Below are 71,157 nucleotides of genomic sequence, written 5' to 3' on the forward strand. Positions count from 1 at the left end.
TGCCAAAGCCGGCCCTCGGAGCACCTCACAGACTCCTCGCAGCAGGCCCCGCCCCCGTCCTTGCAGCCCCAGCTTCATATGGAGGGTTGTTCTGCTGTTCGGTTTATTTAGCATATTAGCTCTTTATTATATAGGCTGTGTTTAATTTTGGAACAGGAAGTACATGAAATAATAAAAGGTGTGTAGTGAAAAAATAGTATTTCCAGGTAATTTAATTCAAGTGTTGAACACAACATTTGTTTTAGTAATGCAGTTTATCACAATGTTATTTAAAAGGTTTATATTTAAGCAATGCTATTGTCCTAAATGATCACATGTCTTAGTCACCCAAGTCTCATATCCCAGATCCTGTCGCTATGAAAGGCTCTGGAACTCAGCCATGTTGAGTCCTGGTCTCCCTGAAGATTGAGAAAGGCAGCAGGAAAGGCTGCTGGTGTGAGTATGGAATTGCCTGTCTGCCCAGGGAGAGTTTTATTTCACATTCTAGCTCTTCATCCTCACATGACCATGGCAATGTTTTGTTTAATGAAAGTGCTTACATGAATTCCAATGGCAGTCATGTTCCTGGGTTCAAGCCCCTCCCCACCTCCAGCCCCTCACTGAGATCCCACTTCCTACAGAATTGCTTCAGCCTCACTACCAACATCTGCCTGCATGCCCCGGGTGGAAGGTGGGGGTAGGGGGGTTAGTGGGGGCATATTAGCTCCTGACATAACCCTTTTTTTTAAAAAAAAATATATTTTATTGATTTTTTACAGAGAGGAAGAGAGAGGGATAGAAAGTTAGAAACATCGATTAGAGAGACATCATTGATCAGCTGCCTCCTGCACGCCCCCTACTGGGGATGTGCCTGCAACCCAGGTACATGCCCTTGACCGGAATTGAACCTGGGACCCTTCAGTCCGCAGGCCGACGCTCTATCCACTGAGCCAAACCGGTCAGGGCAACATAACCCTTTTCAACTGATGTTTCCAACACACATGTAAATCTTTCTGAGTGCTTTCATAATATATTTGAAGCTAAATGTGTGGGTCACTGACATCCAAACTTCACCATTGGGAATGGAGAGGAATGTTGATGAGCAGAGGTCACTGCCAGAGGGTGTTTCATTCCATAATCAGTTTTAAGGAGGAAATCCACAGGAATGTCGGAAAGTTGGAGAGCACTTTTACCACATCATTTCTGGAGGTTGCATTTGCCCCTGTGGATTGTATCCTCTGCCACAGAGAAGGCTCCTGTTTGATGCAGGTGAGGCTTCATCAGGGTTTCTGTCAGGGCATTCCCCTCTGTTCCATTGGTGTGTGGATCCGTGTTAATCCAGGATCACACCCACTTGGTTACTCTTGTTTTGTAAAATGTTTTTCAGTGTCAAAAAGTGAATATGCCACTTTCCTATATTTGAAGTATTTTGCCTCACCCGAATCTCTTTTACTTAAATTACAGCCAGAATTCCCTTGGAATTTCCGTAGGTAAACTATTAATTGTGTAGACACTTGGACATATTAGGAATGTCTTTCAGTTTTTTTGTATCTGTTTTCTTTATCATTGTTGTATCATTTTCAGTGTACAAGTCTTTCACCATCTTTGTAGAATGGATTGTCTTTATGTGTTTGTCTGTTTATTATATGTGGTGTGCTATCTGGCTTCGGGTGGCAATACTAAGACGTGATATTTTATTGGCCCAAAGCAATTAAATACTTATATATGTTAAAGATAATCCTCTGGTCTGGCTTACTCTAAATTATAGGTTTCTAAACAGGTCATATCTTTAAAATAAATAAAGATTTATAACTCTGAAATGAATACCTATAGTCATGAAAATACTGGAAAGTAATAAAAATAAAAATGGTGATGGGTCTAAGTAAAATGATAATAGTTATTATTCTTAAAACTGTATTTTAAATATTGTTGATTTTCAATTGGTTTTTTTTCTCAAATATAAGGAAAAGTAACAGGAGATATTCTACATTAATATCAACGTCCCATTAACTAGGCTGTAGGGATTACTAAAGTCAAAATATTCGTTTAAAAATGCATTCCCAGAACACAAAGACTTCAAAGACCACAACTTACAACTAGAAAAACATTTTTTTAAATATATTTTATTGATTTGTTACAGAGAGGAAGGGAGAGGCATAGAGAGTTAGAAACATCAAAGAGAGAGAAACATCGGTCAGCTGCCTCCTGCACACCCGCTACTGGGGATGTGCCTGCAACCAAGGTACATGCCCTTGAATGGAATTGAACCTGGGACCTTTCAATCCGCAGGCCGACGCTCTATCCACTGAGCCAAACCGGTTAGGGTTAGAAAACTTTTATCCCTTGAAAAATCTGTTTCTCACTGTGATGGATGGGACCTTATCTCATCAGGTGCCTAACCCCCATCCATCTGCTTCCCTAACTCAAGCTGCCTGTCTATTCAGATGGGGGGACAGGGAGGGGCTGAGAGAGCAGGCTGCCCTTCCCCTCCCCCCTCCTCACTGAGGGTTTAAGGATCCAGGCAAATCGGAGGCAGAAAGTTTCTGGTTTCAAACCCAATATTCCCGCCTTTTGAATTCTCTGTCACTTCACTGTGAGAATGTGTTGCCGGCCTGTGAAGATCCTGGGAAAGACACCTCCTGGGACATCTGCAGCCGAAGGGCAGGCCAGCCAGTAGCTCTAAGCACAGCCTCTGGGATCTGGAAACTTCTGTGTGAATTCCAGATTCCTCCTCCCCTCTTTATGCTTTGCCACAGCTGCCATTTACTCGCTAGCACCCTAATAAAAGAACAGCCCCTCTACCTGGGGAGCCTTGTGCCATCAAAGGGCACCTGGCCCTTCCCTCCCTTTAAAGAAGTAAAATAAACGCCCTCTCTCAGCTCCTGTCTCTTCTCTCCCTTGTGAATCCTTTCACAGCCGCGTCACCAGCCAAACCCCCAACAATGACGTGGAAACTCCACCAGGAAGGGCTGTCCCTGTGGGAGGAGGTGAGGGAACCAGGGCTGCCCCCTTGCTCCTGCCCCTCCCGCCCTCCCTCCCTCTGTCCCTGCAGCTCGGCCCCGCCCCCATCGCGGAATCACTCAGCTCAGGCTCTGGCCCCGCCCATCCCGCAGGGAGGAGCATGCGCAGTTTTTTGCAGACGGAAGCGGTCCGGGAGAGGAAGATGGCCGTTTTTTCTGAGGAGGCTGTCAGTGCTTTAAAGCAGCTGCTCTCCGTCCTCCTCCCAGCAGGGAAGGCTGAGGGGCGCTGCAGGCGCTGAAGTCCTTGTTGAGGTCCCCGCCCCGGAGCCCCTCACAGCGGTGAGTCCGCGTCCCGGGAGGCTGCGCAGTGGAGGCGCCGCGTTCCTTTGGGAGGAAACTGAGGCCCCGGCCCGCGGTCTGTCCGCCTTTGGCTGTGGGCCACCGCCTGCCGCGCGGTTTTCCTGCTGAAAACCGTTCCCGGGGCCGCCGGTCCTCCCCGCGGGACTGAGAGTCTGGGTCAGTGGGTTCCGCCTTTTTTCCTCCCCCCGCCCGGCGCTTTCCACCCAAAGATCCCGGATGGCTCCCGGCCTGGGGGTCTGCTCCCCGCCTTCCTAGGCCCACCCCATTAATAAGGGGTCTGAATGCCAGGGGAGCACAGTTCCCATGGGGTGGGGCTCAGGGGGAAGAACGCGGTGTCCCCAGAAGAGGTGACCTGCCCGCAGGGAGGGGCTTTGTGGGAGCGGTGACTGCGGGGGGCGGGGAACCGGGCTGGGGGGTCAGGAGAGGGAGTGAGAGAGACAGACACGTGGGAGGGAGAAAGGGCAGTGAGGGGTCCACAGAGAGGGGCCCATAGGGGGTGTGGGAGGGACTGGACGGTGACGGTAGGAGTGAGGGGGGTAACTCGGGAAAGGAGCCTGAGGAGGAAGTAAGTGGGGAAATAGGGAGGATGGGGAGCCCAGAGAGAGGAGGGGGAGCTGAGAGGGAGAGGGTCCTGGTGAGCAGAAGTGGGGGCCACACAGGAGGAGGCAGGTCAGACAGAGACACTGGTTCAGAGGAGAAGAGTTGGGGGAGCGAGTGCAGGGACAGAAAGGGGGGCTCAGGGATGAGGGGGCAGAGGGGGAAGCAGCACGGAGTCAGCCAGCTGTGGGGAGCAGGACAGACTGTAACAGGCAGCAGAGGGGCCGCGGGCGTGGGGAGGGAAAGACGCAGACGTGTGTGGAGATGGGAGCAATCAGAGAGACCAGGAGAAAGAGCACCTGAAGGGAAATGGTTTCAGGAGGTTCATGGTCCAGGTGTAGGGACAGACCGAGAGAAAAGGGGGGAAAGAGCAGGGAGGGGAGAGGGGGACACAGGAAAGGACCGCAGTGGAGAGAAAGGGAACAGGGAGACAGAGACAGATCCACAGACAGAAATACATAGCAGTGGGAGGAGGGGAACCCTGATCTGGGTGAGAGGTGAGCTGATGGGGTGTTTGTGATTAATTTGTGATATATCAGTTTGTGTCACACACAAATAAATATATGTAGATATAAATTTTAAAGTATGTTTTTATTGATTTCAGATTCACAGGGTGAGGAAGAGAGAAATAGAAACATCAATGACGAGAGACAGTCATTGATCAGCTGCTTCCTGCAGGCTCCTCACTGGAGATCAAACTTGTAACCTGACCATATGCCCTGTCTAGGAATGTAACCAAAACATCCTGGTTCATAAGTCCAATGGCAACCAGTGAGCATACCCCCTAAGCATGACTTTATATATTTAATTTAACAGGTGAATTTTTTTTTTTTTTGTTATACAGATTGAATCACACTTATAAATCTCTAGTATATAAGACTTTGGAATCTGTACTAATAAAAGGGTAATATGCTAATTAGAACGGACATCTTCCAGAAGACCATGCGGACGTCATTCCGGATAAAACCACTGTGGCAAGGGCTGAGGCAGAGGCGGTTAGGCGCAACCAGGCTTGCAGGGGAGGGCAGTTAGGGGGATCAGGCTGGCACTTAGGGGTGACCAGGCCAGTAGGGGAGGGCAGTTATGGGTGGACAAGGCTGGAAGGGGAGGGGAATTAGAGGGATCAGGCGGCCGAGAAGGGCAGTTGGGGCGATCAGGCGGACATGGGAAGGCAGTTAGGGGTGACCAGGCTGGCAGGGGAGGGCAGTTAGGGGGATCACGCAGGCAGGCAGAATTGTTAGGGTACGCAGGCAGGTGAGCATTTAGGAGCCAAGGGTCCCGGATTGCAAGACGGATGTCTGATTGCTTGTTTATCTATATTAAGAAAAGGGAAATACGCTAATTAGACTGGACATCTTCCGGATAACCATCCCGATGTCCTTCCGGACAAAGCCATGGTGGCAGGGGCCGAGGTAGAGGTGCTTTGGGGCGAACAGGCTGGCAGGGGAGGGCAGTTAGGGGGATCAGGCAGGTAGGCAGAGTGGTTAGGGCTGACGGGCAGGTGAGCAGTTAGGAGCCAGAGGTCCAGGATTGCAAACGGGGTGTCCGATTGCCAGTTTATACTAATAAAAGTGTAATATGCTAATTAGACTGGACATCTTCCGGACAACCATCCGGACGTCCTTCCGGAAAAAGCCACAGTGGTGGGGGCCGAAGCAGAGGTGTTTAGAGACGACCAGGCCATCAGCGGAGGGCAGTTAGGGGCATCAGGCTGGCCAAGAAGGGCAGTTAGGGGGATCAGGCAGGTAGGAAGAATGGTTAGGGTAAGCAGGCAGGTGAGCACTTAGGAGCCAGTGGTTCCGGATTGTGAGAGGGATGTCCGACTGCCAGTTTATTTATACTAGTAAAAGGGTAATATGCTAATTAGACTGGACATCTTCTGGACAACCATCCGGACGTCCTTCCGGACAAAGTCGCGGTGGCAGGGGCTGAGGCAGAGGCGGTTAGGGGCGATCAGTCCATCAGGGGAGGGCAGTTAGTGGGATCAGGTTGGCAGGGTAGGGCAGTTAGGGGCGACCAGGCCGTCTGGGGAGGGCAGTTAGGGGCGACCAGGCCATCAGGGGAGGGCAGTTAGTGGGATCAGGTTGGCAGGGTAGGGCAGTTAGGGGCGACCAGGCCATCTGGGGAGGGCAGTTAGGGGCAATCAGGCCATCAGGGGAGGGCAGTTAGGAGTGACCAGACAGACAGGAGAGGGCAGTTAGGGGCGACCAAGCCGTCAGGGGAGGGCAGTTAGGGGTGACCATCTTGGCAGGGGAGGGCAGTTAGGAGTGACCAGACAGACAGGAGAGGGCAGTTAGGGGCGACCAAGCCGTCAGGGGAGGGCAGTTAGGGGTGACCATCTTGGCAGGGGAGGGCAGTTAGGGCTGACCAGACCAGCAGAGGAGGGCCTTTAGGGGTGACCAGGTGGGCAGGGGAGGGCAGTTATAGGGGACAAGGCCGGCAGGGGGGGCAGTTAGGGGGATCAGGCTGGAAGGGGAGGTCAGTTAGGGGGAACAGGCTGGCAGGGGAGGGCATTTATGGGGATTAGGCCAGCAAGGGAGGGCAGTTAGGGGGATCAGGATAGCAGGGGAGGACAGTTAGGGGGATCAGGCCAGCAGGGGAGGACAGTTAGGGGGATCAGGCCAGCAGGGGAGGACAGTTAGGGGGATCAGGCCAGCAGGGGAGGACAGTTAGGGGGATCAGGCCAGCAGGGGAGGACAGTTAGGGGGATCAGGCCAGCAGGGGAGCATAGTGAGGATGATCAGTCAGGCAGGTAGAGGGTTAGGGCAGGCAGGCTGGTGAGCAGTTAGGAGCCAGAGGTCTTGGATTGTGAGAGGGATGTCTGACTGCCGGTTTATCTATACTAATAAAAGGGTAATATGCTAATTAGCTGGACATCCTCCGGACAACCATCCGGACGTCCTTCCGGACAAAGCTATGGTGGTGGGGGCCAAGGCAGAGGCGATTAGGGGCGACCAGTCCATCAGGGTAGGGCAGTTAGTAGGATCAGGTCAGTAGTGGAGAGCAGTTATGGGTGACCAGGCCAGCAGAGGAGGGTAGTTAGAGGGATCAGCAGGCAGGTAGAGTGGTTAGAGCAGGCAGGCTGGTGAGTGGTTAGGAGCCAGAGGTCTTGGATTGCAAGAGGGATGTCCCATTGCTGGTTTATCTATACTTTTAATCTATACTAATAAAAGGGTAATATGCTAACTAGACCAGATGTCTTCCAGACAACCATACGGACATCCTTCCAGACAAAGCCATGGTGGTGGGGGCCGAAGCGGAGGTGGTTAGAGGCGACCAGGCGAGCAGTGGAGGGCAGTAAGGGGCTACCAGGCCAGCAGGGAAGGGCAGTTAGGGGGATCAAGCCAGCAGGGGAGGGCAGTTAGTGGGATCAGGCCAGCAGGGGAGGGCAGTAAGGGGCTACCAGGCCAGCAGGGAAGGGCAGTTAGGGGGATCAAGCCAGCAGGGAAGGGCAGTTAGGGGGATCAGGCCAGCAGGGAAGGGCAGTTAGGGGAATCAGGCCAGCAGGGGAGGGCAGTTAGGGGGATCAGGCCAGCAGGGGAGGGCAGTTAGGGGGATCAAGCCAGCAGGGGAGGGCAGTTAGGGGGATCAGGCCAGCAGGGGAGGACAGTTAGGGGGATCAGGCCAGCAGGGGAGGGCAGTTAGGGGGATCAGGCTGGCAGGGGAGGGCAGTTAGGGGGATCAGGCCAGCAGGGGAGGGCAGTTAGGGGGATCAGGCCAGCAGGGGAGTGCAGTTAGGAGGGGGGGGATCAGGCCAGGAGGGGTGGGCAGTTAGTGGGATCAGGCAGGTAGGCAAAGTGGTTAGGGAAGGCAGGCAGGTGTGCTGTTAGTAGCCGGAGGTCTCGGAATGCGAGAGGGATGACTGCCTGTTTAGGCTCGATCCTTGTGGGATATTCCCTGTGGGGTCCCGGATTGGAGAGGGTACAGCTTGGGCTTAAACCCACCCCCGCCCCTGCACAAATTTTATGCACCGGGCCTCTAGTTTTATAATGTTTTGCTTCCAATTGCAAACCTTATTCACTCAGAGGGGAGAGACTTGTCTGTTGTTTATGCGTCCCTTATCATTTCCTGGGATGGCAACAATGAGGTGACCTGTATCTGTCATCACCTGATGCCTTTTCAAGGAATATTAGACGCCTTACCTTTGTTGCTGTGTTTTGTGGGGTGTGTGTGTGTGTGTCTGTGTGTGTGTGTGTGTGTGCTTCCATGGATTTACTTTTTCTATGTCTGACAGGTAATTTATTATTTAAAAACATCCTGAGATAAATCCTCTGGGTCTTCTCAGATCCCCTGAGGAGCTTTAAGCAATGCCCTGAGGGGCACTTTCCCCCATGGAGGTGGACAGCTGCTCTGGGTGGGCCATCATTGGTTACTGAGGGGCTCCGGGTGATGGGAAGGTGAGGACAGGGATTAGCAGGAGGGTTGCCTGATGCCTTTGTGAGAGTGGGAGCAGGGTTTGTTCAGCAGAGGTCAGGGGGGCTCTGTTTGGTTTGGGGGGTCAGGACAGCAGCTCATGTTCTCATTTCTGTAGGAGTTTCTGAAAGTTTTTGGGAGGAGAGACACATGAAGACACACACTCAAAAACTCACAGTGTGGTTTCCATGTAGGAGCTCATTGTTGCTGGCTCTCTGCTGTGACCAAGGATAAGAGGGATGGCCTTTTCCCCATTTCCAGGTCCTTCTGACTGTGAGTGTGAGGGGAGCTGATTGAGACGCTGTGCTGACGTCTTTGAAGGCACATTCTGTGACTCCTCAACATACTGTCACCTGAGAAGACAACCCAGACCCCATCAGGACCAGGACCACATGGCTGCTTCTCAGGTAAAAGATGTGTCCTGGGTCACAGGCTGTGTTTGCTTTTCCTCTAACATCTGGTGATTTATTCCTTTACTTCTGATGTTCATGCCTTTGAGGTTGTTTTTCTTTCCTTTTTTCATTACTTTTTTTCATCATATTCATTGTCAACATGTTCTATATTTCTCTATTGTTTTTCATAATTTTTTCCCCTTTTTTTCTCCCTCTTTTTAAAAATATTTTTTTATTGATTTCACAATGGAAAGGAGAGGGAGACAGAGACAGAAACATCAATCAGGAAAGAGAATCATTGATCAGCTGCTTTCTGCACGCCCCACACTGGGGATCCAGTCTGAAACCTGCACTGTGCCCTGACCAGGAATCCAACCCTGCCCTCCTGGTTCATAGGTCAGCCCTCTACCTCTCAGCCACAGTGGCCGGGGTATAATTCTCTCCTTTGTCCCAGAGCATTCTCTGCATTAATTTCATGCAGACTCCCCAGGTCAGGAAGCTTTCCCACCTTTAATTAGTGACTTTCAACTACACAAAACATCCCTTTTGTTGCCCTGACCGGTTTGGCTCAGTGGATAGAGTGTCGGACTGTGGACTGAAGGGTCCCAGGTTCGATTCCAGTCAAGGGCATGTACCTTAGTTGCGGGCACATACCCAGTAGCGAGTGTGCAGGAGGCAGCTGATCGATGTTTCTTTCTCATCGATGTTTCGAACTCTCTATCCCTCTCCCTTCCTCTCTGTAAAATATCAATAAAATATATTAAAAAGAAATATATATATATATATATATATATATATATATATATATATTTAAAAAAAAACAAAAAGAAAACATCCCTTTTGCGAGAGATCAAACTTGTAGGGCAGCCATTTCTAACATCCCTACTGGGGTGGGTCAGAGGCTCAGGTATCAGTGAAGAACACAAGTGTAGGTGTTAGGTTCAAGTAGGTGCAGCATCAGCTCTAGGTCACGGGTAAAAAGATACATGTGCCCCAGCTGGTTTGGCTCAATGAATAGAGCGTTGTACTGCGGCCTGGAAGGTCCCTTCTTCCATTGTGGTCAAGGGCACATGATAGGGTTGCAGACTCGATCCCCAGTAGGGGGCGTGCAGGAGGCAGCCAATCAATGATCCTCTCATCATTGATGTTTCTATCTGTCCCTCTTCCTTCCTCTTTGAAACCGATAAAAAATACATATATATATAAAGATATGATGCACACCTTACTGCTCAGAATAGCTCAGAAAGTTCTGAAAAGAAGGGTGAATAGAAGAAACTTGCTCACTTGATTAGTACAAAAAACTTGGTTTTGAAATGTACCAGTAGCTTATGGAACATGAGAGGTACACGTGGATTGATGGTTGCACAAATTAATGTTTATTTGTGATCATTTTCACATAATTATTTCTTTATTGATGTATTTTTGCCAGGAACGTCAGCAGTGGTGACATGTCCTTTCCTGTGCCTCCGTCACCTGAGGCCCATTGTTCAGGCCACGTGGTGTTCATGTGGCAGAGGTGCTCCCCTCCCTGTGGCGTTCATCGTCTCCCTTTCTCAGTACGAGCGGTTTAGGAGGGCGTTGTTGAGAGATGTGCAAAGGCCGTCACATGGCACCTGGAAACACCCTGCTTCTTAGTGTCTATTTGCTTTGGAAAATAGACGCCCTACTTTTCTTTCCTACAGATCATTGGCTTTGGACATAGGCCTTTAACCAATCAGGCGGTGTTCCTGTAAATATTCATTATATTCTATACTCATGTCACGGACATACTGTACATGATCACTTTTTGAATATTCTGGAATGTTTACAAGAATCATATGAATATATCTTCAATTCAGTTAAATTTCTATGATTGAAGCTCTCCACTAATATACAGAAATTTTCCAATAAATGAGTGCCTAAGAAACAGTAGGTCTAATTTGTTTTCTATCATTATATGTATTCCTCTCCTTATTGTGTTTGTAATACTCAGTCGTTCACAAATAAATTCATGAAATTTATGGAATCACAAAATAATCTTGATTTCATTGACATGACAATTCTGTTTTCTATCTCTCCTATATTGTACACTAGAGGCCCGATGCACAAAATTCTTGCACCGGGGGTGATGGGGTGGGGGGCGCGGGTTGTTTCTCAGCCTGGCCTGCGCCCTCTCACAGTCCGGGAGCCCCAGGATCAAATCGCCTCAAAGAGGTAGGCCCTGCCCACCCAGCCAGGGCTCCACGATAGCTCTCCCTCCCCACAGAGAGAAGCCCCGCCCACCTGCCATAGCCAGCTGGTCGGTGGCCTGGGCCTTGCGCTTCCGCTTTCGGGGGATCTTGGTACCCCCCAGTTGATCGATGGCCAGTGGCCTGGGCCTCCTGCAGTAGGGCGATCATGGGGCGGTAGCCGCTCACCTGGCACCAGTGTGTGTCAGAGTGTGGTTGTCTGGAGTCCAGATGTTCGTTCTGCTCTTGTTCTTTCGGTCGATTTGCATATTACGCTTTTATTATTATTATTATTATTATTTATTATTTTTTTTTTTAAAGGGTGTGGACAGGCTGGCATCACCATCACCTTTTTTTTTTTTTTTTTATTGATTTTTTACAGAGAGGAAGGGAGAGGGATAGAGAGTCAGAAACATCGATGAGAGAGAGACATCGATCAGCTGCCTCCTGCACACCTCCCACTGGGGATGTGCCCGCAACCAAGGTACATGCCCTTGACCGGAATCGAACCCGGGACCCTTCAGTCCGCAGGCCGACGCTCTATCCACTGAGCCAAACCGGTTTCGGCCACTTTTATTATTGTAGATCTCATAGGTGTGTCTGTCTCTACATACAATATTAACATTATTTGAGGCATTTTTTCTTACTTGCTTAACCTGTCTTTATTCTTTTTCTCAGTTATAGAATCTGCTGTGAATATTCATGAGGTTTCTTTATTTTTTAATTGTAGAGATGACAGAGGAGAGGAAGAAGCAGCACTGAGTCAGCCAGCTGTGGGTAACAGGACAGACTGTAACAGGGACAGCAGAGGGGACACAGAAGTGGGAAGAGAAAGACCCAGGTGTTTAGAGGGGAGCAAACAGAAAGACCAGGGAGAAAGAACAACTGAAGGTGAAATAGGTTTCAGGAATTTCATGGTGCAGGTGTAGGAACAGAAATAGAGAAAAGGGAAAAAGAGCAGGGGAGAGGGAGGCAGAACATAGGAAAAGTCCTGCCAGCGTGGTTTAGGGCAGTGGTTCTGTACCTTCCTAATGCCGTTTCCCTTTAATACAGTTCCTCATGTGGTGACCCCCAACCATAAAATTATTTTCGTTGCTACTTCATAACTGTAATTTTGCTGTTATGAATCGTAATGTAAATATCTGTGTTTTCCGATGGTCTTAGGCGACCCCTGTGAAAGGGTCGTTCAACCCCCAAAGGGGTCGCGACCCACAGGTTGAGAACCGCTGGTTCAGTGGTTGAAGGTGGACCTATGAACCAGGAGGTAACAGTTCGATTCCTGGTCTGGTTTTTTGCTTAGTCCCCACTGGGGGACTTGCAGGAGGCAGTCTCTCGCATCATTGACGTCTCTATCTCTCCCTCTCCCTTCCTCTCTGAAATCAATAAAATATATATTAAAACAAAAACAAAAAATACAGGAAAAGACAACATTGGAGAGAAAAGGAACAGGAAACAAAAACAGATCCATAGACAGAAATACACAGCAGTGGGAGGAGGGGAACCCTGATCTGGGTGAGAGGTGAGCTGATGGGGTGTGGATGGTTAAGTTGTGATATATCAGCTTGTGGCTTTATATGTTGAATTTAACAAGTGACTTGTTTAAACAGATTTGAATAAGAATTACAGATCTCCAATTTATAAAGCTGATGAATATTTTATAATTACTTGATCCATTTGCAACCTTAATCACACAGAGGGAGAGACTGGTATGTCCTAATGGGCCCCTTGTGATTTCCTGGGAATGCAAGAAGGAGGTGACCTGGGACAAGAGATGACTGAGTCTGATGTTTATGAAGCAATATTAGAAGCACTGGATCTTTTTTTCTCTCCCATGGATTTGCATTTTCTACCTCTGATATTTAATTCATGTAAATAGTCCTTAACTTCTGAAATTAGCATTGGTGACATCTTACAAGCACTTCTTACCATTCTTTTGTTAATATAAGGCAGTCTCTCCCTTTTTATTTTTTTTTATTTTTTATTTTTTTTAATATATTTTATTGATATTTTTACAGAGAGGAAGGGAGAGAGATAGAGAGCTAGAAACATTGATGAGAGAGAAACATCGATCAGCTGCCTCCTGCACACCTCCCACTGGGGATGTGCCCGCAACCAAGGTACATGCCCTTGACCGGAATCGAACCCGGGACCCTTCAGTCCGCAGGCTGACGCTCTATCCACTGAGCCAAACCGGTTTCGGCTAGTCTCTCCCTTTTTAAAGCTTTAAACCTAGAAATCATTACATTAAAAGAAACAACCTAGTTGTTTATTTTATTTTATTTTATTTTTTTATTGACTTCAGAGAGGAAGGAAGAGGGAGAGAGAGATAGAAACATCCATGATGAGAGAGGATCATGGATCAGCTGCCTTCTACAAGTCCCCCACTGGGGATCGAGCCGACAACCCAGGCATGTGACCTTAACCGGAATCGAACCTGGGACCTTTCAGTCCGCAGGCCGATGCTCTATCCACTGAGCCGAACCGGCTAGGGCTTGTTTTTGGTTTTAAATATATTGTGTGTAGTTCAGATTCTGAGCCCTGCATCCTTTCTACTGTTTATCATATGTGGAAACTTCCATTGGCACTTAGTAATACGAGGTGATCTCAGCGTGCACTTGGTAAGGATGTCAGTGATCTCAACAGTCGAAAGCTAGTTCTGTGAGTTGGTCTAATGTTCAGCATGTCTTTCCTTCCCTTTATGTGATTTGTTGATTTAGTGTCTTTGAGCCACAAAGGAGTCGTTACCCTAAGTCCCTCTTGTCCATTCTCTGACACTATTGAAGGATGGACTGGATTGAACTGGAAATTGGTTCCCACTTCACCATCTATTCATGGAGAAGTCATTTGATGAGCATATTTCAGTAGCTAACTTTCCCCAACGGCTGTAGCATGAAGGTCTATTCTCTGTAATTCCCTGGAACAAGAGGAAGGAAATCTGCCTAGCAAACTGGCAGGTGCACAAGTTCCTGATTCAACCCCTCCCACTACCCACAGGTCTCAGGTGTGCTGGGTCTGCTGTCTGTGCCCAGCGCTACTGAAAACAGCTCTGGGGGAGCCTCGCAGGCCCCAGGAGGGAACTAGTTAAAGATGCCCTGTCATGGGCCCCAGGGCAGGCTTTTTTCAGGGGAGGTAATGGTGTTATGTTGGATTTGGGGGTTCAGTCAAGCAGCCCATGTTCTCAATGCTGTAGGAGTTTGTGGAAGTCTTTGGAAGGACAGACACCTGAAGACAGAATAAAACCCCTCCCAGTGTGGTCTCCATGTAGGAGCTCATTGTTCCTGACTCTCTCCTGTGACAAAGGACAAGAGGGGGTTTTCTTTTCCTCATTTCCAGGTCCTTCTGACTGTGAGTGTGCGATGAGCTGATTAACAGGCTGTGCTGACACCTTTGAAGGCACATTCTGTGACTCCTCAACATATTGTCACCTGAGAAAAGAACCCAGACCCCATCAGGACCAGGACCAGGAACAAATGGCTGCTTCTCAGGTAAAAGATGTGTCCTGTCTAATAGGCTATATATGCTTTTCCTTGAACATCTGTTGATATATTTCTCTTTCCCTTCCCACGCCCGTGTCCCCTCTGCTGTCCCGGTTACAGAATGTCCTGTTCCCCACAGCTGGCTGACTCAGTGCTGCTTCTCCCTCTGCTCCGTCATCCCTAAGCCCCTTCCTGTCCCTGTGCTCGCTCCCTCAGTTCTCTAAACCAGTGGTGGGCAAACTGGCTCGCGAGCTGCAGTTTGCCGCTCTGTTGACTAATCAGTTTGCCGACCACTGCTCTAAACCAATCTGTTTTAAGTGCCTCCCCCTTCGTTGTCCCTCTTGGGTTCACCTCTTCCTCCCTTCCTCTCAGCTCCCCTTCATCTCTCGGGGGCTCCTTCCTCTCCTCCATATTTCTCTACTTCTGTTGTTCTTGCCTTTCCAGGTTTTTTCGTTTCCTTTTTTCTTATGATTATCAACATCAGCAGTTTCTATATTTCACTCTGGTTTTTTTGTGTGTTTTTTTATTTTTATTTTTTATTAATTTTTTAAAATATATTTTATTGATTTTTTTACAGAGAGAGGAAGGGAGAGGGATAGAGAGTTAGAAACGTCGATGAGAGAGAAACATCCATCAGCTGCCTCCTGCACACCTCCCACTGGAGATGTGCCTGCAACCAAGGTACATGCCCTTGACCGGAATCGAACCTGGGACATTTCAGTCCAAAGGCTGACGCTCTATCCACTGAGCCAAACCGGTCAGGGTTTGTTTTGTTTTTAATTATATTTCTTTATTGACTTCAGAGAGGAAGGGAGAAGGAGAGAGAGATAGAAATATCAATGATGAGAGAGAATCATTGATCAGCTGCCTCCTGCACATCCCCTTCTGGAGATTGAGCCCGCAACCCAGGCATGTGCCCTTGGCCGGAATCGAACCTGGGACCCTTCAGTCCGCAGGCTGACGCTCTATCCACTGAGCCAAGCCGGCTAGGGCCATCACTCTCTGTTTTTTAATATATGTTCTTATTGACTTCAGAATGGAAAGGAGAGGGAGAGAGAGATGTGGAAACATCAATGAGCAGAGAGAATTATTGCTCAGCTGCCTCCTGCACACCCCCCTCTGGGCATGGAGTCTGAAACCTGGAGTGTGCCCTGACCAGGAATGGAAACCTGCCCTCCTGGTTCATAGGTCAATGCTCTACCTCTGAGCCACTCTGGCCGGAATATACTTCTCTCCTTTGTCCCAGAGCCTTCTCTGCCTTCATTTTATGCAGCCTCCCCAAGGTCAGGAAGCATTCCCACCTTTAATTAATGACTTGCAACTACTCAGAACATCCCTTTTGTGACAGATCCACCTGGGAATGCAGCCATGTCTAACATTCCTATTGGGATGGGGTCAGAAGCTCTTGTGTCTTGAAGAAGGGAAATGTAGGTTTTAGGTTCAAGTGGCTGCAGCAGAAGCTCTTAATCAGGGGTAAGAAAATGCACATTTTACAGCTTAGGATGGCTCAGAAAGTTCTGAAAGAAGAGAAAATAATAAACAGAAGAGACTTGCTCACTAGATTAGTACGAATGAGTTGCTAGGTAAATATTCTGTTAGTTTACAGAACATGAGTGGTACATGCGGATTGACAGTTGCAAAAATTAATGTTTATTTGTGATCATTTCTACATAATTCTTTATTGCGGTATTTTGGGCAGTAATGTGACAGCAGTGGTGACCTGACCTTCCGTGTCTCTCAGTCACTTGACGCCCATTGTCTCAGTTGACCTAATATTCCCGTGGTAGAGATGCTCTCCTAACTGCAAAGTTAATAGTCTCTCTTTCTCAGTAACACTGGGGATTGAGCCCACAACCTGGTCGTGTGCCCAGATCGGGAATCGAACTAGTGTCTTCTGGGTGCATGGGTCAGCCCTCAACCACTGAGTGACACCAGCTGTACCAGGCAGAAGAATCTTGTTTTAATATTATTCATAGTAAATTTCTAAGTAGGATTGTACTTCCTATGTGTCCTATTCCATGAGAACTGAATTCCAATAACAAACCTTTGTAGTTCAAAGTTCTGTATAAATGTTTTTGTATTTTTTTCTGTGTATTCAGAAGTAGACACATGATGTGGAAACATTGGCATCACAGGTAAAAAGTGAGCTTGTGATACATGTGAAAACACAGGCCCCATTTGAGAAGTTGGATCAGAATCTGTGTCTTTACAGAAGTTTATTTTGTTGTGGTCTGTTTCACACTTGGGAAGAAGTCCATATACTTCCAAGCCAGCATAACATTTCCAGCTGAAAATACACCACTGACCCTAAACGATGCAAACACAGCACTCAGAAATCCATATGCCTGTGTCCATACCTTTATTTTATTTTTAATTTTTTTTAAAAATATATTTTATTGATTTTTTACAGAGAGGAAGGAAGAGGGATAGAGAGTTAGAAACATCGATGAGAGAGAAACATCGACCAGCTGCCTCTTGCACACCCCCTACTGGGGATGTGCCCGCAACCAAGTTACGTGCCCTTTACCGGAATCGAACCTGGGACCTTTCAGTCCACAGGCTGACGCTCTATCCACTGAGCCAAACCGGTTTTGGCTAAATATATATATATATATATATTTTTTTTAAATATATTTTATTGATATTTTACAGAGAGGAAGGGAGAGGGATAGAGAGCTAGAAACATCGATGAGAGAGAAACATCGATCAGCTGCCTCCTGCACACCTCCCACTGGGGATGTGCCCGCAACCAAGGTACATGCCCTTGACCGGAATCGAACCCGGGACCCTTCAGTCCGCAGGCCGACGCTCTATCCACTGAGCCAAACCGGTTTTGGCATATTTTTATTGATTTTAGAGAATAAGTGAGAGAGAGAAAGATCAATGATGAGAGAGAATCATTTGGCTGCCTCCTGCACACCCCCTACTGGGGATCCAGCCCATAACCCAGGCATGTGCCCTTGAATGGAATTGAACCCGTGACTGAGTGCACAGTCCGACACTCTATCCACTAAACCAAACCAGCTAGGGCTTTGCCTTAATTTTTTTTTTTTTTAAATATATTTTATTGATTTTCTACAGAGAGGAAGGGAGAGGGATAGAAAGTTAGAAACATCGATGAGAGAGAAACATCGATCAGCTGCCTCCTGCACACCTCCCACTGGAGATGTGCCCGCAACCAAGGTACATGCCCTTGACCGGAATCGAACCCGGGACCCTTCAGTCCGCAGGCCGACGCTCTATCCGCTGAGCCAAACCGGTTTCGGCTTTGCCTTAATTTTAAAGTTTATTTTCCTGTAAAGGTAAATCTGTACCTTGGATTTGTGGACATATGTCATCCTCATTTGTCAGTGTTTGAAATCACATCAAGGAAAGTTACTGGGGAAAAGTAATCTTATTGGGTGATTCAGGATACTCCCCTAGGTCCAAACCTCTTCTCCTAACACTGTTTTCATGTTGGGTGACATTATGAACTCCTCTGGTGACCTCTTGGTAAATGTGTCTTTTCTTTCAGGGACCTCTGACCTTCAGGGATGTGGCCGTAGATTTCTCTCAGGAGGAGTGGGAGTGCCTGGACCCAGCTCAGCGGAACTTGTACCTGGATGTGATGGTGGAGAACTGCAGCACCCTGGCCTCCCTGGGTGAGGATGACTTCCTTCCCCAGTTCCTCCTCCACCCACAGGGTTTTGTTTCCTTTATTATTTTAACATCTCCAGGGGCTTCTGCTTTCTATGTTAGATTCTTGTTGTCGAGGAACAGATTGGGCCCTAGCTGGTTTGGCTCAGTGGAGAGAGCACTGGTCTGCAGACTGAAAGGTCCCGGGTTTGATTCTGGTCAAAGGCCAATGCCAGGGTTGCTGGCATGCTCCCTAGTGGGGGGCGTGCAGGAGATATCCTGTCAATGATTCTCATTGATGTTTCTCTTTCTTTCCCTCTCCCTTTCTCTCTGAAACCAATAAAAAATATTTATATATATTTTTAAAAAGGAACAAATTGGAGGTCCTTGGCATATAAAAGAAAGGCTTTATGATGTATGTGAATCAAGAACTCAGTGTTTGCACACATTACATGTTGTCTACACTTATTAAGTTACTATCATAAAATAATATTTTAGAAAATCACTTTCTAGAATATTCTAATATTCTACCATGTCTTCTGGCCAGAGGACAACCTAGATTGGAAATGGGAAAGCCTCTATCAAAATTCTCTCTCCATTTTCTTTTTTAAGATTTTGTTGAATTCAGAGAGGAAGGGAGAGTTCGAGAGAGATAGAAACTTCAGCTGGGCATTAATTGATCCTTTTTAAAAAATATATTTCATTTATTTTTTACAGAGAGGAAGGGAGAGGGATAGAGAGTTAGAAACATTGATGAGAGAGAAACTTCCATCAGCTGCCTCCTGCACACCTCCTACTGGGGATGTGCCAGCAGCCACGGTACATGCCCTTGACGAGGATCGATCCTGGGACCCTTGAGTCTGCAGGCCGACCCTCTATCCACTGAGCCAAACCTGTTAGGGCTGAGTTTTTTTATATGTGCCCTGACTATATGTGTTCTCTCTATAAATTGCCAGGTATGGAGTCACTGGTTTACCTGGTACCTTTTGTAAATATTGGAAAAGCATCGTGTTTTGTTAGTGGCTGCACCAGTGTGTTTATAATCTTGCTGACAGTGCATGAATGTTCTTATTTCTCCACTTCATTGGTAATACTTGTCATTTTTGATTTATGGATGATTGTCATCCTGTTAGGTGTTTGGTGGTATTTTATGGTGGTGTCCATTTACAGTTCTTTGATGATGAATGGTTGAACATCATTTAATATGTCTATTGGGCATCTTTATGTTCTGTTTGGGAAATGTCTATTCAGGTCCTCTGCCCATTTTTCAATCAGATTGTCTTTTTGGTGTTAAGTTGTGTGAGCTCCTTATATATTTTGGATCTTTAGCTTTTGGGGATGTAACATTGCTGGGATTTTGTTGTCGCTGTTACTCGGTTGTTTCTTTGGTATGGCAAATTTATTTTTTGTCGTCTCACTTTTTATTTTTTAGCTTTTTTGTTATGCCTGAAAAGATACATCCAAACAAGTAATTTTCAGAGTGATGGTCAAGTTCATTGACTGTACTTTCTTCCAATGTTTTCATAGCTTCAGGTCTTATATTTTAGTTGTTAATCCATGCTGAGTTCCTTTTGCTTCATGGCTTATGAACGTGATCTAGTTTCATTATTTTTGCATGTATCTGCTTTGTTTTTGTTGGACTACTTGGTGAAGAATCTGTCTTTACCTATTGTGTGCTCTTGCCTTCTATCTTACAGATTAGTTAACCATTTAGCTTTGGACATTTTAAAAGTTGAGTTACTTCTTTTTTCATATTGACTTATAAAAGCTGTGTATATATTGTAATTATTAACTACTTATCTGATAATATGCTTTGGAGACGTTTTTCCCCATTTTACTCATGTATTTTGAACGCACTGACAATTTGCTTTAATGTGAAGTTATTTTTATATGAGGTTTAATACCTTTTGACTATTACGCTTTGTTTACCTTTACTCTTAGTGCTAGAATAAAAAAATCAAATGTCATAAAAACTTTTCTATATGGCCTGGCCGGATGGCCTCAGTGGATAGAGTTTAAACATGTGTATTGAAGGGTCCTGGATTTGATTCTGATGAGGGGCACATGAGCAGGTTGCAGGCTCCATCCCCAGTAGGGGCCATTCAGGAGGCAGCTGATCAATAAATCTCTTAATATTTCTATCTCTCCTTCTCCCTTCCTCTCTGAAAGCAATAAAAATGTACTTAAAGACAAAAACTTTTCCATAACTTGTCATTTAATCAATTGAGTTATTATCAGCTTTACTAGAGACCCGATGCATGAAATTCGTGCATGGGGGTGGGGTCCCTTAGCCCGGCCTGTGCCCTCTCACAGTATGGGACCCCTCGCTCCTTACCGCCTGCCTGCTTGCTGCTCCTTACCGCCTGCCTGCTTGCTGCTCCTTACTGCTCGGCTTGCTGCTCTTTAGCGTTGCTGCGGAGACGGGAGAGGCCCCCACCACTGTGCTGCGCTTGCCAGCTGTGAGCCCAGCATCTGCTTGAACAACGCTCCCCCTGTGTAAGTGCACAGAACCAGGGGGCAGCTCCTGCATTGCGCATCTGCCCCCAGATGGTCAGTGCACACCATAGTGACCGGTCATTCTGGTCGTTCCAGTCACTTAGGCTTTTATATAGATAGGTGTTTCAATCTTTTATCCATTATTTTTTAATATTTGTATTCTAGAAACCCAGTGCATAAAATTCGTGAACAGGGGTGGTCCCTCAGCCCAGTCTGCACCCTCTCCAATCCAGGACCCCTTGGGGATGTCCGACTGCCGGTTGGATTGGGCCTAAACTGGCAGTTTGACATCCCTCTCACAATCCTGGATTGCTGGCTCCTAATCGCTCACCTGCCTGGTTGCCCCTAACTGCCTCCCGCTGCCAGCCAGGTCTCCCCCAACTGCCCCATCCCTGCCAGCCTGGTTGCTCCTGCCTGTCTCCCTCCCCCTGCTGGCCTGGTCACGCCTTACTGCCCCCCCTGCCAGCCTGCTTGCCCCCAACTGCCCCCCTCTGCTGGCCTGGTCACTCCTAAGTACTGCCCTTCCCCCCCGCTGGCCTGGTCGCCTCTTACTGCCTCCCTTGCCAGCCTGGTCACTTCCAACTGCCCCCCTCTGCTGACCTAGTCGCCCCTAACTACGCCCCCGCTGGCCTGGTCTTCCCCAAATGGCCCAACCTGCTGGCCTGGTCGCCCCTCACGGACCCCGTGCCGGCCTGGTCGCCCCACGCAGCCTGCTGTTCAGTTGTTTGCTCATCCCTCACTAACCCCCCTGCTGGCCTGGTCTTAGGCAGCCATCTTGTGAGGGTGTGACGGTCAATTTGCATATTTCCTCTTTATTATATAGGCAGTTACACAGGAGAAATCGAAGTGATAGGTTTTTTTAAATAGAACACCAGGAATTTATTTCTGTATATTTTTCCGCATACAAGACATCTTTATGTGTTCATATGTTAGTGTTCTGCAGAATATTTAAATTACCACCAGAAGTGTATTTCTTTTTTTTTTTAAATAAGTCTTTATTGTTCAGATTATTACAATTGTTCCTCTTTTTCCCCCCCCATAACTCCCCTCCACCCAGTTCCCACCCCACCCTCTGCCCTACGCCTCCCACTGTCCTTATCCATAGGTGTACAATTATTGTCCAGTCTCTTCCCGCACTCCCCACACCTCTATCCCCCCGAGAATTGTCAGTCCACTCCCTTTCTATGCCCCTGATTCTATTATATTCACCAGTTTATTCTGTTCATCAGATTTTTTATTCACTTGATCTTTAGATTCACTTTTGATAGATATGTATTTGTTGTTCACAATATTTATCTTTACCTTTTTCTTCTTCTTCCTCTTCTTAAAGAATACCTTTCAGCATTTCATATAATACTGGTTTGACAGTAATGAACTCCTTTAGCTTTTTCTTATCTGTGAAGCTCTTTATCTGACTTTCCATTCTGAATGATAGCTTTGCTGGGTAGAGTAATCTTGGTTGTAGGTTCTTGCTATTCATCACTTTGAATATTTCTTGCCACTCCTGTCTGGCCTGCATAGTTTCTGTTGAGAAATGAGCTGACAATCGTATGGATGCTCCCTTGTAGGTAACTAACTGTTTTTCTCTTGCTGCTTTTAAGATTCTCTCTTTGGCCCTGACCAGTTTGGCTCAGTGGATAGAGCGTCAGCCTGAGGACTTAAGGGTCCCGGGTTCGATTCCAGTCGAGGGCATGTACCTTGGTTTCGGGCACATCCCCAGTAGGAGGTGTGCAGGAGGCAGCTGATAGATGTTTCTCTCTCATCGATGTTTTTGACTCTCTATCCCTCTCCCTTCCTCTCTGTAATAAATCAATAAAATATATTTAAAAAAAAAAGATTCTCTCTTTGTCTTTTGCTCTTGGCATTTTAATTATGATGTGTCTTGGTGTGGTCCTCTTTGGATTCCTTTTGTTTGGGGTTCTGTGTGCTTCCTGGACTTGTAAGTCTATTTCTTTCACCAGGTGGGGGAAGTTTTCTGTTATTATTTCTTCAAATAGGTTTTCAGTATCTTGCTCTCTCTCTCTTCTTCTGGCACCCCCATAATCCGGATGTTGGTACGCTTAAGTTGTCCCAGAGGCTCCTTACACTATCTTCATATTTTTGGATTCTTTTTTCTTTTTGCTTTTCCGGTTGGATGTTTTTTGCTTCTTTGTATTTCAAATCTTTGACTTGATTCTTGCAATCCTCTAGTCTGCTGTTGGATCTCAGTATATTATTTTTTATTTCAGTCAGTGTATGTTTAATTTCTAGTTGGTCCTTTTTCATATCCTCGAGGGTCGCTAAATTTATCGGCCTATTCTAGAAAATTCTTGAAAAACCTTATAACTGTGGTTTTGAACTCTATATCCAGTCGTTCGCTTTTCTCTATTTCTTTCATTTGTGATCTGTTTCTTTGTCTCCACATTGTGGCTGCTTCCCTAAGTTGATAGAGTGGCTTTGTGTGCTAGGTGTCCTATAGGGCCCAGTGGCTCAGCCTCCCCAGTTACTGAGGTGGACACTCTTGGTGCACCCCTTTGTGGGCTGTGTGCACAGTCTTGTTGTAGTTAAGCCTTAATTGTTGTTGGTATCACTGGGAGGAATTGACCTCCAGGCCAGACAATGGGTGGTTTCCCACAGCTGCCACTACCGGGAGCACAAGCCTTAGCTAGCCTGGATTACCTGAGCCTCAGTTGGCCCTGGGCGGCTGGGGGCCTGAGTGGACTGGGGGACTCTGGAGGCAGGCATGTGGAGCAGCCACGCCTGCCTGCCATATTTGAGTGCGTGGCAGTCAATTACCATATTCCTTCCTTATTGGCTGTGGGTGGCGCCATCTTTGAGGGCAGGGCAGTCAATTAGTATATTCCCTCCTGATTGGCTGTGGGCACTGCTATCTTTGAGGGTGGGCCAGTCAATTAGCATATTCCCTCCTTATTGGCTGTGGGTGCTGCCATCTTTGGGACAGCCTGAGGGTCAATTAGCATATTCCCTCTTTATTACATAGGATATGTTTTTAGATAGTATTCTAGGACCCATGATATTTTCATTGTTTTTATATGTTGTCATGTTTATATTTATTCTACTTAGAATTCAATGAGCTGCTTACATGCGTATGTCTCTTGCTCCAATTATCAGGATCTTAAACGATTAATTTTTTATATAAGCTACCTCCTCCTTTTCACTATTCTGTCTTTATGGGGTTATCTTGGTGGTGTATTTGTTATTGTCTTAGGAGTTCCTTAAATTCTCTTCACATTTTCACATGTTTGTTTGGTTCTCTGGATCAAAATATTAATAAATTAAAATATTAATGATTTACATATGAATTCTTTGGTTATTTAATTACTATTTTTTTAAGATATATTTTATTGATTTTATAGAGAGAGGAAGGGAGAGGGAAAGAGAGAAAGAAACATCAATGATGAGAGAGAATTACCGATCGGCTGCCTCCACACCCCCAGCTGGGAATGGAGCCCGCAACCCGGGTATGTGCCCTGCCCGGGAATTGAACCGTGACCTCCTGGCTCAGAGGTCGATGCTCAACCCCTGAGCCACGCTGTTTGGGCTAATTACTATTTTTTCAAATGTATCTTTATTGACTTCAGAGAGGAAAGAGAGGGAGAGAGAGATAGCAGCAACAGTGAAGAGAGAGAATTATTGATCGACTGCCTTCCTGTATGTTGGGGGATCAAGCCTTCAACCCAGGCCTGTTCTCTTATGTGGAACCAAACCGTGATGTCCTAGTTCATAGATTGAAGCTCTACCACTGAGCCACCACTGGCAGGCAACTTCTTTGATGTTTTGAGTTGATCATGTCTTTCATTCATGATTCCACTCTATTTTTTAAATTGGGTATTATGTATTTCAATTCCCCCTTTTGGTGTGATGTTTGTAAAATACTTTCTCATTGTATTTTTATTTTGATTATATAATATTTTCGTGATATTATGTAGTTTTCTTTTTTTCCTTCTTTACAGCATTAAGGTATTTATTTTCCATTATTTTTGAGATAATTAATATATTTTCATTAATGTAGTGCCAGTTTGAACATATTTATTTTGTTTTCCTGATGGTACACTTTTTCTGTTTTTTTTTTTTTTTTTTTTTTAAGACTTGATATTTTTTGTTCAGATTCTTGAATTGTAAAGTAGCATGCTTTTGAACATGCTTTCTATAGGAAGAAACAAATAATAACCATCTGTGGAACAAATTCTACTTTCGCTCAACACTGTTTTCAGGATCTCTATTTTTGGTTCGGTTGTCTGTTTAATTTCCCTGTTGGAAATGTTCTCTGTTTCCTTCTCAGACACATGGTATCTTTTCAGGCTTCATGTACACTGAGTGGCCAGTTTATTATGATGTCTGAACGCATAATAACCTGGCCACTCAGTGTATATCTTCCTATCTAATAAAGAGGGAATATGCTAATTGGCCATCACTCTGTCACAAAGATGGATGCACCCACAGCTGAGGCCAAGTTCCCTTAAGGAGCCTTAATGAGCAATCAGGGACCTGAGGCTATGCCCTCCCCCACCCCTGTGAGGCTTGACAGGGCACCTCAGGCCACGCCCCCTGCCCTGAAGTCAGGCTGGGAGAACTCAGGCCACACCCTCTGCCCCAGTGCTAGGCCAGGGGACCGTAGGCCATGCTCCCCACCTGGCGGGGCTTGATGGGGGACCTCAGGCCTTGCCCCCCACCCAGCGGGGCTTGACAGGGGATCTCAGGCCGTGTCCCCCCAACTGGCGGGCGGGGCTTGACGGAGGACCTCAAGGCACACCCCCCGCCCCAGTCTGGGCTGGGGACCTCAGGCCATGCCCCCCATCCTGGCCAGGCCAGGGGACCTGAGGCTACACCCCCTGCCCAGCAAGGCTTGACAAGGGTGGGACTGGCCAGGTCCAGATTTAGCCCAATGCGGGCAGAGGGGGCGGACGGGTCTGGGTCTCATGCGATTTTGAGGTGCATGTGGGTGGGCGGGGACTTGACTCTGGGTCCCGTGGTGATCCCAAGACTCTGACAGGAGGAAGGTTTTCATATACATTTTACTAATTTTCTTTCATCTCTGACACTTCTATTATAGAGAAAGGGCAAATAACAATATTAAATTATTTCCTCTAATTAATCCCCTTTCAATGTGCACGAATTTCGTACACCAGGTCACTATTATATAATTAAAGGCTAATATGCAAATTGTCCCCTCGACCAGGAGTTTGACCAGCAGGCAGGCTGCCCAACCGCCCATGTTTCCTCCCCCTGGCCACGCTGGCTGGACCTCACCCATGCACAAATTCATGCACCGGGCCTCTAATACATACACACACACACACACACTGAGTGGCCAGATTATTATGCCTTCAGAGATCATAATCTGGCCACTCAGTGTATATCTTCAGTACCGTAGTATTTGTGGTGCTCGAACAATTACTTATTTGTAGTACCCACTGCTGGGCACTCACTGTGTACTGTCATTCTGTTCACACTCTGTGTCATGCACAACAGACACTTGTTGTTCAAGATGCTTCAAAACAGGGAGATCATGGAACATGCACTTCCCTCATCTATCTCCCTCCCTCCCTCCCTTCTTCCCTCTCTCTCTCTCCACTGAAGAAACTGGGAGGTGGGAGTGTTGGATAATATTGCCATTGTGTGCTAGTGTGTTTGAGCAGATTTCATTGGCAAATGTAAGCAACTCTTTGTCTTTCTTTGATGTGAGTTTTCCTCATTGTACCTATCTTGAGTTTTCCTTGAATCCTTTATTGGGTCTTAGAGTACCTAAAACTGTCATTTGGCCTATAGTTAGTGGTAACTTCAAAGTGTACTCACCTGATTGTCAAAACTGAAAATTTGTTGTCTTTCAGGTATGTCATCTGAAGATGACCAGGCCTTTATTCCAAAGCCCGGAATAAAAGATTTATTCTCTGAAATAATACTGGTAAGATACAAATGTACACTTAGTAAAAGCCTTGTAATTTAAGGAAGAATGTGATGAGAAGTGAGGGAATTAATATAAACAGAACTAAGCTGGAATAGTTATAAAATTGTTGTTACCTATACAGGTCACATGTATTATGCATTTAGGAAACCTTCCATGTTAAAGTCAGTTCCATTGGCAGATCAATGTGTTTCTTCAGATGACAGTCAAAATCAACATTTTACTGCTGTGCATTCTTGGAAAGGAAATCTGGAAAACTAGGAATTAGTCTGTAGTGTAAATAATCCTTTGAATTGTTTAAACTGTAGGGTGGGATTATACTTTCATCCAATCATTTCAAAAAGGTAAGATTTATAATAACCTATAAAATTTAAAGTACTCAATTTGGAAATCATAATACTTTTTAATATATATATTCTATTGATTTTTTTAAAGAGAGGAAGGGAGAGGTATAGAGAATAAGAAACATTGATGAGAGAGAAACGTTGATCAGCTGCCTCCCTCATACTTCCTACAGGGGATGTGCCTGCAACCAAGGTACATGCCCTTGACTGGAATCGAACCTAGGACACCCCAGTTCGCAGGCCGATGCTTTCTCCGCTGAACCAAACCAGCCAGGGCTATTATTACTTTTAAATATATTTTTATTAAATGCAGAGAGATACTGAGAGGGAGAGAAAGAAACATCAATGGTAAGAGAGAATCATTGATCAGCTACTTCCTGCATGCCCCCCATGAGGATTAAACTCACAACCTGGGCATGTGCCCTTTACTGGAATTGAGCCCGGTTCCCTTTAGTCCTCAGGGCAGTGCCCTATCGACTGAGCTGATTAGGCTAGGTATTTTATTATTATTTATTAAAAATACATTGAGCCGAAACCGGTTTGGCTCAGTGGATAGAGCGTCGGCCTGTGGACTGAAGGGTCCCGGGTTCGATTCCGGTCAGGGGCGTGTGCCTTGGTTGCGGGCACATCCCCAGTGGGAGGTGTGCAGGAGGCAGCTGATCGGTGTTTCTCTCTCGTCGATGTTTCTAGCTCTCTGTCCCTCTCCCTTCCTCTCTGTAAAATATCAATAAAATATATTTAAAAAAAAAATACATTGATTTTAGATAGGAAGGTAGAGGAAGAGAGAAAGGCAAACATCAGTGTTGAGAGACAACCATTTCTTGGCTGCCTCCTCCATTCCTCATACTGGGGACCGATTCCAAACCCAGAATTTGTGCCCTGACCCGGAATGGAACCATGACCATCTTGCTCATACATCAAAGGTCAACCAATGAGCCATGCTTGCTGGGCAATTTGGCAATCTTTTAAACAGGGATTCATTCTTCTTCCTCTGACAATTAATGTTTTATATTTATTTTCTGTCTATAATTTTAATAAATTTGGATATCTTTTTCTATACAACCCTCTTGGTTTAATGAGTATCACAAAATGGTTCTTATGGAACAAGTGTACATGTTTAATGAAATTATAACTGTCACTAAAGGCCTTTCTATTTCCCATTATCACCAGAGTACGTATAATGGAGAGAGCAGTTATCAATGGATTGAACATTGGAAAAACTTTAAGCAAGAGTCATTTCTTAATCATCAGTGGAGAAGGGAGCTTTCAGAGGACCATTATAAAAGTGGAGAAGTCATTGACCAAATAGTCAATCACAATACACGTCAGGTTATTCTTATTGTGGAGAAGACACACAAAGGAAGTAAATGTGTCCAGTCTTTTCAGCAGTCTTCAAATTACATAAAACAAGAGAATATTCATTCTGAGGAGGAAGCTGACAAATGGATTCCTTGTGGTAGACACTATAGTCAAATATTCAATCTAAATAAAATGAAAAAAATCCATAATGGAGAAAATCGTTATCAGTGTAAAGATTCTGGTAAAACATCTAATTGGCCTTCTGGTTGTACTCTAAATCAGAAAATTCATACTGGAGAGAAGCCTTACAAATGTAAAGCATGTGGCAAAACCTTTAAATGTCATTCATCTCTTATTGTACATGAGGGAACAATTCATACTATTGCAAACTTTTACAAACTTGGAGTAAATGAAACAGGCTTTAGTCAGTCCTCAAGACATACTCAACATCATAGAAATCATATGGGAGAAAAGTCTTACAAATGTTCAGAATGTGACAAAGCCTTTAGCCGGTGCTCAACCCTTAGTATTCATCTGAGAATTCACACTGGAGAAAAACCTTATGACTGTAGAGATTGTGGCAAATCCTATGGCAGCTCCTCAGACCTTACTAAGCATCAGAGAGTTCATACTGGAGAGAAGCCTTTCAAGTGTAGAGAATGTGGCAAAGCCTTTAGATGGTCCTCACACCTTAATACGCATCAGAGAATTCATACTGGAGAGAAGCCTTTTAAATGTAGAGAATGTAGCAAAGCCTTTAGATGGTCCTCACACCTTACAAGGCATCAGAGAGTTCATACTGGAGAGAAGCCTTATAAATGTAGAGAATGTGGCAAAGAGTTTAGATGGTCCTCAGAACTTACCCCACATAAAAGAGTTCATACTGGAGAGAAGCCTTATAAATGTAGAGAATGTGGCAAAGCCTTTACAAGGTCCTCACACCTTACTACACATCAGAGAGTTCATACTGGAGAGAAGCCTTATAAATGTGGAGAATGTGGCAAAGCCTATAGATGGTACTCACACCTTACTACACATCAGAGAGTTCATACTGGAGAGAAACCTCATAAATGTAGAGAATGTGGAAAAGCCTTTATATGGTCCTCAGAACTTACTCTGCATAAGAGAGTTCATACTGGAGAGAAGCCTTATAAATGTAGAGTATGTGGCAAAGCCTTTAGAAGATCCTCAGAACTTACTAAGCATCAGAGAGTTCATACTGGAGAGAAGCCTTATAAATGTGGAGAATGTGGCAAAGCTTATAGATGGTCCTCACACCTTTCTACGCATCAGAGAGTTCATACTGGAGAGAAGCCTTATAAATGTGGAGAATATGGCAAAGTCTAGATGGTCCTCAGTACTTACTCCACATAAGAGTTCATACTGGAGAGAAGCCTTGTAAATGTAGAGTATGTTGCAAAGCCTTTAGAAGGTTCTCAGCACTTACTGCACATCAGAGTTCACATATGTAAAGAATGTGGCAAAATCTTCAGTGTAGAATCATTCCTAAATTATCATCAGAGAGTTCACACTGGAGAGAAGCCTTATACATGTAGAGAATGTGGCAAAGCCTTTACACATTTCTCACACTTATCAGAATGTTCACACCGGTGATAAGCCTAATAAATGTCGAGAATGTGGCAAATCCATTGGCGAGTGTTCAAAATTTACTGCACAGCAGAGAGATACTGGAGAGAAGCCTTTTAGATGTAGAAAGTGTGACAAAGCTTTTATTTACTGTTTTTGCCGTAATAGCATGGATTTCATAGTTGAGAGAAGTCTTAGAGATGTGTCGAGTTTCATAAGTTCTTGACCAGCAGTGAGAATTTACTGAACATCACAGAATTCTCTCTGGAAAAAAGCCTAATGAATGTGAAAAATGTAAAAAAAAGCATGGAAAAGTCATTCAGGTATTATTGTACTTGAGAGACTTCCTAACAGAGAGAGACCTTACAAATGTAGAGAATAGGCTGGAGCCTTTACCCGCAGCTCAAAATTTACTGAACATCAGAGATTTTATACTGGAGGAAACCTCACACTGTAGAAAATGTGAGAAAGCACTGGCTGGCATGTCTTGGTGGTTTACCTTTGACCACCACAACTTCAGGGTGCAATTCCTGGTCAGGGCACAGGCCCTGGTTGCGGACTCAATCTCCAGTGTGGGACAGGCAGGAGCTAAGTGATCCATGATTCCCTCTTATCATTGATCTTTATATCACACACTCTCCTTTCCTGTCTGACATCAATAAAAACAATTTGAAAGAAGAAAAAATAGTGAGGAAACCTTTCGTCAGTGTGTTTTCCTTCCTGTACATCAGAGAGTTTAAACTGGAGAGAAACCTTGCAAATGTAACAAGTGAGGTTAATCCTTTTCTTGTCAATGGAGTCTTATTTAACACCAGAAAATTCATTGTGAAGGAAAGCCTTACAAATGTGAAGAATGAGGCACAACTTTTAATTACCCTTGTTGTCTTGCTCAACACATGATAACTCGTACTGGAGGGAACACCTATAAATGCACTGTGTGTGACTTTGATAAGCAGTGGGGTTGCCTGCACTGTGAAGCTTCGTGGTAGAGCGTCAACCCATGAAGTGGGAAGTCAGCGTTCATTTCCCGATCAAGGCTCATGCCTTGTTTGTGGGCTAGATATCCAGTAGTGTTCAGTCAAGAGGCAGCTGATCGATGATTCTCTGTTATCATTGCTGTTTCTCTCCCACTCGCTTCTCTCTTAAATCCTATACCAGTGATGTTGTAGTACAACATAGATGTTTCAAACCCAGGATACAGAATTGCCATGCACTCTGCATTGGAGAGAGGACACCTCTCCTAGCTGAACTCAGAAAATTAAGTTTATTTCTTTTACTTCCTATTTCATATCCTCTGTGTTATGTTTTTTTTCCTCTCATTTTTCTACTCAGCTGATACTCTTTTTTGCAGCGCTTTAACAATGGCATCTAAACCTCTTCCTCTCCCACATGAGCCCTCTGGCCCTTGTAGCTTCTGTTCCGCAATTTAGAATTTACTAATGCAATAACTGACTTCAGAATTGGGCAATATCTTGCTTTATATTCATGAAGTAGGTAGATGACCATTCATGTTTTCATGCTAGATTGTAGATTTTGAATATGAATGTTAATTTTTGGATTATAATAAATTGGCTTCTGTGTGCTTTATAACTAGAATGATTTTCCTTGTCCTAATTTTCATTGTTTTCCATAAGAATTTCTCAGTGTTACCTCATTACCTTCTTTCTTGGGATGGACTCAGTCCCTGTTAAATAGATTTTATTGTCAATTACTTAAATGTCGCTGGATATTGGTCATTCTTCCAAGGGGAATCCCAGAGACCATGGCAGATTTGTGGTTGAAAAATTTTATTTTTCATCAAAAGTTATTTTGTGTATTGACAGCATGACCACAGTTATGTTCATAGATATTACTTGTCCCCGCAGTGTTTTCCAAGCCATCAGTGTAAGTTCCAGGGACAGCAGGTAAGCAGGGATTGAAATGAAAGCCCCACATTCATTCCTTCTCCAGTGTACGGTTGTTAATTTGTACAAGCTGGTAAATACCAGTTACTGGGCATGGGCCAACCCAAAGGATCACACAAATATTTAAGAAAATTGGATACCCTTCTACTCTACTTCCTGACATTCCCATGGAGCATTCATACGTGTAAGAATCTCCTGATATTTTGTGACTAGGTCTCCATCTGGACCAGGGGCTCTATGGTTTTGTTCTGTTTGGGATTAACTATTGGATCCGGATCATTCATAAGAATTTGATATCACCTAGACCAGTGGTTGGCAAACTGCGGCTCGCGAGCCGCGGTGTGCCACTCTGTTGACTAATGAGTTTGCCGACCACTGGGATAGGGGCTTAATCACAAGGAACAACAACAGCCTGTAATTATTGGAATCGAGAGTCTAAGTCAGTGGTCAGCAAACTCATTAGTCAACAGAGCAGCAAACCGCGGCTCACGAGCCGCAGTTTGCTGACGACTGACATAGACAATAGTTTCATTTTCTGGTCCTGTAGTGAGGAATATTGAGGAGGTGTATTGATGGTTAAAGATTCAAAAGATCTGTTTTTCACATGGTCATTAGGAAAATAGATGAAGCAGACATTGTTTCTAGGTTTAGAGAGCCTTCTGTCTTCATTTTGTACAGAATGTGTTTTCTGCTTTGGGGTAAAAAGCTTTAAGTCAGAGATTTTAACATTTTTTATCTCATAGCATAAATGGGGTAATTATTGAAATTCAGAGGTCCACCAAAGTATGTATTTTGTCAATCTGCCAAAAAAAATGTCTGACTTTGACTCATGCACACCACACAGCTATTACTGTGCTGGCCTTTGACACATTTTATTCGACAATCTACGGGTAATGTAGTCTGTGCTATTGTCTAAATAGCCAGGTGTTGCTTGTTCAAAAAAATGTTGCAGCACACCAGTTTCCCTGGGTGACACTCCGAATGATAATCTCTGCTGTAAACTTATCCAATCCATCTTGTCTAATGAGTAATTTAAGACCAATTTTCCCGTATTGACTTTTTTTACCCATTGAAGTCAATGGGAAGCTAAAGTTCCCTACTAAGACTGTATTAATTTAGAAATGCCAATAACTACATACCTATCAATAATCACAATATAAATGGGTTAACTGCTTCAACCAGAAAACACAGGGTAGCTGAATGGATATGAGAATGATACCCATACTTATGCTGTCTACATGAGACCCATTTCAGATAAAAGACACCACATGAAAAAAAGTAATTTCATGTCTACCTTTAGGCCCCAAAGAATCTACTCTGCAGAGAATTTTGCTCTAGTGAAAGCTCTCATCCTGGACAGTGTGCATATAATAGGCATGAGGATAACCGTGCTCAGAGTTAGCTGACCCCTGTGGAGCGCCGCCTTTTAGTGAAGTCAGCACATAAACAGTTTTTTATTCCCCAGAAATTTGTTTTGGAAGGATGTATTTATCCATTGAAAAATACATAAAATTTCTTTCCCACAGTGTTGGAAGGTACCTTATGTTATCAGGTGCCTAACATGAACAGACATCTGTCTCTGACACTTAAATAGAAATCAGACTTTTCAAAAATAAATAGCCACCTGAAGACACAGGTGCAGCCTGTCAAATGAATGTTACTGCTAATATTAGTAGTAATAATAATAGGCTTCTGTCAAGCCTACATATATGTATCACAGCTATTAATATTACTGATGGTGTATTATATGCCCTTGAACTATAAGAAAATATAATACTAAACACAATATATAATTAGTAAAACAAAACCTGAATCATAATATAAATTTAATCTATTGTGCCTTACCAGTGTAGCTCAGTTATTGAGCATAGAACTAGGAACTGGAAGGTCAGGGTTCCACATTCCACATGGGTGCACATGCCAGGGTTGCAGGCTCCATCCCCAGGGAGGGGCATGCAGGAGACAGCTGACCCAGGATTCTCAGTCATCATTCATGTTGCTCGCTCTCCCTCCTCTTTCCTATCTGAAATAAATAAAAATCTATTATTTTAAAAAATTGCTTGGTATACTTAATAGAGGCCCATAAGACTTGACTGCCTTCCATTTACATTATTTTCACCTTGGAAAAAAAAACTGGCCTTGACTGCCATCCAAGGTTACAGTCTTTCTCCAACCCCAATGGTCCATTATTTATGAAGAAAAAGACTAATTCTGAGACTTCCTAGAAATGAGTTTTCCCCAGTACCAGGGCACCTCATTATCCTACAAAAAGTTGGCTCCTCAATACTTCCTTTGGATTGATTTATGTCCCGAAGGGAATGTGTGCATGAAAGGGGGATACATACTAACTTAACAAGCTCACTGAAGGCCTGCATGTCAGCCTTTCAAAGTCAGAGACCTAAAGTAACCAGAAAGGGTGGTCTGAAATGAAAATATTTTTAAAAGTATGCCGAAACCGGTTTGGCTCACTGGATAGAGCGTCGGCCTGCGGACTGAAAGGTCCCGGGTTCGATTCCGGTCAAGGGCATGTACCTTGGTTGCGGGCACATCCTCAGTGGGAGGTGTGCAGGAGGCAGCTGATCGATGTTTCTCTCTCATCGATGTTTCTAACTCTCTATCCCTCTCCTTTCCTCTCTGTGAAATATCAATAAAATATATTAAAAAAAAAAAAATAAAAGTAGTTGTAGCAGGTAGGTCCTAGGCAAGAATCTTCCCTAACAAGTGGGAATCCTTACCTAAGCCTGTTTATTGTCCTTTGCATCTAGGATAACATTCCTTTGGAATATCAGGGTAACTCCCCCTTTTCCAGAGCCCTCAGGACACAACCAGCACACCAGGGGGAAACCATAAACCCTCTCATGGTTATAATGCTAATTGTTCACAGTTAAGTAAGGTGTGTACACTTATATAAAAGACATGTATCTATCACCAATGGATTTCATATAATCCCCTTGCATCTTCTCTTTAATTATAATAATAAAAGCATAAAATGCAAGTCGACTGAATGACCGAACAGCAGAATGAACGCCTGGACAACCTTCTGGATGACCATGGTATGACACCAACTGGCGCCAGGCCATCCAAGCGGATGCGATGAGATTCATCGGGGGTCGGGCATCGCTCCATAATCGCCCTGCAGATGGAGGCCCAGACCACCAGCCGGACACGAGATCAATCAATTGGCGAGTTCCACCATCACCACAAAGAGGGAGGGCCAGGGCACCAAAGGGGGCGAGGGGGACAATCCATCACAGATTTCCAGTTGGGTGGGCAGGGCCTACCTTTTGGGGTCATTAATGGTGGAGCCCTGTGATAGCCCCAAAGAGGGAGGACCAGGCTACCGGGCAGCACCACTGTGGTGGGTGGGCGGGGCTTACCTCTTTGGGGCCATTGATCACGGGACTCCCGGACTGTGATAGGGCACAGGGGTAACTGAGGGGGACCCCCCTCTACCTGAGTGCACGATTTTCACGTACTGGGCCTCTAGTAATGTATAAAATAAAATGCACAACTGCTGTTCTCTCGACCATTATCTCAATTTGTTGAAATTTTGCTTCCTGGCACTTCTGGATAGTTTGGCTCAAATAAACCGCCAAAAATTCTTTATAGCTTGAATGTTTCTTATGTTGACAGGAAGATGTTAAGATATAAGGAACTGAGCAATGTACTTAACTGAGAGTTAAAAGTGACTGAACAGCAGTCAAGATACATCTAAGAGAAACCTTAAAATTATAATGTGTGTGGGAAAAATCTTTTCCAAAATTGCGTCCTTGAAGGGTTCCTATATGATTTTGGAAAGCAATGTTACAAATGACATTAGTGATGATTGCGAGGAGGAAAATGGAAGTCCTTTTTGTAAGGTTCGAGGCACAGGAAACAGGAGTCGGAGACCAAGGCACATTAAAGAGGAAGTTTATGCCGCACTAAAGAGCGAGATAGAAAAACCAGGATTGGAGGAGAAGGACCCGCCTGGCTGTCTCACAGACTGGGGAGAGCAGCAACATGTTGCAGAGGTGGACAGCCTTTTGAGGGGAGGAACAGGAAGGGGTGGAACCCAGGGCACTCAGCGCGGGCTGCTGGGTGGTTCAATGTCTCTGGGATCTCCCAGCGCAGACGCCCGTTACGTCATATTCTGCCCACCAGTTGGGGGAAGGGAGGATCTATCACTTTTTTGTTTTTTGTAGCCTTCCATTTGCTATGAAAAGCACCTGATAATTATCCGAAAAGATTATTTCCTTACTTCCTTAATTCAAGCTGCCTCTCTCTTTAATGGTAAGACAGAGGGGCTGAGAGAACAGGCCGCCCTTCTCCCTCCCCCCTCCTCATTGAGGTTTTTTTGGTTTTGTTTTGTTTTTTGTTTTTTTAAATATATTTCATTGATATTTTACAGAGAGGAAGGGAGAGGGATAGACAGCCAGAAACATTGATGAGAAAGAAACATCGATCAGCCGCCTCCTGCACACCTCCCACTGGGGATGTGCCCGCAACCACGGTACATGCCCCTGACCGGAATCGAACCCAGGACCCTTCAGTCCGCAGGCCGACGCTCTATCCACTGAGCCAAACCGGTTTCGGACTCACTGAGGTTTTAATGACTCAGGATGTTGGAGGCAGAAAGTTTCTGATTTCAAACCCAATCTGCCTGCCTTTTGAATTCTCTGTCAATTCACTGTAAGAATGTGTTACAGGCCTGTGAAGATCCTGGGAAAGACACCTCCCTGGGACACCTGCAGCTGAAGGGCAGGCCAGCCAGTAGCTCTAAGCACAGCCTCTGGGATCTGGAAACTTCTGTGTGAATTCCCTCATGTTTGGTCCCACTTACAGAAGCCAGCCCCAGAGGGTGAGACTTTAGGAAACTGCATTGCATTCTCTCACCGCAGGCGGAGACCAGTGTGTTGATGTCAGCTCTGAGGGGGTGACTAGGTTTCCTTTAGAGTAGAAGTATGCAACACCGGGTCAGGATGCTGGTGCAGGTGTTGGTCAAGAGGAGGGGAGGCAGGATTTGGTCAAGGGAGTCCAGGGAGGAGATATCAAGAATGCATTGGTAAGGGCATTTCTTAGTTGCCTCCGGGGGCATCAGCCCTCAGCCCCAAGCTGTGAAAGAGCTGTGGAAACAAAGTCTAGGCTGACCCCTTCGTCCCGTCGCTCCCCTACCTCCCTCCATCCCTGCACAGGAGCTCGCCCCACCCCCCACTCCCAAGCGGAGTCGCTCAGCTCAGGCTCTGGCCCCGCCCATCCCGCAGGGAGGAGCATGCGCAGTTTCTTGCAGACGCGGAAGCGGCTGTGGAGAGGAAGGTGGCGGTTCCCCCTGAGGAGCGTGTTTGTGTTTTAAAGCTGCTGCTCTCCGTCCTCCTCCCAGCAGGGAAGGCTGAGGGGCGCTGCAGGCGCTGAAGTCCTTGTTGAGGTCCCCGCCCCGGAGCCCCTCACAGCGGTGAGTCCGCGTCCCGGGAGGCTGCGCAGTGGAGGCGCCGCGTTCCTTTGGGCGGAAACTGAGGCCCTGGCCCGCGGTCTGTCCGCCTTTGGCTGTGGGCCACCGCCTGCCGCGCGGTTTTCCTGCTGAAAACCGTTCCCGGGGCCGCCGGTCCTCCCCGCGGGGCTGAGAGTCTGGGTCAGTGGGTTCCCGCCCTTTGCGCCCCTCCCCCCGCCCGGCGCTTTCCACCCAAAGAGCCCGGATGGCTCCCGGCCTGGGGGTCTGCACCCCGCCTTCCTAGGCCCACCCCCATTTAATAAGGGGTCTGAATGCCAGGGGAGCACAGTTTCCATGGGGTGGAGCTCAGGGGGAAGAACGCGGTGTCCCCAGAAGAGGTGACCTGCCCGCAGGGAGGGGCTTTGTGGGAGCGGTGACTGCGGGGGGCGGGGAACCGGGCTGGGGGGGTCAGGAGAGGGAATGAGAGAGACAGACACGTGGGAGGGAGAAAGGGCAGTGAGGGGTCCACAGAGAGGGGCCCATAGGGGGTGTGGGAGGGACTGGACCGTGAGGGTAGGAGTGAGGGGGTAACTCGGGAAAGGAGCCTGAGGAGGAAGTGGGGAAATAGGGAGGAGGGGGAGCCCAGAGAGGAAGGGGAGCTGAGAGGGAGAGGGTCCTGGTGAGCAGAAGTGGGGGCCACACAGGAGGAGGCAGGTCAGACAGAGACACTGGTTCAGAGGAGAAGAGTTGGGGGAGCGAGTGCAGGGACAGAAAGGGGGGCTCAGGGATGAGGGGGCAGAGGGGGAAGCAGCACGGAGTCAGCCAGCTGTGGGGAGCAGGACAGACTGTAACAGGCAGCAGAGGGGCCGCGGGCGTGGGGAGGGAAAGACGCAGACGTGTGTGGAGATGGGAGCAATCAGAGACCAGGAGAAAGAGCACCTGAAGGGAAATGGGTTTCAGGAGGTTCATGGTCCAGGTGTAGGGACAGACAGAGAGAAAAGGGGAGAAAGATCGAGGGATAGGGAAGTGAAATATAGGAAAGAACCACAGTGGAGAATGAGACGGTGAGACAGAAACAGATCCATGGACATAAATACATTGTAGTGGGAAGGAGGGGAACCCTAATTTGAATGAGAGGTGAGCTGATGGCATGTGGATGATTAAATTGTGATATATGGGCTTGTGTGTTTATATGGTTAAGAACTGATTTATTTAAACAGATTTGACTGAGAATTATAAATCTCCAGTTTATAAGGTTTGCCAAATGTATACTTATTTGCTTCCATTTGCAAACCTTATTCACACAGAGGGAGAGACTGGTATGTTCCTGATGGGCCCCTTGTCATTTGCTGGGATGGCAAGAAGGAGGTGACCTGGGACATGAAATGACTGAATCTGCCCCCATATGGTGCTTTATCAAGAAATATTAGAAGCATCAATCTTTTTTTCTCCCCAATGGATTTGCATTTTCTATTTCTGACATTTCCTTCATGTAAATAGTCATTAAATGCTGAAATAAGCTTTGGTGATTTCTCACAAGCAGTTCTTATTATTCTTTTCTTAATTTAAGGTAGTCTCCACAGTTTTACATCTTTAAAGCTAGATATCATTACATAAAAAAAAAAAAATAACCACCCTAATTGTTTTGTGGGTTTTGTTTTTTGCTTTGTTTTTCTTCTTGCACCATTCCAGAGGTACTGCAATACCGCCTTGATGCTTGGAGTGGACGGAGCAAGCTCCCGTTCCATATCCCTACTCCAAAAATACATTTCATATAATGTCCTCGGAGAGAGGACGTAACACATATTAAACTGATAAGAACAGATGCTATACTTGATCTTAGCCAAAAGGCTGAGCAGCACTGTTTTCGGTTTTAAATATATTGTGTGTAGTTCACATTCTGACTCCTGTATCCTGTCTACTGTTTATCATGTCTCGAAACATTCCTTGGCACTTAGTAATAGAGGCGATCTCAGCGAGCACCTGGTAAGGATGTCAATGATCTTACCAGTCAGTCTAGTTCTGTGAGCAGCTGTTTCCTTCCCTTTATGTGATTTGTTCATTTACTGACTGTGAGCCACAAAGGAGCTGATCCCCTCAAGTCTCTCTTTTCCATTCTCAGAAAATGTTGAAGGATGGACTGGATTGACCTGCAACTTGGTTCCCACAGAGCACATCTATTCATGGTGAATTCATTTGATCAGTGTATTGGAATATCTAACATTTCCCAAAGATTTTATCATGAAGATCTATTCTCTGTAATTTCCTGGGAAGAGAGGAAGGAAATCTACCTAGGACACCTGCACTGGTAAAGCTTCTTGCTTCAAGCCACCTGTGGGAACCATGCCAGTGATACCAGATAGTCAAGGATAATTAGAGTGTGAAGGACTCATCTGTAATACGCCAGACAGCCAAGGACACTCTGAGCTTGGGAATCTTAATCAGGGTGATTAAGGACTATACACTGTTCCCTTTTATACCCTAGAGCAGTGGTCTGCAAACTCATTAGTCAACAGAGCCAAATATCAACAGTACGACGATTGAAATTTCTTTTGAGAGCCAAATTTTTTAAACTTAAACTTCTTCTAACGCCACTTCTTCAAAATAGACTCGCCCAGGCCGTGGTATTTTGTGGAAGAGCCACACTCAAAGGGCCAAAGAGCCGCATGTGGCTTGCAAGCCACAGTTTGCCGACCACGGACCTAGAGAATTGATGTCACTGTTGGTAGAAAGCCTCTTTTGTCTAAGTAGTATTACAGTGTATTAGTAAGGCTAGAGACCTCAGATGAAGCTGAGAGCTGGTACTGCTATGATGTGAGGCTAAGAGCTTATGGAGAGCTCAGATATAGCTACCATGTGAAGCCACCGTGCTAAAGAGACTGGGGAGATGCAGGGAGCTCAGGTCCACTACTATGTGAGGCTGCTTAGATGTTAAGTATAGGCACAGAGGACACTGCTGCTTCTTGAGACTGTGGGTACAGAGGCTACTGCTAGTTTGTGGGAAAGATGTAATTGTTTATCAGCCAGTGTACGGCTACCTGTATAGGACTGTTGTGAAGAGCTGTTTTGTCCGATGGCTTATTGTTACCAGTGCCTACAGGGCCACTAGCTTCTATAATAAAGACTCTCTTATATACCCACCAGTTCTCATGGCTTCTCCTTCTACTGTTTGGTGTTCAAGAAGGTCCAGCCCCTGGCAGAGAAGCAAGGACCCCACAATTGTTGTAGTTGAGCTGAGGGTAAAGGAGGAACTTAGACTAAGTTCCCAACAGTTGGTGCAGTGATTAGGGTTCAAGGTGGAACTTGCTCTCACAATTAGCAATATGAGCAGGATTTAGGAGTAAGCACTCCCAGAGAAATGGATCCTACTCTGACACATGGCGTAGCAAGCAGAATTCGGAAGAATATAGGGACTCAGAGCAGTTGGCTGTGACATCATCACACTACCCAGAGGTCTCAGGTGTGCTGGGACTGATGCCTGTTACCTAGCGCTACTGAAATCAGCTCTGGGTGGGCAACGCAGGCCTCAGGAGTGAACTGGTTAAAGATGGCATACCATGGGCCTCAGGCTTTTTGGGGGGGGACGTGAGGGGTGCTCTGTTGCGTTTGGTGTTTCAGGAAATGAGCACATGCTCTCATTTCTGTAGGAGTTTGTGGAAGCCTATGGAACGACAGACACATGAAGACAGAATAAAACACCTCACATGTAGGACCTCATTGTTCCTGGCTCCTGGGAAAAATGACTGGATGGGGTGGCCTTTTCCTCATTTCCAGGTTCTTCTGACTGGGGGTGTGAGGTGAGCTGATTAACAGGCTGTGCAGACGCCTTTGAAGGTACATTCTGTGACTCCTCATCATATTGTCCCCTGAGAAATCATCCCAGGACCAGGATCAGTAGCCGGGACCAGATGGCTGCTTCTCAGGTAAAAGATGTGTCCTGGGTCAGAGGCTGTATTTGCTTTTCCACTAATATCTATGGATTTATTTCTCTACTTTTGATGTTTTGCCTTGCTAGGTTTTCCTTTCTTTATTTCTTTCCTATTTTCTTGTGATAGTCAATATCAGCAGTTGCTATATTTCCCTCTCTCATTCTTGATGTATATTTTTATTGATTGCAAAAAGGAAGAGAGAGAGAAAGATAGTAACGTGAATGATGAGAGAGAATCATTGATTGGCTGCGTTCTGCACACCCCACACTGGGATCAGTCTGGCAACCTGGGCGTGTGTCCTGACCAGTGACTTCTTGGTTAATGGCTCAGTGCTCAACCACTGAGGCAAACCTGCTGGACCAGGAAGAGGATTTGTTCTAAGATTACCCACAGTAAATTTTCAAACAGGATTGTGGCTCCTATACTAGTATGTCCTTTTCCATGAGAACTGTAAATTCCATTAACAAACCCCTTGAGATCAAAGTTATATATGAATTTTTTCTGTCTCTTCAGACATATGGCACGTGACCCGATAACATTGGTATCACAAGTAAAAAGTGAGCTTGTAACCCAAGTGGAAGCAGAGGCCCCATCTCAGAACATGGATCAGCATCAGTATTTTCAGAAAAGTGCAGTCGTTTTCTGTGTTACACTTGAAGAATTGCTTATATTTCAGACTCATCTTGACATTTCCCGCTGAGAAATATACACCACTGACCCTTAATGATGCAAACACAGCATTCAGAAATCCATATGCCTGTGTCCATGCCCTAATTTTAAAGTTTATTGTCCTGAAAAGCGAAATCTGTACCATGGATTGTTGGACATGTGTCATCCTCAAATTTCAGTGTTAGAAAACATATCAGAGAACGTTACTGGGGCAAAGTGATCTTACTGGATAATTCAGGATACCCCCTAGGTCCAAACCTCTTCTCCTAACACTGTTTTCGTGTTGGGTGACATTATGAAGTCTTCTGGTGGCCTCTTGGTAACTGTGTCTTGTCTTTTCTTTAAGGGACCACTGACCTTCAGGGATGTGGCGATAGATTTCTCTCAGGAAGAATGGGAGTGCCTGGACCCAGCTCAGCAGAACTTGTACCTGGATGTGATGGTGGAGAACTACAGCAACCTGGCCTCCGTGGGTAAGGATGACTTCTTTCCTGAACTCCTATGCAGGGGTTTTGTTCCTTTTATTATTTTCTTTTTAAAAATATTTTATTGATTTTTTTTTTTTTGCAGAGAGGAAGGGAGAGGGATAGAGAGTTAGAAACATCGATGAGAGAGAGACATCGATCAGCTGCCTCCTACACACCCCCTACTGGGGATGTGCTCACAACCAAGGTACATGCCCTTGACAGGAATCGAACCTGGGACCTTTCAGGGTCCTTTTCCATGAGAACTGTAAATTTATAGTTCTCATGGAAAAGGACATACTAGTATAGGAGACACAATCCTGTTTGAAAATTTACTGTGGGTAATCTTAGAACAAGATCCTCTTCCTGGTCCATCACGTTTGCCTCAGTGGTTGAGCACTGAGCCATTAATAATCAAGAGGTCATTGGTCAGGACACATGCCCAGGTTGCCAGACCGGTTAGGGCTCTTTTATTATTTTAACAAAGGTCCCGTGCACCAATTTGTGCACCAGTGGGGTTTCTTGGCCTGGCCTACATGATTGGGCCAATACTGATACTGACTCTCCGACATCCCTGGAGAGGTCCCAGATTGTAAGAGGGCACAGGCCCACCGAGGGAATCCACTGGGGCCAGGGAAAGACGTGGGAGATTGACTAGCCAGGGAGGGACTGCGAGAGTGCTCCAGGGTGTGTCTACCCCTCTTGCACAGTCCCTATCAGCTAGACCTCAGCAACAAGGTAACCTACCAGTCGGAGCGTCTCTCCCCTGGTGGTCAGTGCACGTCATAGCGAGCAGTTGAGCTCTTTAGCATATCATTAGCATAGTACGCTTTGATTGGTTGAACAGTTGACTGGTCAATCGGACACTTAGCATATAGGCTTTTATTGTATAGACAGGGGTTCTCAAACTTTTTATTTTTTATTTATTTTTTTTTTTTTTTAATTTTAATAAATCTTTATTCAGATTATTACAATTGTTTCTCCTTTTCCCCCCCATAGCTCCCCTCCACCCAGTTCCCACCCCACCTTCTGCCCTTACCTCCCCCCACTCTCCTCATCCATAGGTGTATGATTTTTGTCCAGTCTCTTCATGAACCCCCCCATACCCCTTTCCTCCTGAGAATTATCAGTCCACTCCCTTTCTATGCCCCTGATTCTATTATATTCACCAGTTTATTCTGTTCCTCAGATTTTTAATTCACTTGATTTTTAGGTTCACTTGTTGATAGATATGTATTTGTTGTTCATAATTTTTATCTTTACCTTTTTTCTTCTTCCTCTTCTTTAAGAATACCTTTCAGCATTTCATATAATACTGGTTTGGTGGTGATGAACTCCTTTAGCTTTTTCTTGTCTGTGAAGCTCTTTATCTGCCCTTCAATTCTGAATGATAGCTTTGCTGGGTAGAGTAATCTTGGTTGTAGGTTCTTGCTATTCATCACATTGAAAATTTCTTGCCACTCCCGTCTGGCCTGCATAGTTTCTGTTGAGAAATCAGCTGACAGTCGTATGGGTGCTCCCTTGTAGGTAATTAACTGTTTTTCTCTTGCTGCTTTTAATATTCTCTCTTTGTCTTTTGCTCTTGGCATTTTAATTATGATGTGTCTTGGTGTGGTCCTCTTTGGATTCCTTTTGTTTGGGGTTCTGTGCGCTTCCTGGACTTGTAAGTCTATTTCTTTCACCAGGTGGGGGAAGTTTTCGGTCATTATTTCTTCCAATAGGTTTTCAGTATCTTGCTCTCTCTCTTCTTCTGGCACCCCCATAATTCTGATGTTGGTACGCTTGAAGTTGTCCCAGAGTCTTCTTACATTATTTTCAACTTTTTGGATTTTTTTTTTTTTTGCTTTTTGCTTTTTCGGTTGAGTGTTTTTTGCTTCTTTGTATTTCAATTCTTTGACTTGATTCTTGTGTTCCTCTATTCTGTTTCTGGGTCTCTGTATAATATTTTTTATTTCAGTCAGTGTATGTTTAATTTCTAGTTGGTCCTTTTTCAGATCTTCGAGGGTCTCGTTATATTTATCGGCCTTTTCTAGGATATTCTTAAAAAGTCTTATAACCGTGGTTTTGAATTCTATATCCAGTCGTTTGTTTTCCTCCATTTCTTTCGTTTGTGATCTGATTCTTTGACCCCGCATTTTCATTGATTCCCTGAGTTGGTAAGGTAGATATTTGTGCTAGGTTTCCAATATGGCCCGGTGGGTCTGCTTCCCCAGTTAACCTGAGGTGGACACTCTTGGTGCACCCCTTTGTGGACTGTGTGTACAGCCTTGTTGTAATTAAGTCTTTATTGTTGTTGGTATCACTGGGAAGAATTGACCTCCGGGCCAGTTGGCTGTAAGGATCAGCTGTGTCTATGCTGGGAGAAGTTCGGTGCTGGAGACAGCCTTATAGGATTAGACTTGCCAAACTGCAATAGCCTCTGTGCTCAGCTTGGATGGGGTGGAGTCTCAGTCTTGGCTTCCTGTCAGCCTTGCCCTTGCGCGCATGTGCGCTTTCAGTCCTCCGCCTTCCCCAGCTCGAGTCTCCGCCTGAGAGTCCAGACTCCCCCCACAAGAGCGTGGGTCCCCAGGGGCTCGCCTGGAACTGGGGTTCACTGCAGTCAGAACTGGGGCTCAGTGCAGTCAGAATCCTCTGACTCCCTTTCACTAGGGAAAGCCTGTGGCAACCTCCGCAGCCTTTGTGCGCACTGGCACGCGCACGCGCGCTTTCAGTCTTCTGCCTTCCCCGGCTCCTGAGTCTCCGCCCGAGAGTCCAGACTCCCCCCACAAGAGCGTGGGTCCCCAGGGGCTCGCCTGGAACTGGGGTTCACTGCAGTCAGAACTGGGGCTCAGTGCAGTCAGAATCCTCTGACTCCCTTCCACTAGGGAAAGCCTGTGGCAACTTCCACAGCCTTTGTGCGCACTGGCCCGCGCGCGCCTTCAGACCTAACTGGGATTCAGTGCGGTCGGAGGCTTCCTTCCCCCTTCCTCCAGAGAAAGTCAGCCAGGCTCTCAGCTGTCCTTCCTCTCTGCGCGCACAAAGCCCCTTTGCCGTACCTCCAATTCTCTGTGAGCTTTTCTCTTTCCTTCTAGTTGTAGAATTTTCACTCAGCCAGCTTTCCTGTGGTTCTGGATGGTGTCCATTCTGTCTTTTAGTTGTAGTTTTGAAATTGTTGTGCGAGGCAGCAGTTTAGGTGTTTACCTATGCCGCCATCTTGGTTTCTCCTTCGGTTCTCAAACTTTTTAAACAGGGGGCCAGTTCACTGTCCCTCAGACCGTTGGAGGGCCGGACTATAGTTTAAAAAAAACAAAACTATGAACAAATTCCTATGCGCACTGCGGGCCCGGGACGAGTTGGCTGCTAAGCAGGACAGGCAGCGGCACCCGGTGGGCTGGATAAATATCCTTGGCGGGCCGCATGTGGCCCACGGGCCGTAGTTTGAGGACCCCTGGTATAGGATATCTTTAGGGTGCTTCTGCTTTCTCAGGTAGATTCTTACTCTCTTTGTTGTGCATCTGATCTCTCAAAACTTCCATCTTACAAAAATCTCATTATATATTAAACCACTACTGAAGATAAATGAAAAATAAATACCTTAAAAACAAAAAATAGAAAAAAGGAAGGCTTGCTTTAAAAGGAAGGCTCGCCAAAACCGGTTTGGCTCAGTGGATAGAGCGTCAGCCTGCGGACTGAAGGGTCCCGGGTTCGATTCCGGTCAAGGGCATGTACCTGGGTTGCGGGCACATCCCCAGTGGGAGGTGTGCAGGAGGCAGCTGATGGATGTTTCTCTCTCATCGATGTTTGTAACTCTCTATCCCTCTCCCTTCCTCTCTGTAAAAAATCAATAAAATATATTTAAAAAAAAAAAAATAAAAATAAATAAATAAATAAAAGGAAGGCTCACTTGTAACTCCCTTTTTTTTGTTTTGTTTTGTTTTTTTAAATATATATAACAGGGACTACATTACATTACTCACCTGAGGGAAAGCCTGTATTATCTGTCTCTTTGTGACTTGTGTGCTTCAGTGAAAAAGTTTCATCAATATTTCTCTTTGTGGTATCGTGATAACATCTGTTTTTATTTGTTGGCATGAAAGGATTGCATTACATGTACATGGTAAATTTTATTCATTTATTCAACTATCCATGGACATTTGAGTTGCTTCCATCTAATGCAGGCTCTTGTGAATCATATTGAAATGGACACAAATGTGTAAATGTCTCTTGCCGATCCTCCGTGAATATTTTTCAATATATACCTAGAAGTAGGATGGCGGCCAACAGTATTTTATACTTTACAGCATGGAAATTATGCACCGTCTACATGAAGTAAACTATTAGTTATTTCATTTCTCTTTATGCTGTTATTCTTGTAATTATGCACTTAATTTGCTATTTTGTATTAATTTCTGTTATGATACAGGAATACAGCTAATTTGAAGGTTGGCTTTATATACCATGTTTTGAGAAATTTATTGTATTTATATATATTTTTAGAAATGTGTAGTCTGTAATTTGCAATACATAATTCTGTCACCTATTAACAGATCCTTTTATTATTTTCTAAGATCATTTTATTATTTTCTACTAGAGGCCCGGTGCACGAAATTCGTGCACGGGGGCCGGGTGTCCCTCAGCCCAGCCTGCACCCTCTCCAATCTGAGACCCCTCAAGGGATGTCCGACTGCCCTCTCACAATCCAGGACTGCTGGCTCCCAACTGCTCACCTGACTGCCTTCCTGATTGTCCCTAACCGCTTCTGCCTGCCAGCCTGATCACCCCCTAACCACTCCCCTGCCAGCCTGATTGTTGTCTAACTGCTCCCCTGCCAGCCTGTTTGCCCCCAACTTCCCTTCTCTGCCAGCCTGGTCACCCCAACTGCCCTCCCCTGCAGGCTTGATTGCCTCCAACTGCCCTCCCCTGCTGGCCATCTTGTGGTGGCCATCTTGTGTCCACATGGGGGAAGGATCTTTGACCACATGTGGGCAGCCATCTTGTGTGTTGGAGTGATGGTCAACCTGCATATTACTCTTTTATTAGGTAGGATAGAGGCCTGGTGCATGGGAGGGGGCCAGCTGGTTTGCCCTGAACGGTGTCCCGGATCAGGGTGGGGGCTCCCTTGGGGCATGGGGTGGCCTGCGCGAGGGACCTGTGGTGGTTTGCAGGCCGGCCACGCCTCCTGGCGACCCAAGCGGAGGCCCTGGGATCTGGGATTTATTTATTTTCTACAATTGAAACTTTGTAGCCTGGAGCGGAGCCAAGCTTCTGCTGGCTCCATGGCTGTAGCCATTTCTGTTGGGATTTATTTATCTTCTATAATTGAAACTTTGTATCCTTAAACGGAGGCCAAAGCAGGCCAGGGCTGCGGAAACTTGGCTTCCTCCATCGCCGGAGGCAACCCTAGCCTCCTGCTCTCCCCAGCTCCGTGGCTGCCACCATTTTTGTTGGGATTAATTTATCTTCTATAATTGAAACTTTGTAGCCTTTACCGGAGGACTGGGCTGGCCAGAGTGTGCGGAAAGCTTGGCTTCCTCCATCACCGGGGAAACCCAAGCCTTCCTCCTGCTCTCTCTGTGGCCGCAGCCATCTTGGTTTGGGTTGATTTGCATACTCGCTCCTGATTGGCTGGTGGGCGTGGCTTGTGCGTGTATTGGAGTGATGGTTGATTTGCATATTACTCTTTTATTAGATAGTATTTTTTTTGTGACCAAGGGAGCTACTTAAAATATTTTAAGGCTATAACAATGTACTTTTTAAAAAAATGCGTTTTAATTTATTTTTTAGAAAGGAGGAAGGGAGAGGGACAGAGAAATAGAAGCATTGGTGAGAGAGAAACATCATCAATCAGCTGCCTCCTGCATGACCCCTACTGGGGATCAAGCCTGCAACCCAGGCATGTACCTTGACTGGGAATCGAACCAGTGACCTCTTGATTCCTGGGTTGTTGCTCAACCACTGAGCAACACTGGCCAGGTTACAGCAATATACTTTAACATGTTAAGCACTCAACCTGTTCTGTCTTTCAGATGGAAAATATAGTGTCAGTCACTGGTGACTGACATGGCGCTTAATGTGTTAAACTCCTGTCAATTTCATACAAAAGTGTGCTAGTTACCCTCTCTTCCTCTGTACCCACTTAAGTTATTGCTATCACATTATCTTTTACATTGTGTGTCTTCTAGCAGTGATTTAAGATTTTATTCCTTTTATTTTTTTTTGTAGAAAAATATTTTTCAAGAAGTTATTTTTTCATATGCTTTTAGGATTGTATTCTGGAATTCATGGTATTTTCATTGTTTGTTTGTTTTTTTACCTATTCTCATGTTTATATTCTATTCTACTTTGAATTCAGTGAGCTGCTTGTATTTGAATGTCTCTTTCTCCAATTGTCATGATCTTCACTGTTAATTTTTTATATAAGCTACCTAATCCTTTTCATTATTCTGTCTTTATGGAGTCCCCTTGGAGGTTGATTTGTTAGTGTGTTAGGAGTCCCTTAAGTTCCCTTCATATTACCACATGTTTGTTAGATTCCCTGAATCAAAATTTTTAATGAATTACGTACAAATTCTATGGTTTTTTAACTTTTACTTTTAAATAGTCTTTATTGATTTCAGAGAGGAAAGACAGGGAGAGATAGAAACATCAATGAAGAGAGAGAATCCTCGATTGGCTGCCTCCTGCACGAATGGAGATTCAGCCTTCAACCAGGCCTGTGTCCGGACCTGGAACCAAACCATGATGTCTTGGTTCATAGATCGAAACTCAATCACTGAGCCACCGCTGCCAGGCCAATTCTTTGATTTTTCAAGTTGATAACGTTTTTCATTGATGATTCTACTGTACTTTTTAATATAGGTATTATGTTTTTCAATTTCCCCTTTCCGTGTGGCGTCTGCAAAATATTTTCTTTCTCATTGTATTTTCATTTTGGTTATATAATGTTTTGGTGATGTTATATAGTTGTCTTTTTTCCTACTTTATGTCTTTAAGCTATTTATTTTTTCATTTTTCTTCAGGTATTTAATATATTTCCATTAATGTATTGCCCATTTGATTACATTTATTTTGTGTTTCTGGTGGGACATTTTTTCTGTTTCTTTGTATGACTTGATATCTGTCAGGTCGCCGAAGGAGGAACGCACGAGGCCAGAGTAGTAAGGGATTACGAATTTTTTCGATCATCCACACACCAGGCAGCTGAGCCTGGATGGCTCCAGCACCCAGTGATAGGAGTCACAGGCTTTTAAACGACTTTTGGCCAGCTTTTTCCTGAGCGGAGACTTCTTATGCATACCCAGAGGGGGAGAGAATGGAATGTGGTCACCACAAGTGAAATGGTCAAAGGGAATGTCCATAGTGAAGTGAACTGGAAAGCCAGTTCCCAGCGGAGGGGTATCAATTCAATTGCTCGATCAAACCTAACAATATCTTTTGTTGAGATTCAGAAACAGGCTTTTGAACATGCTTTCTATAGGAGGAAACAAATAATACCCATCTGCGGAACAAAGTGTACTTTCGGTCAACACTTTTCAGGATCTGTATTCTTGGTTCAGTTGTCTGTTTAATTTCCCAGTTGGAAATGTTCTGTTTCTTTCTCAGGTCCACGGTATCTTTTCAGGCTTGATATACATCTTCAGTATTACAGTCTTTATGGTGCTTGAACAATTTCTCATGGTTTCTTAATAGCAGCCGCTACAGGGCACTCACTGTGTACTGCCATTTTGTTCGCACTTTGTGTCATGTACAACAGACACTTGTTCTTCAAGATGCTTCAAAACAGGTAGATCATTCAACACGCACTTCCCTCATCTCTCTCTGTCTCCAGTGAAGAAACTGGGAGTTGGGAGTTTTCTGATAATATTACCATTGTGTGCCATGGGGTTTGAGCCGGTATCATTGGCAAATGTAAGCAACTCTTTGTCCCACTTTTATGGTACTTTTCCTCATGGTACCTATCTTGAGCTTTCTTTGAATTCTTCACCTGTATTTGGGGTATTCAAAAATGTCATTTGGCCTGTACTTGCTGGTAAATTTCAAATTGCACTCAGCTGATTGTCAATACTAAAAATTTGTTTTCTTTCAGCTATGTCATCTGAAGATAACCAGGCCTTTTTGCTAAAGCCCAGAATTCAAGATTTATTCTCTGAAATTATACTGGTAAGATATAAAAGGTGTGGTTTTGATAATGTACACTTAATGAAAGCCTTGGAATTTGACAAAGAATGTAATGAGAAGAGGGGATGTTAATATAAACCAAACTAACCTGGAATGGTTATTCATAATACAATTCTTGTTAACTAAAGAGGTCAAGTGTTCTACGCATAAAATAGTTTCCCACTTTAAAGTTAGTTACATTGGCAGATCAGTGTGTTTCCGCACATGATGGTTGAAAACAACCTTTTACTGTTATTTATCCTTAGAAAGGAAATCTGGAAAACTAGGAGCTAACAGTCTGTGGTTTAAATATTGATTAGAATTGTATAAAATGTAGGGTGAGCCCTGACCATTTTGGTTCAGTAGATAGAGCGTCGGCCTGCAGACTCAAGGGTCCCAGGTTCGATTCCGGTCAAGGGCATGTAAGTTGGTTGCAGGCACATATCCAGTGAGGAGTGTGCAAGAGGCAGCTGATCGGTGTTTCTCTCTCATCGATGTTTCGAACTCTCTATCCCTCTCCCTTCCTCTCTGTAAAATATCAAAAAAATATATTTAAAAAATAAAATGTTGGTTGGGATTAAACTTACAGGCATTCATTTCTAAAATTTAGATATTTATAATGTTCCTATAAAATTAAAATTTCAATTTGGCATTCTAAGATTTTTAAAAATATGTATTTTTATTGATTTCAGAGAGGAAGGGAGAGGGAGAGAGAGAAACATCAATAATGATAGACAATTATTGATTGGCTGCCTCCTGCATGCCTCCTATTGGGACCTAGTCTGAACTCTGGCATGTGCCCTAACAGGGAATCGAACCATGATCTCCTGATTCATATGTAAACGCTCACCAACTGAGCCCCGCCAACTGGGCAATTTGGCAATCTTTTAAACAAGAATTCATTATTCTTCCTCAAACAATTTTATTTTTATGTTTTGTCTATAATTTCAATAAATTGGGAACACTTTTTTACACAACTTTTATGGTTTAATGAGAATCACAAAATGGTTCTTATGCAACACGTGTACATTTTTCTTGAACTTATAGCTGTCACTAAAGGCCTTTCTATCTCCCATCACCAGGAGAGTAAATATAATGGAGACAGAAGTTGTCAATGGAACGAACATTGGAAAAACTTTAAGCAAGGGTCATATCTTAATAATCAACAGACAATTGAGCTTGTGGAGGACCATTTTAAAAGTGGAAAAGTCTTTGACCAAATGTCCAATCACCATATAGGTCAGGTCTTGCTTATTGTGGAGAAGACACACAAAGGAGATAGATGTGTCAAATCTTTTCTGGAATCTTCAAGTTACACTAAGGAGAATATTCATACTGGGGAGCAGGCTTACACAGGTAATCCATGTGGTAGAATCTTCAGTCAAATATTCAATCCAAATAGACTGGAAAAAATCCATAGTGAAGAAAAACATTATAAATATAAAAATTCTAATAAAACATCCAGTTGGCCTTCAGGTTGTACTCAACATGAAAGAATTCAGACTGAAGAGAAGCCTTACAAATGTAAAGCATGCGGCAAAGTCTTTAAATATCATTTAACTCTTATTGTACATGAGGGAAGAATTCATAGGAGGGCAAAACTTTATAAATTCAGGGAAAATGGAAGAGGCTTTAGTCAGTCCTCAAAACATACTGAACATCATAAAAATCATAGGGAAGAAAAGTCTTATAAATGTTCAGAATGTGGCAAAGCCTTTAGCCGACCCTCAAAACTTATTCTTCATCAGAGAATTCACACTGGAGAGAAACCTTACAAATGTAGAGAATGTGGCAAACCTTTTAGCCAGCCCTCCTCCCTTAATCGTCATCAGATTATTCATACTGGAGAGAAGCCCTATAAATGTACAGAATGTGGCAAAGCATTCAGTGATTGCTCATCCCTTACTAATCATCAGAGAATTCATACTGGAGAGAAGCCTTATAAATGTAGAGAATGTGACAAAGCCTTTAGCCGACACTCGACACTTATTCATCATCAGAGAATTCATACTGGAGAAAAACCTTACAAATGTAAAGAATGTGGTAAAGCCTTTAGACAGCCCTCAAGTCTTATTATTCATCAGAGAATTCACACTGGAGAGAAACCTTATAAATGTAAAGAATGTGGCAAAGCTTTCAGTGATTCCTCATCCCTTACTATTCATCAGAGAATTCATTCCGGAGAAAAGCCTTATAAATGTTTAGAATGTGGCAAAGCTTTTAGCCGGCCCTCAACCCTTATTCTTCATCAGATAATTCACACTGGAGAGAAACCTTACAAATGTAGAGAATGTGGCAAAGCCTTCAGTCATTACTCCTCCCTTAATCGTCATAAGAGTATTCATACTGGAGAGAAGCCTTATAAATGTACTGAATGTGGTAAAGCATTCAGTGAGTCCGCAACCCTTAATCGACATCAGAGAGTTCATACTGGAGAGAAGCCATATAAATGTAGAGAATGTGAGAAAGTCTTTAGCCGACCCTCAACCCTTATTCTTCATCAGAAAATTCACACTGGAGAGGAGCCTTATAAATGTAGAGAAAATGGCAAAACCTTTGGAAGGTCCTCAAACCTTACTGCACATCAGAGAATTTACACTGGAGAGAAGCCTCATAAATGTAGAGAATGTGGAAAAGCATTCATCAGCCATAGATATCTTACTACACATAACCGTATTCATACTGGAGAGAAGCCATACAACTGTGGAGAATGTGGCAAAGCTTTCAGCCAGTCCTCACACCTTAGTAATCATCAGAGAGTTCATACTGGTGAGAAGCCTTTTAAATGTAGAGAATGTGGCAAAGACTTTAGGCAGTCCTCATCTCTGACTTGTCATCAAAGAGTTCATACTGGAGAAAAGCCTTATAAATGTAGAGAATGTGGCAAAGCCTTTAGCCAGTCCTCATCCCTTACTTGTCATCAGAGAATTCACACTGGAGAGAAGCCTTATAAATGTACAGAATGTGGCAAAACCTTCCGTGTTCTATCATTCCTTACTTATCACCAGAGAGTTCACACTGGAGAGAAACCTTATAAATGTATAGAATGTGGCAAAGCCTTTAGCCAATCCTCATCCCTTACATGTCATCAGAAAGTTCATACTGGAGAGAAGCCATATGAATGTAGAGAATGTGGCAAAGCCTTTAGCCAGTCCTCATCCCTTATTAATCATGAGAGAGTTCACACTGGAGAGAAACCATATACCAGGTAAGTGTACAGAATGTGGCAAATCCTTTGTCAGCTCCTCAGGCCTTTTTAAGCATCAGAGAGTTCATTCTGGAGAGAAGCCTTGTAAATGTAGAAAATATAATACAGCCTTTCATCAGTGTTCCTGCCTTACTGTATAGCAGAGTTCATACTCGAGAGAAGACTTACAGATGTGAGGAGTGTCGTAAGTCCTGTACCAACTGTGAGAACTTATTGAACATCACAGATTTCATACTGGCAGGAAGCCTTATGAATGAGAAAAAATGTAGAAAATCCTTTAACTGTACCTGAGAGACTTCATACTAAATAGAATCCTTACAAATGTAGAGCACGTGGAAAAGTCATACACACAGCTCAAAATATACTGAAAAGCAAACTTTTATAGTGGAGGTAAGGCTTAGACTGTAAAAAGTGTGAGAAAGCCTTTAACCTGAGGTCTAACATACTCAACATTTGAGGAATCATTCTAAAGAGAAAGAGCAATAATATAAAGTTTTCATCCAAAGATTTACCCATGGTTTATCATTGAGAATGATCAAATAAGGTCTGACAAATCACGAGGCATATGTCAAAGTGTATATCTTCGTTTATACATCATACAACATCTGATAATTATTACTGGATAGAAACCCACCAGATATAAAGAATGTGACAAAGAGCCCTAGCCAGCTTGGCTCAGTGGATAGAGCATCAGCCTGCGGACTGAAGGATCTCAGGTTCGATTCTGGCCAAGGGCACATGCCTGGGTTGCGGGCTTCATCCCCAGTAGGGGGCGTGCAGGAGGCAGCCGATCAATGATTCTCTCTCATCATTGATGTTTCTATCTCTCCTCCCTTCCTCTCTGAAATCAATAAAGAAATATATTTTAAAAAAAGAATGTGACAAAGCTTACTCAGTATGCAAATCTTACCTGACATCAGAATTCATACTGGAGAGAAACAATACAAATGTAAAATATGTCCTAAATTCTTTAATCATTTGCACCTTATTCCTCACATTGGAATTCATTGTAGTGGGAAACTTTAAAATTGAAGAATGTGGGAAATTGTATAGTTGGTCCTGCAACCTCAGTCAATATTGGGGATTGTAATTGGGTAGAAATTCTACATTCATGATATAGGAGAGAGGACTTTTGTTCAAAATATACAGTTTACAAAAGTCCAAAGAATTTATGCCTTAAATTGACTTTAAAGTAAAAACTTGACATGTGTATGTAATTGATTATGAATTTTAAAGTATCACTGAATTCACATTAGATGGGTAGCCAAAGTGCCTTTTAGGTATTGTTCTAAATCGGAATGTTTATTACACAGTGTACTCCAAACTTTAAATATAGTTAGGTAATATTTGTATACTTAAATATATCAAAAGAATTGATGTTTCCATGTGTACAATTTCTTACAGTGTTACCTATTTTATGTTGAAATCATTTCAGTTATTTTGAGAAGGAAATATGATTCTGTTCCCATATCACTTGATGGTGCTATGTGTTATTCCTGGTGTATGTGTGAAACCATGGGGTTGATTGTTTCTGCCTTAAAGATCTGTGAGCTGTTGTATGTTATATGGACTTCACTTACGCACATTTTTCCGTGGAATGTTGGATACATTGTAAGGTGCACATTTTTTCTATTAGAGAATTACACTATGGAATGGAACTTTAAAATAGTTCTTGAGTTTTATAAAGAATGTCATCAAAGTTACTTCCTATTCTGTGCCAATTTGTTCCGATGAAAACTCTATGAGTGCATGTCCATTTGTGGTTTTGATGTTTAGGTGAATTGAAGTACACTCAGGACAGTGCTGTTTGTGTAATAGGTTTTCCATAATTAAGAGGAATATTGCAATACTTGTGACATTGTTGTATCCAGGACGCAGAATCAGCATGAACTCTGCATGTGGAGAGAGGATACCTTTGCCACGCTGCACTGAGAAAAATTAAATCTATTTTTTTCATTTCCTATTTCTTGTTCCTCTGTTTTTTCACTTTGTCTTATAGGCTGCCATTCTTTTTGCAGTGCTATGACCACCGCATTTAAAGCTCTTCCTGCCCTAACCGGTTTGGTTCAGTGGGTAGAGCGTCGGCCTGTGGACTGAAGGGTCCCAGGTTCGATTCCGGTCAAGGGCATGTACCTTGGTTGCGGGCACATCCCCAGTAGGAGGTGTGCAGGAGGCAGCTGACTGATGTTTCTCTCTCATCGATGTTTCTAACTCTCTATCCCTCGCCCTTCCTCTCTGTAAACAATAAAGGATATTTAAAAAAAAAAAAAAGCTCTTCCTGTCCCACATCAGCCCCTCAAGCCCATGTAGCTTCTGCTCAGTTTTTTGGAGTTTACTAAAGCAATGACTGACCATAGAATTTGGGGAATATTTTGCTTTATTTCATGAAGTAGGTAGCCCACCACTCGAGTTGTCATGCGGACACCTATAGTTGTCTTTTTTATAGTTTTTAATATGAATATGAATTTTTGGAATTTCACAAATTGGCATCTGTGCACTTTTAATTAGAATGATTTTTCTTCATTTTCATTAGAAACCTTAAGAATTTCTCAGTGTTACATCAATTATTTGTTTATTGGGGTGGAATTAGCCCATGTTAAACAAGTTTTATTCTCACTTTCCTGAATGTAGCCTAATATTGGTCATTCTTTCTAGAGCAGTGGTTCTCAACCTTTCTAATGCCGCAACCGTTTAAAACAATTCCTCATGTTGTGGTGATCCCCAGCCATAAAATTATTTTCTTTAAAAAATTTTTTTAAAAAATATATATTTCTTTATTGATTTCACAGAGGAAGGGAGAGGGATAGAGAGATAGAAACATCAGTGATGAGAGAGAACCATGGATCGGCTGCCTCCTGCACGTCCCCTATTGGGGATCGAGCTCACAACCTGGGCATGTGTCCTTGGCCGGAATCGAACCCGGGACCCTTCAGTCCACAGGCCGACGCTCTATCCACTGAGCCAAACCGGCTAGGGCCATAAAATTATTTTCGTTGCTACTTCATAACTGTAATTTTGCTACTGTTATGAATCGTAATGTAAATATCTGTGCTTTCCAATGGTCTTAGGCGACCCTGCTAGTGGTTCTCAACCTGTGGGCCGTGACCCACAGGTTGAGAACCACTGCTGTAGATCCTAAGACCATCAGAAAATACAGATATTTACATTACAATTCATAACAGTAGCAAAATTACAATTATGAAGTAACAACAAAAATAATTTTATGGTTGAGGAACTATATTATAGGGTTGCGGCATTAGAAAGGTTGAGAACCACTGTTCTAGAGAAACCCCAGAGACCATGGCAGCTTTGCAGTAGAAACCTTTTATTATTTTGCATGCAAAGCTATTTTGTATACCTGACCAGAGGTCTGTCCTTTGGCATTAGCTGTCCCTGGAGTGTTTACCAAGCCATGACTGTAAGTTCCAGGGACAGCAAGAGAGCACTTATTGAAATGAAAGCCCCACGTTTATTACTTCTCCAGTGTCCAGTGCTGTATTTGTACAAGATGGTAAACATCAGTTCCTATGCATGTGCCCACCCAAAGGACTGACAAATTCATTACAGAAACAAGATGTTCAATATTCTTCTACTCTACTTTCTGACATACCCATGGACCACTCTTATGTATGTCCCCATATTTTGTGACTAGGACTCATCTGGACCAGGGGCTTTATAAATTTGTTCTGTTAAAGGACATACTATGGGATCCAGGTCATTCAAATAATTCAATCCCATGTAGACAATAGTTGCATTTTCTGGTACTGTAGTGAGGAATGTTGAGGAGATATATTGATACAAAATACACATATGGTCTCTTTTTATTTTTTCACGTGGCCATTAGGAAAATAGATGAAGCAGGCACTGTCCCTTGGGTTAGAGGGCATTCTGTCTTCAGTTTTTCCAGAATGCATATTCTGCTTTGCGGTGAAAAGTTCTACATCAGAGATTTCAATTTTTTTCCCCTGTGGCAGACATGAACTAATTACTAAAATTCAATGGTTCACCAAAATATATATTTTGCCAATCTTACAAAAAAAATCTGGTTTTGATTCCTGTGTACCACACATCTATAACCATGTTAGCTCTTGTCACTTATTTTATTCGACAATCTTCTGGTTATGTAGTTTGTACTATTGACTAAACAGCCAGGGGTGGCTGGTTCTAAAAAGTCTTGCAGCACACCAGTTTGCCTGTGTTACACTCCAGGTGATAATCACAGCTGTAAACATGTAAAATTCATCTTTTCTACTGTATCATTTAAGACCACTTTTTCCTTATTGATTTGTCTGGGCTACCTATCCATTGATGTGAATGGGAAGTAAAAGTTCCCTACAATGACTGTAGTAGTTAATTTTAAAAATGCCAGTAAAAATGCCAGTAACTATATACCTATCAATATTCACTCACAATATAAATGGGTTAACTGCTTCAACCAGAAGACATGGGGTAGCTCAATGTAAAGGGAAAGAAGACCTTTACATACGCTGTCTACATGACACCCACTTCAGATGGAAAACACAACATGAAAGTAAAGGGTTAGAAAAAAGTTATCTCATCTCTACCTTTGGGCCCCAAAGAAACTACTCTGCAGAGAACGTTGCTGTAGTGAGAGCTCTAATCCTGGACGGTGTACATAAAATAGGTATGAGGATAACCGTGCTCAGAGTTAGCTGACCCATGTGGGAGCGCTGACTTTGAGTGAAGGCAGCACATACACAGTGTTTCAATGCCCAGAATGTTGTGGAAGGAGCTGGAGCAGGTCAGCGCAGGCCTGGTGGGAATCTCAGGTAAAGATGCCTCTCTTTTATGTGAACCACTTAATTGATGGCTTTACAATCTCTCTAAAATTTGTAAATCCAATAAAGGGAAAAACTCTGCCCAAGCAAATATTGTTGGACATGAAGGCAGAGATTGATCTTTCTCCCTGGGATCTTTGTATTTTGGTTGTTGATTTGTAGCACTTGGGGAAATAGGGATACCAGATGCTTCAAGATAATTGACTTAAAATCACTTTTTCCCTTGTGATAGACTATTTTCCCTGATGTGCATAGAGCTGAATGCATAGAGCATACATGTTGATGATGAGTAATTTAACCTTTCTCTATTTTTGTGTTGGTGTCATATCTGAAACTATTGTAAAATCCCAAGTCATAAAGATTTAACCCTATTTTTTTTTAATCTCAGATCTTACATTTAGCTCACGTATGGCTTCTATGTCTTGGGTAAATTATAACCATTTTTTATTGCAGTCACCTGCTCAATGAGAGTCCCGAGCTCAACACCAAAGTTTTTTGTGAGAAGGAGGTGCGGAGAGTAACATGCTTACTGTTCAAAAATCACATTCATGATACATTTTAACACTAATTATGTCATTTAAAACCCTCTTTTAGCCTTAGTTCTAGCTCTGAACTTTCCATTTTGTTACCAGTTAGTAATACTTTTGAGTCAGAAACACCCTAATTCTATTCTGTAACCTCAGATGCATTCATAAAATCAGGCAAAGGTGTTTCTTCTATCAGTCTTGTGTTTTTTTCCCATAGGTTCCTGTGCGTTTGTGCACATTAATACATCACTGCACTTGTAGTCTCTTATTTCCTGGTTTGTGTAGAGCTGCCAGGGCATCCCGATGGGGCCCCTGAGCAATCCTTACTGACCAACCTGGCTGATAGTGCAGAGCCTACTTGCAGGCTCTAGTCCATGTGTGAATAGACACCCCTTCTCAACGTGGTCACCTTACCAAAGCCTGTGGCTGAGTTCCATGTTACTGCTTCATGCAGAGACATGTGGTAAGGATGTTAATTTTCTTCATATATATATATATATATATATATATATATATATATATATATATATAATTTTTTTACAGAGAGGAAAGGAGAGGAATAGAGAGTTAGAAACATCGATGAGAGAGAAATATCAATGAGAGAGAAACATCGATCAGCTGCCTCCCGCACATCCCCCACTGGGGATATGCCAGCACCCAAGGCACATGCCCTTGACCGGAATCGAACCTGGGACCCTTTAGTCCACAGGCCGACGCTCTATCCACTGAGCCAAACCGGTCAGGGCAAGGATGTTAATTTTCTTGTGTGAACATGAAACAGGAAACTTAGCTTTCAAGTTTTTAGTGGTATCATTTAAACCCAAAATAATTGTCAACTTAAAATAAACAACCTAATATTCATTATTCTGTTTCCTGTAGAAATTCTGGAGATTGTACAGTTTGCATCAACCTGATCACATCTATATTGTCTACAGACATTTCTGAAAGCTTGTTTCCAATACAGGGCCTCTTGGTTTTCTCAGAAATAATAAGAGTTTTGAAATTTTAAAGTATTTTTATCCATAATGTTTTAATAAGATTTTCTTTTTTTAATTTTTTAAAAAATATTTTATTCATTGCAGAGAGGAAGGGAGAGGGAGAGAGACATAGGAACATCAATGGTGAGAGAGAATCATGGATCCCCTGCCTCCTGCATACCCCACACTGGGATGGAGCCCTCAACCGGGGCATGTGCCCTGACCAGGAATGGAACCCCGACTTCTGGTTCATAGTCCTATGCTCAACCACTGAGCCACGCCATCTGGGCAGGTTTTATTGTTTTTAATAATTAAATGCTTTTGCTGAGATAGATTGAAAGTCTGGAAGATACATTGCTTTTGGACAAAAAATAAAAAAGTAACAAGCTCCCAGGACTCAGCTTACTCCCACTCATGTCTACTCACTACGCAGAGAATGTCCTGCTGTTTGTCTGTAGATGGAATCTTTTTTTTAATTTAATCTTTATTCAGATTATTACAATTGTTTCTCCTTTTTCCCCCCATAGCTCCCCTCCACCCGGTTCCCACCCCACCCTTTGCCCTTACCTCCCCCCACACTGTCCTCATCCATAGGTGTACGATTTTTGTCCAATCTCTTCCTGCACCCCCCATACCCCTTCCCCCTGAGAATTATCAGTCCACTCCCTTTCTATGCCCCTGATTCTATTATATTCACCAGTTTATTCTGTTCCTCAGATTTTTAATTCACTTGATTTTTAGGTTCACTTGTTGATAGATATGTATTTGTTGTTCATAATTTTTATCTTTTTTCTTCTTCCTCTTCTTAAAGAATACCTATCAGCATTTCATATAATACTGGTTTGGTGGTGATGAACTCCTTTAGCTTTTTCTTATCTGTGAAGCTCTTTATCTGACCTTCCATTCTGAATTATAACTTTGCTGGGTAGAGTAGTCTTGGTTGTAGGTTCTTGCTAGTCATCTCTTTGAATATTTCTTGCCACTCCCGTCTGGCCTGCATAGTTTCTGTTGAGAGGTCAGCTGACAATCCTATGGGTGCTCCTTTGTAGGTAATTAACTGTTTTTCTCTTGCTGCTTTTAATATTCTCTCTTTGTCTTTTGCTCTTGGCATTTTAATTATGATGTGTCTTGGTGTGGTCCTCTTTGGATTCCTTTTGTTTGGGGTTCTGTGCGCTTCCTGGACTTGTAAGTCTATTTCTTACACCAGGTGGGGGAAGTTTTCTGTCATTATTTCTTCCAATAGGTTTTCAGTATCTTGCTCTCTCTCTTGTTCTGGCACCCCCATAATTCTGATGTTGGTACGCTTGAAGTTGTCCCAGAGGCTTCTTACACTATCTTCAACTTTTTGGATTCTTTTTTCTTTTTTTTGCTTTTCCGGTTGAGTGTTTTTTGCTTCTTTGTATTTCAATTCTTTGACTTGATTCTTGCATTCCTCTAGTCTGCTGTTGGGTCTCTGTATAATATTTTTTATTTCAGTCAGTGTATGTTTAATTTCTAGTTGGTCCTTTTTCATATCTTCGAGGGTCTCCTTATATTTATCGGCCTTTTCTAGGATATTCTTGAAAAGCCTTATAACCGTGGTTTTGAATTCTATATCCAGTTGTTTGTTTTCCTCCATTTCTTTCGTTTGTGATCTGTTTCTTCGTCTCCCCATTTTTCACTGCTTCCCTGAATTGGTAGGGTAACTTTGTGTGCTAGGTTTCCTATATGGCCCAGTGGGTCGGCGTCCCCAGTTAAACTGAGGTGGACACTCTTAGCGCACCCCTTTGTGGACTGTGTGTACAGCCTTGTTGTACTTAACTCTTGATTGTTGTTGTTATCACTGGGAGGAATTGACCTGCAGGACAGTTGGCTGTGAGGATCAGCTGTGTCTACACTGGGAGATTTTTGGTGCTGGAGACAGCCTTATAGGATCAGCCTTGCCAGATTGCAAAAGCCTCTGTGCTCAGCTTGGAAGGGGTGGAGTCTCAGGGCAGAGTAGACAGTCTTGGCTTCCTGTCAGCCCTGCCCTTGTGCGGGCGAGTCTCCAGACCTCTGCCTTCTGCAGTTCAGGAGTTTCCGCCTTACAGTCCAGATTTCCCCTGTAAGAGCATGGGTCCCCAGGGGCTCGCCCGAAACTGCGGTTCAGTGCAATCGGAACTGGGGCTCAGTGCAGTTGGGAGCTTCTGACTCCCTTCCGCTAGGGAATGCCTGCAGCAACCTCCGCAGTCAGTCTTTGTGGGCACTCCAGACCCCTGCCGCCGCGGCTCCCCTGAGTCTCCGAGTCTCTGTGTGCCTTTCTATCTGACAGTCCAAACTCCCCCTGTATGAGCCTGGGTCCACAGAGTTTCGCTCGGAACTGAGGTTCAGTGCAGTCGGAACTGGGGTTCAGTGCAGTCGGGGGCTTCCTTCCACCTCCCGCCAGAGAAAGCCAGCCAGGCACTCCGCCGCCCTTCCTCTCTGTGCGCGCGTGTCTCTGTACCTCAGCTCTTTGTCGCTCCTTCTCCGTGAGCTTTCCTCTTTTCTTCTAGTTGTAGAATTTCCACTCAGCCAGCTTTCCTGTGGTTCTGGATGGTGTCCGTTCTGTCTTTTAGTTGTAGTTTTGAAATTGTTGTGCGGGGCAGCAGTTTAGGTGCTTACCTATGCCGCCATCTTGGTTTTTCTGGAATCTTTTTCAATGAAACATACTTCACATTCGATGCTCACTAACACATACTGTGGGAAAAATTATTTGTGGGTATAAAGGGAGATGTAATTATTGGGTATTGGTCAATGGTTTTACTTCTTTTTAGGCTTACATTACAGAGAATGTGCCACCATACAAAATGTTGCAGAATTAATGATATTCCTTTCTTGTATATTTCTGATCCCCGGATGTGCCCCAGTCTGCCCTCGAACCCGCAATCCTGGCATATTGGGATGATGTTCCAACCAGCAGAGTTACGCCTTGGCCGGGACAACATTAATGAATATGTTGTTGTGAATCCTCATCTGAGGCTATTTTTCCATTGATTTTTTTCAAGAATCTATTTTATTGATTTTTTTACAGAGAGAAAGGGAGAAGGAAAGGCATAGAGTTAGAAACATCGATGAGAGAGAAACATTGATTCAGCTGCTTCCTGCACACTCCCCACTGGGTATGTGCCCGCAAACAAGGTACATGCCCTTGACCGGAATCAAACCTGAGACCCTTCATTCCTCATGCCAATGCTCTATCCACTGTGCCAAACCTGTCAGGGCTCTATTGATAGAGTGAAAGGAAGGGGGAGAGACAGAGAGAGAAATGTCTTTGTGGGAGAGGCACATAGATTGGAACCTCCTGCAAGAGCCAGGGATGCACCCTGCAAGGTAGATACATCCCCTTAACTGGAATCAAAGCCAGGACTCTCAGTACATGATGTATCCTCTGGGAGACACAGGCTAGTGTCAGAATTAATTATTTTTGAGGTAAAAATATGTCCCAGTGTATATATTTGGCAGGTTTGTTATCCGTACATGACAGATCACTCAGAAATAGAAAAGAAAACAAGAAATGGAGTCAGGGGCCAGCCAAATAGGTTATAATCCTATATAAGCTAAGTGTCTAACCTTTCATTTGAGTGGTCACTATCACATGCATTGACCAGTCACGAAGGGGCAGAAGCTATGACCGGTAGGTTAGCTTGGTACTTTGGTCCAGCTGATCGGGACTGGGCAAGATGGGCCGGACACACCCTTTAGCCCTGCCACTGTCCCTCCAGGCCCCGATTGTGCACCAGTGGGGTCCCTTGGTCTGGCCTGCACCCTCTCACGATTCGGGACCCCTCATGGGGTGTAAGAGAGTCGGTTTCTGCCTGATTCCCAGATGCCAGGCGGAGGGACCCCACCAGTGCACTAGGATTCTAGTAATCCTATCGAATAAAAGTAATATGCAAATGAACCATCACTCTGCTACACCCTCAGCCAAGCCCACCAGCCAATCAGGAGTGAGTATGCAAATTAACCCAACATGGCTATGGCCACGGAGATAACAGGAGGCTTGGGTTGCCCCGGCGATGTAGGAAGCCAAGCTTTCCTCACACCCTGCTGGCCAAGTCTTCCACTCAAGGCTACAAAGTTTCAATTATAGAAGATAAATTCCAGGAAAAATGGCTGCGGCCATGGAGCGAGCAGGAGGCTTGGCTCTGCTCAAGGCTACAAAGTTGCAATTATAGAAGATAAATAAATCCCAGATACCAGGGCCTCCATTTGGGTTGCCGGGGGGTGGGTTGGGGTAGGAGGTGGCCGGCCTGCAAACCATCATAGGTCCCTCGCCCAGGCCACCCCACGCCCCAAGGGAACCCCCACCCTGATCTGGGACACCCTTCAGGGCAAACCAGCTGGCCCCCACCTGTGCACCAGGCCTCTATCCTATCTAATAAAAGAATAATATGCAAGTTGACCATCACTCCAACACATAAAATGGCTGCCCCCATGTGGACACAAGATGGCTACCACAAGATGGTCAGCAGGGGAGGGCAGTTGGGAGGGACCAGGCCTGCAAGGGAGGGCAGTTGGGTGCGATCAAGCCTGCAGGGGAGGGCAGTTAGGGGTGACCAGGCCGGCAGAGGAGGGAAGTTGGGGGCAACCAGGCCTGCAGGGAAGGGCAGTTGGGGGGGACCCAGGCCTGCAGGGGAGGGCAGTTGGGGGGTACCAGGCCTGCAGAGAAGGGCTATTAGGGGTGACAAGGCCTTCAGGGGAGGGCAGTTAGGGGCAAACAGGCTGGTAGGGGAGCAGTTAGGCATCAATCAGGCTGGCAGGGGAGTGGTTAGGGGGTGATCAGGCTGACAGGTAGAAGTGGTTAGGGGCAATCAGGAAGGCAGGCAGGCGAGCAGTTGGAAGCCAGCAGTCCTGGATTGTGAGAGGGATGTCCGACTACCCGTTTAGGCCTGATCCCGGTAGGATTGGGCAGTCGGACATCCCTGGAGGGGTCTCAGATTGGAGAGGGTGCAGGCTGGGCTGAGGGACACACAACCCCTGTGCACGCATTTCGTGAACCGGGCCTCTAGTAATATAAGAATTAACCTTCTGGCCTGGCCTGTGTTACTTAGTGGGTGAGCATTGGCCTATGAGTCAGAGGTCAGATTAGATTCCTGGTCAGGGCACACACCCGGATTTCCCCTTCAGTCCCCAATAGGGGGCATGCTGGAGTCAGTGGAACATTTATTCTCATCATTGATGTTTCTTTCTCCCTTCCTCCCTGCAATCAATAAAATACTCAAAAAACAAATGTAGCCCTAACTGGTTTGGCTCAGTGGATAGAGCATCGTCCTGTGGACTGAAGGGTCCCGGGTTTGATTCTGGTCAGGGGCATGTACCTTGGTTGCTGGCACATTCCCAGTGGGGGCTTGCAGGAGGCAGCTGATCCATGTTTCTAACTCTGTCCCTCTCCCTTCCTCTCTGTAAAAATCAATAAAATACATATATTTTTTTAAATGTAGTTTCTCATTCTTTAAAATCCTTATCCAAGGATATTATTTCCATTGATCTTAGAGAGAATAGGAGGGATAGTGGGTAAAGAGAGAGAGAGAAACATTGATATGAGAGAGACACATCAATTGGTTGCCTCTCTCATGCACGCAGGGCAGGCTGAAGACCAAACCACCCACCCAGGTACCAGACCTGATTGGGAATCAAATCTATGACCTTCTGGGTGTAGGGACAACACTCTAACTAATGAACCACACTTGCTGAGCTGTACTAGTATGAGCTGTGCCAGCACAGCCAAGGGTTTGGCGAGCCTGAGTGAGGGCCAGTGAAGGATGAAGAAAAGACAGACAAAGAGAATAAGCTGGGTCTATGGATCTTCTGTGCCTTGCTGAGGCCACAGAACAGATCCAGACTGCAAGCTGATGCTTTATTTATAATCAGAGGTAAACAAGGTAATTTACAATGTTCTTGTAAGTTTCACTTGTTTTGGCAGCACTTGCTGCACCTCCCACAGCCCATTAGCTACCCAGGAAAGATCTAGGGAGCAGTCACAAGATCAAGCTTAATTATGCTAAGAGGACTGTGCCCTCCAAGCTGGGACTTGTTTGCGACTTTGCCAGCAGGTCAGTCCGAGGCTTAACCCTATCAGTGCTCCCTACACTAGTAGATTCTCTTTGAAGGGACTTATAATAAATTTGAACTTACATTTTATGAGATATGACTGGCATACACATATCACGATGTAAGGAAGTTTATCTCAAAGGTATTTCATACCCTGTCCCCTTTGGCTCATTTGTCTGCATGCAGTGCCCTCCACCAAAAGGTTGCAGGTGTGATTCCTGGTCCCGCAAATGCCCGGGTTGGGGGTGTGATTCCAGAGTCCCTGAGGGTGTTTTTGGGAAGCAACCAATGGATGATTGTCTTGCACATGGATGTTTCCATCTCTGCCTTCCTCTCTAAATTCAATTAAAAAAAAAAAAACTTTAAAAATATCTTCAAAGCTAGATATTTTCCAGTTCCCTGGGGCCCCAGACAGCTGCCCTGCCAGCTGAGGCACCTACGTGTATGAGCCTAAGTGAAAGCACCAGAGAAGGGCTCAGCCACCCAGAATTACGTGCAGGGATGAGTGTTGGTTGATTTAAGCCACTAAACTTTGGGTGTTTTATTCCACAACAAAGACTCGTTGTAAGAGAAAGAGTTCCTGAGATTGAGGTGCTCAGTAATAAAAACCTAACGTGTGTGAGATGGCCTTGGGACTGGCTAGTGGATAGAGGCTGGAAGGAGACTGTTAGTGGACACTGCAAGCAAAGGAAATAGGATGGGAGTCTGGAAGGACGGGAAATCTTGTGTTTTTGTTTTTTGTTTTTTTTTTAAATTTCTTTATTGATGTTTTGGAGTGTTTTTTTTTTTTTTTTTTGGAAATTGCCGTAAGCCAATTCCAGCATGTCAGCAGGGCTGAATCATCTGGAGATGGCCAAGGGCATTTCCCCAAACCTGAAAGGGTTGCATGAATGATTGCTTCCTGCCAGACAGCTAAAGGCATCTTAATCTACATGTTATTGCCTCCTACTGGCCAAACACCTGAAGAGCTGTAGGCAAATCCTCCAATGTGAAAATGGATTCTGTGTACCAAACCCTGGCTTTTGAAGTGTATATTTACTTTGCCTTAGGACAATTTGTGTTAATAAAAAGCAAGGGGTCCTGAGACAAAGAGAACTTGGTTTCTTCAGCCAAGCTCCTCCGACTCCCCAAAATGCCTTCCAAAATTATGTTTCATCTCTGGACTCTTATATAATTTACTCACAGCACTTCCACAGATTCCGGAACCCTTCTAGATGCTGGATCAAGATCACCAGCATTAGGAAATCATGTTTTTATCTACGGAAAAAGTGGACAAACCTTTTCCCAATAGCACATGAAGCTGAAGAACCACCTGGGCAACCCAGAGACTCATAAGAAATATCGAATATTGTTGCATTAAGAGAATCTGTTTTGGGTGGTTTTACATAACAGATAATGAAGTTGAGATGCTGTTATGGACTAAATTGTGTCCCCTCAAAATGGATATTTTGAAGCCCTAACCCCCAATATGTCTGTTTTTGGAGATAGGTGGTTTAGGGAAGTCATTAAGATTATATTAGGTCACAAGAGTGGGGTCTTAATCTGATAGAAGTGTGGTCCTTATAAAAGGAGATAGAATAACCTGTACATATTCTTGAAGTTTTATTTGGATAACATGAAGAAAGAATAGTTTAATGTCTGTTTCTGAGTTAAGTCAGAAATGTTTATTATTTATTTATTTATTTATTTATTTATTTTTAAAATATATTTTATTGATATTTCACAGAGAGGAAGGGAGAGAGATAGAGAGCTAGAAACATCGATGAGAGAGAAACATCGATCAGCTGCCTCCTGCACAGCCCCCACTGGGGATGTGCCCGCAACCAAGGTACATGCCCTTGACCAGAATCAAACCTGGGACCCTTGAGTCCACAGGCCGATGCTCTATCCACTGAGCCAAACCGGTTTCGGCAGAAATGTTTATTTTTGATGTGTTTAATTTTGGAATAGGTATTACATGAAATGATAACAAGTGTGTAGTGAAAAAGCAGTATTTAAGGTACTTTAATTCAAGTGTTGGACACAACATTTGTTTTAGTAATGCAGTTTATCACAATGTTCTTCAAAAGGTTTATTTTTAAGCAGTGCTGTTGTCCTAAATGATCACATGTCTTAGTCATCCAAGTCTCATATCCCAGGACGCGTCCCTCTGAAAGGCTCTGGAACTCAGCCATGTTGAGTCTTGGTCTCCCTGGGGAATGAGGAAGGGAGCAGGAAAGGCTGCTGGTGTGAGCATGAAATTGCCCATCTACCCAGGGAGAGTTGTGGTTTCACCTTCTAGTTCTTCCTCCTCACACAGACCATTGCAACTCTTTGTTTAATGAAAGTGCTTACATGAATTCCAATTGCAGTCATGTTCCTGGGTTCAAGCCCCTCCCCACTTCCAGCCCCTCACTGAGATCCCAGTTCCTACAGCTTTGCTTCACCCTCACTACCAACATCTGCCTGCATGGCCCGGGTGGAAGGTGGGGACAGTTTAGCTCCTGACATAACCCTTTTCAACTGTTATTTTCCAAAACACGTGGAAATCTTTCTGAGCGCTTTCATAATATATTTGATTCTAAATGTGTGAGTCACTGACTTCCAAACTTCACCATTGGGAATAGAGAGGAATGGTGACAAGCAGACATCACTGCTGGAGGGTGTTTTATTTAATTTTAAATTTTAATGAGCAAATAAACAAAAGTCTAAATGTAGTAGATCACTTTTTACACTTGATCTTAGCCAAAAGGCCGAGAAGCGATGTGTAGATCACTTTTTAAAAATATATATTTTTATTGATTTCATAGAGGAAGAGAGAGGGAGAGAGATAGTAACATCAGCCCTAACCGGTTTGGCTCAGTGGATAGAGCGTCGGTCTGAGGACTGAGAAGTCCCAGGTTTGATTCCCGTCAAGGGCATGTACCTGGGTTGCGGGCACATCCCCAGTAGGAGGTGTGCAGGAGGCAGCCGAACGATGTTTCTCTCTCATCGATGTTTCCAACTCTCTATCTCTCTCCCTTTCTCTCTGTAAAAAACCAATAAAATATATTTTTTAAAAAAGAGATAGTAACATCAATGATGAGAGAGAACCATTGATCGGCTGCCTTCTACACCCCACCCCCACCCCCACCGGGAACCAAGACCACAACACAGGCATGTGCCCTGACCAGGAATCAAACCCTGGACCCTTTAGTCCATAGGTCCACACTCCATCCACGGAGCCAAACTGGCCAGGATGGTAGATCACTTTTAACATCATTTCTGGAGGTTGCATTTGCCCCTGTGGATTGAATCCTCTGCCACAGAGAAGGCTCCTGTTTGATGCAGGTGAGGCTTCATCGGGGTTTCTGTCAGGGCATTCCCCTCCGTCCCATTGGTGTGTGGATCCGTGTTAATCCAGGATCACACCCACTTGCTTACTCTTGCTTTGTAAAATGTTTTTCATTGTAAAAAAGTGAATTTTCCCTGACCGGTTTGGCTCAGTGGATGGAGCGTCGGCCTGCGGACTCAAGGGTCCCAGGTTCGATTCCGGTCAAGGGCACGTACCTTGGTTGCGGGCACATCCCCAGTAGGAGGTGTGCAAGAGGCAGCTGATCGATGTTTCTAACTCTCTATCCCTCTCCCTTCCTCTCTGTAAAAAATCAATAAAATTAAAAAAAAAAAAGTGAATTTTTCAACTTTCCTACATTTGAAGAATTTCGCCTCTCCTGAATCTCTTTTGCTTAAATTACAGCCAAAACTGTCTTGGAATTTCTATAGGTAATCTATTGTGTAGACACTTGGACATATTAAGGAATGTCTTTCAGTTTATTTGTATCTGCTTTCGTTCGCATTGTTGTGTCATTTTTAATGGGTAAATCTTTCACCATCTTTGTAGAATGCATTGTGTTTATGTGTTTATCTGTTTATTATATGTGATGTGTTTTCTGGCTTCAGGTGGCAATACTAAGGGATCATATTTTATTGGCCTAAAGCAGCTGTTGGCAAACTGCGGCTTGCGAGCCACATGCAGCTCTTTGGCCCCTTGAGTTTTTAGCAAAGGCCAGCTTAGAAGTACCCTAATTAAGTTAATAACAATGTACCTACCTGTATAGTTTAAATTTAAAAAATTTGGCTCTCAAAAGAAATTTCAATCGTTGTACTGTTGATATTTGGCTCTGTTGACTAATGAGTTTGCCGACCACTGGCCTAAAGCAATTAAATACTTACATAGGTTAAACACAATCCTCTGGTCTGACATACTTTAAATTACAGGTTTCTAACAAGTAATATCTGTAAAGTAATTGTTTATAAAACTCGAATGAATACCTATATTCATGAAAATACTGGAAAATAATAAAAATAAATAAAAAATGGTGATGGGAATAAGTAAACTGATAATAGTTATTATTCTGATAACTGTTTTAAATATTGTTGATTTTAAAATTGTACTGCTTCCCAATTATAAGGAATACTAACAGGAGACATCCTACATTAATATCAATGTCCCATTAACTAGGCTATAGGGACTACTAAAGTAAAAAAAAAAAATAATTTAAAAATGCATTCCCAGAACACAAAGACCACAACTTACAACTAGAAATTTTATGCTTTGAAAAATACATAAATTAAAATCTGTTTCCCACTGTGTTGGATTGGACCTTATCTCATCAGGTGCCTAACCATGAATGGATATCTGGGTCTGTCTCTGACACCCCCACCCTCCTGCTTCCCTAACTCAAGCTGCCTCTCCATTCAGATGGGGGGACAGGGAGGGGCTGAGAGAGCAGGCTGCCCTTCCCCTCCCCCCTCTTCACTGAGGGTTTGAGGATCCAGGCAAATCAGAGGCAGAAAGTTTCTGGTTTCAAACCCAATCTGCCCGCCTTCTGAATTCTCTGTCACTTCACTGTGAGAATGTGTTACCGGCCTGTGAAGATCCTGGGAAAGACACCTCCCTGGGACATCTGCAGCTGAAGGGCAGGCCAGCCAGTAGCTCTAAGCACAGCCTCTGGGATCTGGAAACTTCTGTGTGAATTCCAGATTCCTCCTCCCCTCTTTATGCTTTTGCCACAGCTGCCATTTACTCGCTTGCACCCTAATAAAAGAACAGCCCCTCTACCTGGGGAGCCTTGTGCCATCAAAGGGCACCTGGCCCTTTCCTCCCTTTAAAGAAGTAAAATAGCCGAAACCGATTTGGCTCAGTGGATAGAGCGTTGGCCTGCGGACTCAAGGGTCCGGGTTCGATTCCGGTCAAGGGCATGTACCTTGGTTGCGGGCACATCCCCAGTTGGAGGTGTGCAGGAGGCAGCTGATCGATGTTTCTCTCTCATCGATGTTTCTAGCTCTCTATCCCTCTCCCTTCCTCTCTGTAAAATATCAATAAAATATTTTTTTTTTAAAAAAGAAGTAAAATAAACGCCCTCTCTCTGCTCCTGTCTCTTCTCTCCCATGTGAATCCTTTCACAGCCGCGTCACCAGCCAAAACCCCAACAATGACG

General features: G+C 44.3%; 2 protein-coding genes across 15 annotated transcripts; both read left to right on the top strand.

Annotated features, from left to right (window-relative positions):
• Window positions 1-3,095: 3,095 nt before the first annotated feature.
• LOC308235196 (zinc finger protein 525-like) lies at window positions 3,096-35,140 on the top strand. Of its 14 annotated transcripts, XM_080643965.1 has the most exons (8): window positions 3,096-3,278; window positions 4,501-4,712; window positions 7,103-7,176; window positions 8,571-8,716; window positions 14,209-14,393; window positions 17,899-18,025; window positions 26,327-26,400; window positions 27,915-31,228. In XM_080643965.1, the coding sequence occupies exons 5-8, from the start codon at window positions 14,379-14,381 to the stop codon at window positions 29,388-29,390; spliced, it is 1,692 nt and encodes a 563-aa protein (XP_080500091.1). In that variant the 5' UTR covers window positions 3,096-3,278; window positions 4,501-4,712; window positions 7,103-7,176; window positions 8,571-8,716; window positions 14,209-14,378; the 3' UTR covers window positions 29,391-31,228. The 14 variants fall into 14 exon arrangements, with proteins under 14 accessions (XP_080500091.1, XP_080500087.1, XP_080500095.1 ...); XM_080643961.1 differs by lacking the exons at window positions 7,103-7,176; window positions 27,915-31,228 and adding an exon at window positions 34,518-35,138 and having other exon boundaries at window positions 3,101-3,278; window positions 4,501-4,667; window positions 14,242-14,393; XM_080643969.1 differs by lacking the exon at window positions 7,103-7,176 and having other exon boundaries at window positions 3,101-3,278; window positions 4,501-4,667; window positions 27,915-31,224.
• Window positions 35,141-36,801: 1,661 nt separating this feature from the next.
• LOC308235930 (uncharacterized protein) lies at window positions 36,802-55,043 on the top strand. The gene is made up of 5 exons (XM_080645178.1): window positions 36,802-36,965; window positions 40,716-40,864; window positions 41,886-42,012; window positions 50,069-50,142; window positions 51,222-55,043. The coding sequence occupies exons 2-5, from the start codon at window positions 40,850-40,852 to the stop codon at window positions 53,349-53,351; spliced, it is 2,346 nt and encodes a 781-aa protein (XP_080501304.1). The 5' UTR covers window positions 36,802-36,965; window positions 40,716-40,849; the 3' UTR covers window positions 53,352-55,043.
• Window positions 55,044-71,157: the final 16,114 nt, after the last annotated feature.

This window comes from Plecotus auritus (genome assembly GCF_963455305.1).
Source record: "Plecotus auritus genome assembly, chromosome: 10".
In the NCBI taxonomy this organism is placed as follows: Eukaryota; Metazoa; Chordata; class Mammalia; order Chiroptera; family Vespertilionidae; genus Plecotus; species Plecotus auritus.

Bases quoted from the DNA above. Each gene is read 5' to 3' on its own strand.
- LOC308235196 (XM_080643965.1), top strand. The intron at 18,026-26,326 runs GTGAGGATGACT...GTTGTCTTTCAG, and splicing joins CAGCACCCTGGCCTCCCTGG to GTATGTCATCTGAAGATGAC. The intron at 26,401-27,914 runs GTAAGATACAAA...CATTATCACCAG, and splicing joins TATTCTCTGAAATAATACTG to AGTACGTATAATGGAGAGAG.
- LOC308235930 (XM_080645178.1), top strand. The intron at 42,013-50,068 runs GTAAGGATGACT...GTTTTCTTTCAG, and splicing joins CAGCAACCTGGCCTCCGTGG to CTATGTCATCTGAAGATAAC. The intron at 50,143-51,221 runs GTAAGATATAAA...TCCCATCACCAG, and splicing joins TATTCTCTGAAATTATACTG to GAGAGTAAATATAATGGAGA.